Source organism: Bubalus kerabau, chromosome 10 (genome assembly GCF_029407905.1).
Source record: "Bubalus kerabau isolate K-KA32 ecotype Philippines breed swamp buffalo chromosome 10, PCC_UOA_SB_1v2, whole genome shotgun sequence".
NCBI lineage: Eukaryota > Metazoa > Chordata > Mammalia > Artiodactyla > Bovidae > Bubalus > Bubalus kerabau.
The window spans coordinates 94907801-94979889 of NC_073633.1; the positions used below are offsets into that span (position 1 = coordinate 94907801).

The 72089-nt window shown below is 42.2% G+C and overlaps 1 protein-coding gene across 1 annotated transcript; it reads left to right on the forward strand.

The window, feature by feature from the left end:
* The first annotated feature begins 18730 nt into the window (after window positions 1-18730).
* LOC129622137 (neurexin-3-like) lies at window positions 18731-40914 on the forward strand. Its single transcript, XM_055539027.1, has 3 exons — window positions 18731-18836; window positions 34338-34639; window positions 40714-40914. The coding sequence occupies exons 1-3, from the start codon at window positions 18731-18733 to the stop codon at window positions 40912-40914; spliced, it is 609 nt and encodes a 202-aa protein (XP_055395002.1).
* The last annotated feature ends 31175 nt before the right edge of the window (window positions 40915-72089 follow it).

Sequence of the window (72089 nt, forward strand, 5' to 3'; positions counted from 1 at the left end):
CCCCTGGCTTCCCTGGCAGGTTCACCGAGAAACAACCGGGTCTCCATGGCAACGTGAAGACAGCTGAAAAAATGGCAGCTACATGCAGCTGCCCCTCATTTAATATCGACTCTGGCACTGACAGAACAGATAATGGGCAATAACACACCATTATGTTGTGGGAAAATGAAATGCTTCAGCAAAAGGCTGTCGTGCTGGGGGATTTATTTGTTACTGTAGCGGCACAGATTTCTCGTGACTTCCCTTCCTTTCTTTTTATTCCTCCTTTCCCATGGCAGAGGTTTTTTCTCTCTCTCCCTCAGTTCTTTCCCAGTCCTCTCTTCTGTAGCTTCTCTTTTTGTACTTCTTCTTTCCATCGTCCCTCCCTCTTTTCTTCCCGCTTTGAATCACTTATGAGTGTATATGAAAGCATAGTATACAATAGTCAGATCAATTATTTGCATAATGACTTACAAGTTACAAAGCATTTTCAAATACCTTTTCTTTTTTCATTTGGATGATGAGACAGCCGTGTGAGATGAATAGGACTTGGGTGCTGATATTTATTTTCCAGATTTTTTAAAAAAGGGCTCAGAGAAGTTGAATGATTTGCACGAGGTCGGATAAGCAAGGTAAATGTCAGAAGCTTCACTTCAACCCAGATTGCTTGGACCCTAAAGAGGGTTCTTTCCTGTTTACTAACTGGAAACTTTAGAATTACCAATCCCTTCTCATGTTATCAGGGTTTTGTTTCTAACTAAATAATCCTCAGTCCCAGAACAAGTCCCCAGGCATTGGGATGTAGAAGGACGGCCTTTAGATCTTTACTTTAAAAGCCTCTTGCAGATCTTGCGTCCCTGCCAGTGGGCCTTGAGCTGTAATAAATGTGGATCATGTTTGTTTTTGTTTTGATTTTTTAAAATCCAGTGTACCTCTATCCGCTCATTACCTATCATTGCATCATTATGTAATCATGTAATCTTGGCACACAGAAGGGACACAGTGAACTCTTTGAGTTGAAAGTAGGGGCATTTTGGGGGTGTCAGCTTGCCCTTTTGCCAGAAGACCACATGGTACATTGAGAAACAAGGGGCATGGCTGATGGGCTTGGAATCCTCCTCTAAGCTGTTGCCATTGCCTAAGATTTCTTTCTTACATCTGCATACAGTGTCCATCTTGTCTTGAACATTATTTAGTGGACTTCAAAGTGTAGAGAGATCTGCGATCAAGTTCCTGCGTTCATTTGGTCTTGAAAGGTTTACAAATAAAATAAAAATGGATATTCCAATTATGTTTTTATTTCTGGTAATTGTGACTGAGGAGAGAACTGAATAACATAAAATATCTATGGGCATCTAGAGGAGGTATAGTGTAAATAATATAGGGGCTTTTGAATCCTAGGAAAGAGTGCTTTGTGCTGATAGAGAGCAATGCTTGTATTTCACAGCAGAGGTTTTTAACCTAGGATCTCTAAACTCCTTAAAAACGGATGCAAAACTTTGCATGGACAAGGTGATACAGTGTAGTGGCTCCTCCCACAGCTTTGGCCATACCGATGTCTTTGCTGTGCCGCTTGCCTGGTCTGTAGCTTTGGAAAAGTTATGCTCTGGAGGTTTTGGATTTTTCAACTTATCTGTGACTCAACGGTTGCTGTTGTGTATTGTTCCTATTCTATGATTTTTTTTTTTTTTTTTTGATTTTTAAAAAATTCCTGCACCCTGAATCTCTTCCTGCAGTTTCTCTTCTCTGGCAGGCATACCCATTTTTAGCTATGGAAACTCAAATAGGCCTCTGGCAAAATGCTTTCTAGGTGGTGAGGAAGCTAAGGAAACCAGGCTGCTAAAATTATGACAGTCCTGGGTTGCTGCTGCTTGGTTTCAGGGCCTGTGTAGTTATTTTCCTGTAGATAGTTCCTTAGAGATAGAACCTGTGGATAGAACCTTCATGTCGTATCATGCAATCATGGACTGTTAGATCGGACAGGAGCCAGAGGTTTTTCCACTTCTGGAGCCTCTCAGGCCGAGTCTTCCCTGCATGTAGAGCAATTCTGTGACTGAAGACCTGCTTTGCTAACCAGTCCCCTTGCTCTCTTGTCTCTCTGCCCCCTTTAATTTGCTTGACTGTTTGAAGTTGTTAAATGGATTTACTGCCAGCCTTCATCTAAGGGTGGTATAATCTAACAATAGAAAATATATTTATTCAGTGTTTATACTATTCCAGTCATTGCAATTTCTTTTTAAAAAGCAAACATGGTTGGTTTGTAAGATGAGTGCCTTGGGGATTGAGAAATATTTGTAAATGTTTTATCACTTTAATAAATTTTAAAATTAGATTTTAACATTTAGAAGAGTGTTCAGAAATTGCTCCATTATCTGATTTTTTTGTTCATTATTCAAAGAAATGTGAGAATAATAAGCCTCTTATCTAGCTATTGAAATTTGGAACTTCAAGACAATCATGAATCTAAAGTTAGCAAGAGATAAGGGGACACAGTCATTAAACCAGAGGGAGAGTTATCTCATGGTCCATGTGCTTTCTTTCCGTAGGAAAGACCTGGAGTTAGCCAGAGAATTTGGACTTAGTTTTTTTGTTTTTGTTTTTTAAATTTTAATTGGCAGATAACTACTTTACAATATCGTGTTGATTTGTGCCAGACATCAAGGATATGTCCCCTCTCTTTTAAACCTCCCTCCCATCCCATCATACCCCTCTAGGTTGTCACAGAGCATCTGATTTGAGCTCCCTGCGTCATACAGCAAATTCCCACTGACTATCTGTTTTACATACGGTAATGTATGTTTCCATGCTACTCTCTCAATTCATCCCGCTGTCTCCTTCCCCCACAGTGTCCACAGTCTGTTCTCTATGTCTACATCTCCACTGCTGCCCTGCAGATAGTCTCATCAGTACCATCTTTCTAAATTCCACATATATGCATTAATATATCATGTTTGTTTTTCTCTGACTTGCTTCACTCTGTATAACAGGCTCTAGGTTTATCCACCTCATTAGGACTGACTCAAATGTATTAGGACTTAGTTTTTATATCAGGCGGAAGAGCCAAGAGCTGGACTGGGACAGCAAATAGAGTTAGTGGAGAATGTTGGAAGAAGTCAAACCTGCTGTGAGCTAGTAGAGCAACAGCAGGGATGGAAGTGCCCTGGGGGAGGCCATGGAAGGAAATCCTAATAGATTCAGGATTTAGGATGCTGGCCCAGGGGACCAGGTCTGTTGGCCTTAAGCAAGAGCATTTAGAGAACAGGAAAATCGAATGTACTCTTAAACCAGAGAAGCACACTTGGAAATCAACATTTCATAGGGAACTCAACATTTCTTAGAAGCTTCATTAAAGCATCAGTGAAATAACTGATGTTCATCAAGATCCTAAAATCCTAGACTCTTTGGTTTGAATGGATCTTAGACATCATTCAACTCTGGGCTACTCAAGGTGTTTCCTACAGATCCGTGCTGTCCGTGGCTCTTTATTACTCATCTACAAGAATAAAATATGGAAGCTGAGAGGAACCGTTGAGACACTTTGATAGATGCTCCACGTTGGGGCATATCCAGGTCAGTGGACTGGTTTTGTTGAGCAGGGTATCAACCAGTCAGTGTTTTCAAACTCACTTGGTGAGTCACACGTGGCATGAGCTACTAGTTTTTTGCTGTTCCCATGTACTGGTCTGGATTGATTGGGAATTTAAGGACAAGCAAACAAAAACAAATTTGGTTCTTCAACACGAAGACTTTGCAAATCCCTGATTTCATTAAAGAGCCTGTTTTACATATGAGAAGATAGATGATTTATCCAGTGAAGTCTAGAAGGATAGCGGCAGAAACACAATGATACTCTAACAACAGTTTTTTTCAATTAAGCAAATTATGTCCAATATACTCTATTTTCTAACACAGGGAAAGCATACAATATGTTTTAACAATATGTCTCTAAAAAAATAAAACATTTGGAATCTTTGGGCTTTTAAAGGTTTAATCTATCATCCACAGAATCCACCAAGTGAGGTTTTGCCTTGTATACAGACACAACTCTCTCACCCCATGGAAAATGGATTTAACTCTCAGACTTTGTTGTTCTCTTGAGGCATTGTTTTATTTCTGGGAATTATTAAAGACTATAGGGTCGTGCAAAATGGCAATTTTATGAGTCAGTTTTGCCCAAGGCTCTCTCTAATAGTGAGCTGGATACTGAAGGAACTCTTGTGGGCCCTTATGATGCTGTTTAGGGCACAATCTGTAATAATAGTCTAAATGGGGGCTCCACAGCTAATGGAACTCTAGGGGCCTTGCAGCATGTCTGAACCTCCTTCAGTGCCCAGTTTATTCCATTGAGGGGTGTGGGTCCAGGGAGAGCAGAGCGTAGGTGTTTCCTTGGACACCCCTGTACCCACTTCCATGAGGTTCAGAGACAGATCACACAATACATACGGACACTTCTCCCACTGCCCTGCTTAGGTTAGGCTGGTTTTCTCTTATGAGTTGAAATTCTGAACCAGCTGGAAGTAGATAATATCATGGTGGTCACAGCACCACAAGGATAACCATACCTCACCTGTAAAACATTACGCATGTATCTTATTGGGTCCCCACCATAAGCCTATAGGATTGACAAGGCAGCTACTCTTAGATCCTTTAAGAGGAAGGACAATAAAGGGCGCAAAGAGATGGAACAGATGCTGATTTTTCCCTCAATGCAAACTCAGACCCACCCACACGTGTCCTTCATTGTCACTGTCTGCTTCTCTGTCACCATCATCTTGTCACCTGGGCGTTTGTGGAAGCCTAGCAATAGTCTCCTTGCTTCATGCTTAGCCCCTCCAGTTGATTGTTTACAAAAATGTCAGAGTGACTTTTTTAAGTATAAATCATACCATATCACTGTAAGTTTAAAAGCCTTTCATGGTTCCTATTTATTTTTTTTTAGAATGAAGTCCAAACTTTGTGACATGGTTTGCAGAGCCCACCATGCTCTAGCACTTGACCGCCTCTGCAGCCTCATCCCATGCTGTTCTCCATTCACTCTGATCCGTCGGTGCCATTAGAATTCAGGCTCATCAGGTTCTCTTCTGCCTTCGAGAGTCTTTCCCCATTCTCCCCGTGGCTAACTTGTGGTCATTTGCGGACTCCATTTTTAATTCTGCTTCCTCAAGAGGGCATCCCTGCAGCTTCAGTCTCAAACAGCCCCACTCACTTTCTCTTTGTTCGTATCCCAGCCTGATCTTGTCGAGCTGGACATCATTCACAGTTATGTCCGCCTGTGGGCCTCTCTGTTTGAGCGTGGTTTCCCTCACTTGACTGCAAGGTTGCTGAGGACAAGGTTGCTTCCCTGGTGGTTCAGATGGTAAAGCGTCTGTCTGCAATGTGGGAGACCCGGGTTTGATCTCTGGGTCAGAAAGATCCCCTGGAGAAGGAAATGGCAACCCACTCCAGTACTCTTGCCTGGAAAATTGCATGGACGGAGGAGCCTCATAGTCTACAGTCCATGGGGTTGCAAAAGTCGGACACGATTGAGTGACTTCACTTTTCCTCACCTGGCTGCAAGGTTGCTGAGGACCAGGTCCAGGGAAACTTGGTTTACCAGTGACTGTTCAGCCCATAGCTCACTGTCTGCCTCAGAGCCAGACCACTAGACATATTTGTTAAGTAGGGAGGGGATGATGGACCCAAGAAGGCACAGATGGGCAACAGTGGTGTGAGATGGTGCCGCTCTGCCTCTGAAATAATTCCTGATTCCCTCTGGTTTCGTTTTTGCTGAAAACATGACCGAGGGTTCCTGGCGGAGCCTGTAGCTGGGCACATAGTGGGAGCTTAATACACATCTGAATACATGAACCAGTGTGTAATGAAAGAGCAAGTGGTAAGCATGCATCATGGCAGACCATGGCTGGGCTTGCTTTGTGCAGATGGTGTTAGAATGTCCCAGCCCCCAAGTTGCACTACCCTCCTCCCTGCTTTAGTGGCTGGATAACCACCCCTTCCCCCCGCCACCTGCACGCACTGCTGCCCTTGAACCAAAGAGCCTCTGACCAGTCATCGTCCCTCTCTCTTGCCACTGCTGAAGTCTGTTCTGAGTGAGGAAGCAGCTTGGTTATAAAACAAAAGCCCCGGTGTTTTTCTTTTCCTGAAGAATACCATCAGGGCGAAGGCTATGATTAATACACATAATTGAAACAAATGGCAGCTAACTGCAGAAAACCATCTCCCAGCTGTTGGAGGAAGGAAATTGCTGACAGCCGGTCCCCATTGAGTGGCTACTAAATGAGCGGAGCTGCTAAGAGCAGCGAAGAATACACATCACCCTCCACGGCCCTCTGGGGCTGCTGCTCGGGCCAGAGAGGCCCCAAGGACTCTGGCTCGTGTGTGAGCTTCGCCATCCAATTGTGATGTCATCGGTTCTTGGGGCTGGGGCTCCGAGCAGGGTGTTCTGTGTCTGGGGGATGACTGGGCAGGAGGTGGCTCTGTCCTGCAGGACGGGCTTATCCTTCTCTCCCAGGTAGCACTACTGCAGGTTCCGGGATGAATCTCCTTATGAGGAGAGAAGATGCTTCTTGACCTGTTTGACACTTCTTCTCCCCTTCCCCTTGTTCAGCCATCCTCTGGTAGTGTGGTGGGGAGACCGGTAGGCAGGAAGAGGATTTGGGTTCTTGCTGTCATTCTGCTTCTTGATCTTGATCAGACCTTTGACCTTCTGAGGCTCAGTCTGTAATGTGAGATAGCAGACTAAGAGATCTCTGTCTTCTCAAGTTTTAAGAATCCGTGAGAAAAACAAGGTGTATATATATATATATATATATATATATATGTATGTACATATAAGTGTATATATGTGTTTATATATTTTATCTATGTAGATATCTATCATCCTTCTCTGCCCATCATTTGACAGCACCCCAAAAGTTATATGGTCCTTGTGTCAGGGTTAAGATGTGTCTGGCTAAGCTCATACCTAGTTCAGGTACAGGATTTTGTGAACACATGAATCAGAAGCCAAGAAACCTAAGCCAGACACACTCAATGCATGCAAGCTTCTTTACACTACCATGCCAGGAGTTAACACATGTCCTTTATTTTGTCCGTGTCATAATTCACTCATTTATTTAACAAGTATTCAATGTGTAGAATTAATATATGCAAGATGGAGGGAATCCCAGAATCAGCAAATAAAATTGGTTTCTACGTGATACAGTAAGTATGAAAAATATCCATCTGGAAAACTAAGTATAGGAAAGAGATGAGGAACACGCCCTCCCCTGCGCTCTGTCAACTTTCCTTCCGCTCCACATTAACAAGTGTTCCGGGGCAGCTTCTGCGGATGACACATGAGCTAAACGTCAGCCATGTCTTACTTGCACGTATACTTTTGCTTTGACTAAAGCAAAATATCTCAGACCCCAAACAAGTGAGAAGCAAAGCCTTGGGCTAAGGTGTGCTATGGTATTTGATGCAGCTCTTTCCTCTGGGTCTTCGGCAGTGAGAATTGTGTCCTGTGGCACACCTACACCAGCATTACTAAGAAAGTGAAAGTGTTCATCACTCAGTCATGTCTGACTCTTTGCAACACCATGGACTGTAGCCTGCCAGGCTCCTCTGTCCATGGGATTTTCCAGGCAAGAGTACTGGAGTGGGGTGCCATTCCTTTCTCCAGGGGATCTTCCTGACCCACAGATCAAACCCAGGTCTCCTGCACTGCTGCTGGTGCTGCTGCTAAGTCGCTTCAGTCGTGTGCGACTCTGTGCAGCCCCATAGACGGCAGCCCACCAGGCTCCCCCGTCCCTGGGTTTCTCCAGGCAAGAACACTGGAGTGGGTTGCCATTTCCTTCTCCAATGCATGAAAGTAAAAAGTGAAAGTGAAGTCACTCAGTCGTGTACGACCCTCAGCGACCCCATGGACTGCAGTCTACCAGGTTCCTCCGTCCATGGGATTTTCCAGGCAAGAGTACTGGAGTGGGGTGCCATTGCCTTCTCCGCTCCTGCACTGCAGACAGATTCTTTACCTGAATCTGGCGCACGTCTGAGCCACGAGGTATGATCACTAAGAAGGTGAGTGCAGAACTCGGGCCTGGACGTGCTGGGAAGTCAGCTGAAGGGCAGTAGCAGCAGCAGGCCAGCTTTGGGATTGAGTCCACCATAGCCCCCACCCTTCTGGAAGCCCGTCTGCTCTGTGAGTGCTGACTCTGGAAGTGCACGCTCCGAGTAAGTATCAGGGCCTCCGAAACAGCCTGGAGAGAAGGTTCTCCCAGAAGAAGTCACCTTAGTGAGCTTCCTCCTTGTTCTGTCTGCTGTTCATCATCTCTTTTTATCCTCAATCAAGATGTAATGCTCTCTTCTTTGTATGAATAAGAAAACCGAGGATCACAGAAATTAGACGTGTTTCTTCAAGGTAACCCTGTTAATTGCAGGCATCAATAGTAACATTTTTTTTTTTTAGCGCTTTGGTGGCAAAGAATAAAAAAACAATTTCTTTCTTCAAATAGAAGGGGACTTAGGTAGGGATTAAACGGGGAAAGAGCATTATTAGAGCTTTGGGAGTTTCACTTCTATGTCTGCCCTCTGATTATTTCTGTGACTTTTATGTGTGACTCCCTAATGGGGTAGCCAGTCAATTTTGGAACCTTATATAAGTGACCTTTAGACCCGTTACTGTTTGCAACCAAGATCATCTCCTTGAGGAATTCCATCTGGGAGGGAGGAGCATTATCCAGAAGCCAGAAGCCTTCACGTGCGGCTTTCATTTTCTTCAGGGCACCTCCGCTACCTCAGGGAGAGTCACAGGCTGTGACTGAGACCAAAAGCCACTGAACGTTGGGAAAAGGTGGAGGAGCCGTGCCCTCTTGTCACACTGTCGCTTTTCACGTGGATAACCTTGCTTCTAAAATTATATTTTGAATTTTTCATTTACTCTCCCTGCTATGGAGTGAATGTTTGTCCTTCCCCCAACCCCTCGAATCCATATGTTGAAGCCCTAATGCCCAATATGCCTGGATTTGGAGAGGAAGTCTTAGAGAGGCATCAGGTTTAGATAGGATTATAAGGGCAGAGTCCTCGAGATGGGATTAGTACCTTAAAAGAAAAGGAAGAGAGGGACTTTCCTGATGGTCCAGCAGTTGAGAATCCACCTGGCAGCGCCAGGAACACGGGTTCGGTCCCTGTTCTGGGAAGATCCCATAGGCCACGAGGCAACTAAGCCCTTGCGCCAAAACTGCTGAAGCTCACGCAACCCTTGAGTCCACGCTCTGCAACAAGAGAAGCGACAGCAATGAGGAGCCCACGCACCGCAACAGAGAGTAGCGCTCACTCACTGCAACTGAAGAAAGCCATCACACAGCGACGTGTGTGAAGTCACTCAGTTGTGTTCTGTCCCACTCTTTGCGACCCCAGGGACTGTAGCCTGCTGGTCTCCTTTGTCCGTGGAATTCTCCAGGCCAGAATACTGGAATGGGTAGCTGTTCCCTTCTCCAGGAGATCTTCCCAAACCAGGGTTTTGAACCCAGGTCTCCCGCATTGCAGGCAGATTCTTGACCATCTGAGCCACCAAGCCAAAAATACTACTAATAAAGAAATCGATAAAACTTATATTAAAAAAAAGAGGAAGAGAGATCAGAGCATGGTCATTTCTCTCTGTCTCAAGTGAGGATTCAGGAAGAAGACAGCCATCAGCAAACCAGGATCTTACCAGGCACCTGGTAATCCGCCAGCACCTTGATCTTGGACTTCTTAACTGCAGGACAGAGAGAGACACATGTTTGTTGTTCACGCTACTCAGTCTATAGAATTTTGTTACAGCAGCCCACGGTGACTAAGAGACCTGCCTACTAGGTGAAACAGGGCTAGGAGATACCTTCCAGGTGTGTGTGTGTGTGTGTGTGTGTGTGTGTGTGTGTGTGTGTAGGGGTGGGCGGGCCTTAATTTATTCCCTTGGGAATCAATTAGCAAGTTGGCATACTGATGGTAGGATCTGACGAAAGGAGTAAGACACCAAGTGCGTTTGAAATTGTTCCAACTTTGAGACACTTTTTATCATTTCAGACACACACAGATAGAATGTTTACTGAGGTGTTGCCCTGGCCCTTTGCATAATATTTGGATAACACAGTCCTTTGCTGCATGCAGATAACATGTTAGATGGCTAGAAAAATAACCCGCTTGAACTGCTTCTGATTTATTCCCCCTCCCTCTCGTATCTTTGTTCACAGTAAACACATCAATATAGAGCAGCTAGAAAATGAATACTTCTCCAGCAAAGGTGCATGTGGGTTTCGGTGGATGCTGCTGCATCAGAACAGCACGTATGGCAGAAGGGGCAATCACTGAAAAAGCAGGCACACCTTTTCCTGGAGTGGATGGTGGTGGTGGTTTTTGGTGTCTGGGCATCAGAATGTGGAGGAAGATGAGAGGACCATATTAAGTTTATGGTGCTGGAAATGACGTTAAAAGCCAAGTAAGAAGACGAGGATGGTGATTTGTCAAGTGCTTACTATGTGCCAGGCTCTGCTGTAAATGCTTTCCATGTGTTCATGTAGATCTCACTGCAGCCTCAGGTGAGACTGGGTGTTATTATTCTTATACCCATTTTATAGATGGGGAAAAGGAGGCTTAGTGAGTTTAAATAACCTCCCCAGTTCACATCAGTTAACCATGAGGGTCAGTGTAAGAGAGCCGCAACTCCCCACAAGATATCAAACAAGTTAAGGGTTCCTGTTAGTTTGGGAGGGATTGTGATTCTGGAAATTCTAATCTTTCAACTTCAGAAGCACCTGCCAGCATTTTAAAGGAATGTTTAATTCCTCTGCGTTATCAGCTGTCAGAGTAAGGAAGAGCATGGACTCGGGTGAAGATTGAATCGGAGCCACGTGCCGTCTAGTTCCAGAACTACAATGGCAAAGAACCAGCAACATTCAGAGCATGAGGAGATATTTTTGGAGCCCTATCTGCTCTTGCATTGTCCCCCAGTTATGTGAAGCACCTAGAAAAAATTTTTTCTGTTTTTCAGAAAAATAGATTTTTTTCTATTTTCATGAAAAAATAAGACAGTATTTTCTCTTCCTTAATAAAATCCTTAAATGTTGACTTCACTAAGTATATAGTTTCGTAATTTAGTCATGTTAATCTGAAATTTACCTTTGAACATTGTAGATTGGGGAGGATTTATAAAACCACGTGAGAAAATGGCCATTCTGTTTTGTGGGGTCAAGTCAGTGAATTAGTACCTATCCCCAGTATTCAGGGCAGTTATTTATATTCAGGTAACAAGTGTGCTGATTATGTAAGAAAATTCATTTTTAAGTTTCTTGCAAGATTTCCACACACATATAGCAGAGTTCTTTTTTCCTTTATATCCTTAGAGATAATAAAATCAGCATTTCTTTCAAAGTGCATTTGTTAATTTTTAAAAATTGTCATACTGACCTTTCTTCCAATTAGGATGAATTAGTGAGACTTTTGTTCTGTTAAGTTGTATGTTAAGTATCATTGTCCTTGCTTGAATTTTCTACCTCCGTGCCCTGTTTTGGTTGATGTAGTTACTTGCTTGCATCTATTATTTGGGATAGCTTTTTAAAAGCTGCACTTTGGAGCAAGGTGGACTGATCTCTGAAATGAGTTTGGACATTTGGACACTTATGACAGGTTGGCACTAGGTGGGTGGTAGACTCTTACAGATTTAAGTACAGAGGGTATACTTACAGCCTGTTAGTTCTAAAGCATTGGTGCTCTGAGAGGAGACGTTTCTGGGTGGCAGTAAAATGTCATTTTGCAATTTAAAGTTAAAAGGTGAAATGGAATGGAGCTGGGTCAGTGCCTTGTGATGCTCTGAATTAGTGATGACTTGGAAATTCCACCTCCCGCCCTCCGGGGGTGAACAGCCTTTGAGACGCATCCACTGCCCGCAGTTGTCACCCAAGACAAAACCCATGCGTGACTTAGGACAATAAAGAGACATGTTGGAAAATGGTGATGGCAGAAGTATTGAAAGGATGCTCTGGTACATCTCATTCGCTTGCTGCATGCCGTTTGTTCTGTGATGGTTTTGTGATCATGTAAAATTCAGCTGATTCGTCTTCTGGTCCTGCCGAACCTTTTCACTATGGCCAGAGAACATGCTTGGGAATTTGGGGCCTGGGAATCCCTTAGAGGATTTTTCTCTCTTCCCTTTGGCCCCTGAAAGTAATCTTGAGTTTTGGGGAAAAAAATCCTAGGAAAACTGAATAGTCTTCTGTTGATTTTCATACTCTCATAGGGCTTACAGTCAGCACTGCTTCTTTTTTTTTGGTTTAATTATTTATTTTTATTGGAGGCTAATTACTTTACAATATTGTAGTGGTTTTTGCCATACATTGACATGAATCAGCCATGGGTGTACATGTGTCTCCCATCCTGAACCCCCCTCCCACCTCCCTGCCCATCCCATCCCTCAGGGTCATCCTAGACCACTGCTTCTTAATGTGGTACAAAGATACCCCTCACATACTCCCCCTCTCCCCCAGTGAGTAGAGAGTGATTTGGGCAGAGTAGGGAAGGCACTCGGGGTTATTAGCAAGTGCTTCTCTTCCAGCAAGACCATGGGCTAACGTAATTTGTGGGAGAAATGTTCGGGATTGTGTATTTCTTGACCTTTACATATTTTCATTTCTTAAACCTTGCAAGGCAGAAGCTTTGTCTTAGAAATTGCTGTCTTCTTGCAATAAGGTTCTTTGAAGCAACTGATGTGACTTGTTTTAAGATTTAACGTGTAATTTTTCATAGGCTATTAACAATGAGCATTGTTGCTGTTTGGTTACTAAGTCGTGTCCAACTCTTTTGCAACCCCATTGACTGTAGCCCACCAGGCTCCTCTGTCCATGCGATTTCCCAGGCCAGAGGAAGTGCTGCTTTAAAATAGGTGGCCATTTACTTAAGAAAGGGCTTTGGCTGCCTCTAAAGTGTGGGAGATTCTTTTTGTCCAGCAACATGTGAAACTCTCAAATTGTCAGTTGTCTTGTGTGCTGATGTATCTCCGTGCCCTTCTCTTTAGGCAGAGCATGTAAAGGACTGGCTTAGTAGATTGCATTCTCTGTGCTAGCGCACATGCCCCTCCCGTGCAGCTAGGGAAATAACAAGGACCTGATTGGAAAGGAGGTTCATGGCTGTAGGGCTGGACACCCAGTGGACATTTAATGAATCCTTTGATTATTGTGTCTTCTCCTTGGCTTTCAGCCCAGTGTAGATTTTCTCTGGCCTGTAGCTGAGAGCTGATACCTGCAGACTTGTTTGTTTTACATACGTAGCTAGTAGTCAAAATGCTTCCTCCACTCATATGAAGGCAGGACAAGCATTAGGCACAGTCAGAACTGGCAGTTGCTAGGAGATGGGATATGAGGGACTCCGTGGAGTTCCCACAACCAAAGAAATAGCCTTTCTAATCCCTGAAATATTACAATTATGGGTTGATTCCATTGGATTGAGCAATGCCCCTTCCTTAAAGAAATGCAGTTCTCTCACATGGGGGAATAACTATTGTGTGCTTAATATAATCTTTGATGTGGCTTCCCTGATAGCTCTGCGGTAAAGAATCTGCCTGTGATGCAGGAGACAAGGGTTCGATCCTGTGTTGGGGAGATCCTCTGGAGGAGGAAATGGCAACTCACTTCAGGATTCTTGACTGGGAAATCTAATGGACAGAGGAGCCTGGCAGGCTACAGTCCATGGGGTCACGAAGAATTGGACATGACTGAGTGACTAATCATGTGCGTAATCTTTGGTGCCCACAAAGGGTATTAATATAAGTGAGATGCACTGTGCTTTGTCAAGGAAGGTTAGGGTTGTGTTCTTGTTTGTTATTTGATTTTTTTTAAAAAAATTTACCCTTTGATTGATGGAAGACCAAGGATGCCAAATATCCAATGCCAAGAGAAGGTCACTGGCAACCTCTGTGCACTTTGCAGGGAGGCAAGCTTGTTTTGAAATTAGCCTAGCTTGCCTGCATCTGGGAAGGACTCTGGCAGAGAAGGCCCTGCATGCAGGAGCTGAAAGGGAGCGTTTCTTACCTCCAGACCTGCAGGACACAGGTTATCCCTGCCCCCTACCGGGAAGTGAGGCGGAAATGACTCTTGGCCATCAGCCACAGTTTTAGAACTTCCTTCAGCCTGAATCCTTGGCAGACTGAAGTGGGCTTTGAGGCTTCAGAGGAGAGATCAGTGATTGATCTCACTCCACGTGTGTGTGAGGTTTGAGGTTGCCTGATGAGGCAATACAGGGCGGTGGTGAAAAGTGAATTTAGGTCAGCAAACCTGGGTGTGAGCCTTGATGCTGCCTCTTACCAGCTGAGCCACCAGGGACAGATTACACAGCCTCTACTCATGTCTGGAGAACACAGACCATGATGACCATCCTTGCCTCTTGGAGTTGCACAGGACCAGTCAAGGAGATGAGTATGGTGCTCAGTGCGTGGTCAGATCTCCAGAGCCAGTTACTGCCATTATTATTAAATAGTGAAAAGCTAACAAATCAACGTAAGGGGGCAAACCACTTGGAGCTACTGCACCAGAGGGTCCATTTAGACCTTGACCTCCAGCAATACTTAACTTCACCTTCCTTTGTGTAGCTTGTTAGAAGGAGCTTTACTTCACTTCTGTAACCAGGGCGGGGTGGAGCAGGGTGGTATTGAGACCCACCTGTGTCTGAAAAAGCATCCTGTCAGCATGGTTCATGGCATATTCAACTGGACAGAGAAATGAAATCCATCTCTCACAGATCTGCAGAAAACTGTCATCATGGGTGCTCCCTAAACTGTCCAGAGGTGAAGGGGTGTAGCATTATTTTTTCCCCCTTCAAAATCAATGTAAAACTTAGAAAAAAGAATTCTCTTTTGTCTTTAGACATGTTTGTTTGTTCTGACCTCTGTGAAAGTGAAGGTTGCTCAGTAATGTCTGACTCTTTGCCATCGCGTGGACTGTGTAGCCTGCCAGGATTCTCTGTCCATGGAATTTTCCAGGCAAGAATACTGGAGTGGGTTGCCAGTCTTTTCTCCAGGAGATCTTCCTGACCCAGGGAATAAACCTGGGTCTCCTGCATGGTAGGCAGATTCTTTACCATCTGAGCCACTGGGGAAGTGGTTGGATGTATATATTCATCTCCCCAGATGTGGTCTAAGTCAGTGTCAGATAAAAGTTACCAGTGCATTTCACATGAGATGGGGAAGAGATGCTGTTTTCCAGGTGGGAGTGACACAAGGCGTGTGTTCGTGGGGTCTTCGGAGGGCCTTGAAGGATGGATTTGAGGCTGTTGACAGGTGGTAGGCTCATCTGTGTTATTGAGACAAGGAGCTTTGCATTCAGGGAGTTCCTGGACCACTTGGCATGCTTGTCAGGGATGCAGGGAGTGGAGAGCCTTTTTATATGTCACCAGCTATTGCATGCCATTGCTGCTTCCTTTCTTGTCCTTTTCATTTTCCTTCACCAGCATGCTTCTCAGATTTATTAACAGCCTTTTCATGACTTCTGCAGCCATCAGGATGAGCAATAAAGAGACCGGAGAGAATCCAGTCTTCTTGTGCTTGTCCCTCTTCGCTGTGTTGGCTTATCTTTTGTTTCCCCTCTGTTTTTTCTTTTAAAGAAAGTTATGTGTTGCTGCTCTGCATCAGGCTAGAGTCTCTTTGCCCCTCCTTCATTCTCTTTCACTGCTTTTAATTGTTTTGGTGCTTTTGTTTTTCCCTGGACTTGAGCACAATGGGAAAGGTCAGCTGTCAGAAGAGGGGCTGAACACGGCTGATAAGGCTTTCAGGAGATTGCAGGGGAGTTATTCAGCAGCATTCCCTCCCTGAAGTCCTAGAGTCTCCACTGATGCAGGGGGAAAAGAAAAGGAAGCTCAGAGTAGCAGAGGTAACCCACATCGAGGGTGTGGCTTAGCCATGTGAGCTCTGGGCAGAGCGCTGCTTACCCAGAGCCCTGCTTACCCAGAGCCCTTTTCCAGGGAAAGGTGTTGCCCAGTGCCAGCCTTGGGGACTCTGGGACATGAATGTGCTGTGTATCTGGATGTGCCACATGTGCAGGAGGCCTTGGAGAAAGAACTCAAGTAAGAGCTAGGCATCCAGCATCTTGGAGATCAAACTTCTGAAGTTGGCCCTTCAGCTACTGGGTTCACGTGTCCACCCTGTTGTTATTTTGCAACTAACTCACTTACATAAAAACCAGAAAGCCTGGGTTTTGGTCTTGCCTCAACTGCCAATTCCTTTGGACAAATGCCGAGCTGTGCTAGGCTTGTATAAAGAAGTAGAAAATGATTTTCAAAGTACCTTCCATCACTAACGGCTAAATTTCACTTTACCCACTCTACCTGCAAGGCATCAGTGAGACGCATATCCTTCATTGGACATGGATATGAAAACGTGTTAATTCCTTTTTCCCTCAGTGCCTTGAGGTAAACCCAAAATCATGGTTCTTGGGATTCATCTGTGTAGCCTGTCCATCAGGATATTCATGGTGAGCATTTAAGGAAATGGTACACATCTTCTGCAATGGAAAAAAAGAGAATAAATTGTATGAATAGTAATATCATCAGGTTGCAATAATTCTCTTGTGTTTTTTCAAAACCTGGTCACAGTTCAGGATGACCCAGTTTGAGGATACTCTCCACTTTAGCCTACCCTAGAAATGTGATAGGGCTCTTCTGTTTTCACTCTTGACTTCCCACGTGACTAGTGCTCTCAAAATGTGGTGTCTAAATGGATGGCTAAGTGATCAAGTGAGTGACTTACAGGCTTCAGGTAACACATTGTCAACTCTCTTTCTTTGACTGTCAGTAATGATTACACAAGGCTTCTCAGGTGGCTCAGTGGTAAAGAACCCATCTGTCTGCAATGCAGGAGACCATGTTTGATCATTGGGTCGGGAAAATCCCCTGGAGTAGGTAATGGCAATGCAGTCTAGTATTCTTGCCTGGAGAATCCCATGGACAGAGGAGCCTGGCCGGCTACAGTCCATGGGGTCCCAAAGAGTCAGACCTGCCTAAGAGACTAAACAGCAGCAACAATGATTGGATACAATGAGGGCTTTGGGTAGATAATGCCAAATGTGAAAGGTGTGTAATCTGGTTATATTGGTAGGTCTGCTGTCTTGCCATAGAAACCAGCAGGAGATGAATAAAACTTAGCTAGCTTGAGAGAGTCATCAAAGAGGGTTCCTATCCAAACTGGCTACTCCTGATCTCAGGAGAAGGACTTTTATATAAAACCTGACTTTTTTTTTTAATTGAAGTATAGTCGGTGTATAGTATTACATCCATTATGGGCATACAGTATAGTGATTTATAATTCTTAAAGGTTATGTTCCACTTAGTTATTGTAAAATATTGGCTGTGTTCCCTGTTCTGTATAATATATCCTTGTAGCTTATTTTATACATAATTGTTTGTATCCCTTACCCATCACCCCAAAATTGTCCCTCTTTAGTTCCCTCTCCCCACTGGTAACCACTCATTTGTCCTGTACATCTGTGAGTCACCTTCTTTTAAAAAAAGATTTATTTATTATTTGGCTCCGCTGGGTCTTAGTTGGGATACTCAAATCTTTGATCTTCATTATCGCATGTGGTATGTCTAGCTGTGGTATGTGAGATCTGCTGCTGCTGCTAAGTCGCTTCAGTCGTGTCCAACTCTGTGTGACCCCATAGACAGCAGCCCATTAGGCTTCTCTGTCCCTGGGATTCTCCGGGCAAGAACACTGGAGTGGGTTGCCATTTCCTTCTCCAATGCATGAAAGTGAAAAGTGAAAGTGAAGTCACTCAGTAGTGTCTGACTCTAGCGACCCCATGGACTGCAGCCTACCAGGCTCCTCCATCCATGGGATTTTCCAGGCAAAAGTACTGGAGTGGGGTGCCATTGCCTTCTCTGATGTGAGATCTAGTAGGGATCAAATCCAGGACCCTTACACTGGGAGCGCAGAATCTTAGCTGCTGAACCACCAGGGAAGTTCCTATAATCACTAATTTGTTGTATTTTTTAGATTCTACAAATAAGTGATGCCTTACAATTTGTCTGACTTATTTTACTTTAGCATAATGCCCTCTAAGTCCATCCATGTTGTTGCAGATGGGAAAATTTCCTTCTTTTTTTTTTATGACTGAGTAATATTTATGTGTGTATATAAATATGTGTGTGTGTGAATATATATACACACTTAGCAATGTAAGTATTTCTAAGTCCCTTCAATCATGTCTGACTCTGTGCGACCCCATGGACTAGCCCCCCAGGTTCCTCTGTCCATGGGATTCTCCAGATAAGAACACTGGAGTGGGTTGCATTTCCTTCTCCATATTTGTGTGTGTACATATGTATGTACACACACACAGCATTCCATATTTTGGCAGTTGTAAATAATGCTGCTATGAACTTTGGGGTTCATGTATCTTTTTGTATTAGAGTTTTTAGGTTTTTTAGATATGTATGCAGGAGAGGAATCACTGAGTCATGGTAGTTCTGTTTTTAATTTTTTGAGAAACTGCCATACTGTACAAAACCTAACTCTTGTTGCAGTAGAGGAAGCAATGAGACTGAAGTTAGACCCAAGTCTGCCTTCATTCTAAATGCCTTTCTTGTCAATTATTGTTATTCTACTTGGATAGCCTCGAGTCTGTGAACCTCAGGCCCCCCTTTGAAAACTGAAAATAATAGTACCTGAATAGATTATTGTGAAGATTGTATTAAATGTCATGTGCATAACAGTTAAACCAGAGCTAAAGCCCCTGAAACACAGTAAGCTTCAAAAATGGTAGTTGTCTTCATCACCATCATTAAAACCATCACGTTCAACTCAGGGCCTATGGACATCTTCTTGTATTTATACAGTGATAATGCCTATTCTCTAAGGCATCGTAGGATTGTAAAAACAATATTTGTAAAGGGACTCTCACTATTCCAGGCACATCGTAGAGGAGCAGTTGAGTTATAGGTTCTTTCCTTCTCCTGTCTTTGATGCCATCATGCTTTTCTATTTCATTTGACGGTGGGGCACTATTGCTCTTTTGTAAAATGGTCCAGTGTCATTGCGGAGAAGGCAATGGCACCCCACTCCAGTATTGTTGCCTGGAAAATCCCATGGACAGAGGAGCCTGATAGGCTACAGTCCTTCGGGTCGCTAAGAGTTGGACATGACTGAGAGACTTCACTTTCACTTTTCACGTTCATGCACTGGAGAAGGAAATGGCAACCCACTCCAGTGTTCTTGCCTGGAGAATCCCAGGGACGGAGGAGCCTGGTGGGCTGCCATCTCTGGGGTCGCACAGAGTCGGACAGGACTGAAGTGACTTAGCAGCAGCAGCAGCCAGTGTCATTGAGGGGTGGTCCAGAGGCCCCCATTGCTTGGGAACCCATGGTTAATTCTGAATCTGTGGACTGCAGGATATTTTGATGGTAATTTAAATTGTGATAATGACGTTCTGCTGTCTGCCTTAGTCCCGTGTTGATTTTAGTTGATGTAGTCCATCTGTCATGAGAGGATCACTCCTGAAGAGAGATAAGACCACACTTCTGGGCCTTTAAATCACAGAATGAGATTCAATCAGCTTCCTCTCAGCCTTCAATTGCCACCATATCCAGATGCATCTTTGCTGATAGCTGTGTATGGGTGTCACCATGTCTGGCAGGAATGAGCCAGCAGTTCTACTTGGTTTTTTGTGTTTTTTTTTTGAGTCTTGGATGGTGTTTCTATATGTCTTAAGTTTCCTCGCTTTCCATTATTCTGATTCATTCACTTAAAAATTGTGGTCAGAAGCCTTGATCAACTGGGGATAATATGCAAATATGTCTGGGATAGCCTGTGTAGCCTCTTCATATCATAGTTGGATATCTACATCATTCCTGATTGTATCACAACCCATGGACAAAAGATGCCATTGACAAATCTTACCCATTAATTAATGTCTGAAGAGGATTGCCGTTTTGGTTTTATTGACATCATGTTGTTTAGTCACTAAGTCATGTCTGACTCTTTGAGAACCCATGGGTTGTAGCCCACCAGGCTCCTCTGTCTGCGGGGTTTGCCAGGCAAGAATACTGGGGTGGGTTGCCATTTCCATCTCTTGGGGATCTTCCCACCCCAGGGATCAAACCTGCATCTCCTGCATTGCAGGCAGATTGTTTACTGCTGAGCCACCTGGGAAGTCCTTTTATCCATATCATGGGAACTGTAAATATCCGTCATAAATGGCTACACAAGAAAACTAAACCAATTCGAGCATCTCTTTCAGAGTCTTATAATCTCAATTTTGTGTGCCCTTTCTAATAACAAGTCAAATAATTTTTCCCTCTCTGTGAAACTTGAGCACACTTCTGACTGTACCCTCTGGAGTCAGTGTCCAGCTGTTTGGCCCTGGAGCTTCAGTGAGCTTGCTGAAGTGATACAGCATCTGTAAATGGTTTATGAATCATCTGACTTAGAAGGAGGGTTGCTATTTTAGATTCAGTGCATCAGAAGGGGATTTCCTTTTTATGCCTTCATAATTAAAGGCTTTTTTTTTTTTTAGCATTTATGTATTTGCAGTGTTTCAAATTTAGAGAATTCTTACAATTTTCTCTATCATTCTACTGATCTGTATTCATATCCCAGGGTATGTGGTTAATACATCTAAATGTTGAAAATCTACCCTTGTTGAGCAGATAGAGGTTACTATGAAAGCTGCAGAAGGATGCTTTACCAAATTAGATAATGTATGTGAAAGTGGCTTGGAATATGTGACAGAGTGTGCAAGTGTGTGTGTGTGTGTGCACATGCGCACATGTGCACACACATACATACAATTTAAATACATACACATGTATTTAAATTAATAGTTCATCTCCCACAGGAATACTGTTGACAGAGGCCTTTGCAAAATATTCCCAACCCTCAGCAGGAGACAGCATGATCTAAAGGAAAGCACACAGTGCTTAGAGGTTGACCTTGGCGTGTATTTTGAATCTGCTTCATACTAGCCATAGTGTTGTACATGTATTTCACCCCTTGTGAATCTCAGTTTTATCATCTGTGAAATGGGGCTAATAAAACTTTATTTCACAGGGCTTCTATGAGAGTTAGATAAGAAACATACCAAGTATTCCAATGGAAAGGCTCTCCTTCCGGATGACATATGAACCCACAGAAGTGTTATTTCCATTAATAATACTTTGGTTCTGGTGGTTAGTGTTTTGAATTCTTGTAGCTCCAATCACCAAAAAAGTCTTGGTCAATTCTGGTCAGATACTACGTGTGTAGTGTTAGTTTATTTAGACTCTCTCTGTGTTAAAGCCTGGACCGTAATACAAATTCAATAAATATTAATACCTGTCCTTTTTACACGATGGCAAAAAAAAAATTATACCTGTTAAAAAAGCTCTACTAATAATCTGAGGTGAAGAAATGATGCAAATGAAATAAGCACTTTATTCGAGTTCTATTTAGTTCAATTTATAATTGAATTTACAGTCACTAAAGATTTTCTCCTTTATTTAGGTTTCCTGAATTAAGTAGCTGATTTGTAAGTCTGCCTGCATTTTAGAGAACTTTCCCTCTCCACCCCCTTTCAGCATACCCCATCCTCATCCACCTTCAGGTTCACTGAAAACTAAACCCTTTTGTCAGTTACACTGGACCCTGAGCATCATCTGTCCCTTCCTGAGAGTCCTGGCGTGGGACAGTTTTCATTTTTGTCAGGATCAGACCCCATCTCCTACTGGCACCGTTATTCCTACAGGAGGAAAAGGAAATGCACACTTCATCATAAAAGAAGATGCAGCCCATGTCTCCAGGATTTGTACCTCTGCATTGGCATATTTCCGCAGTTTGTGTCTCTGAACGGGGTTTTAATCACCTTGGCTTGAGTGCTCAGCACTGAAAGCTTTAAGAGTACTGCAGAAATGGTAGATTAGCCACATTTAGCAAAATAGAAAGTTTTCATTGTGCCATAAAAAGCCTTATTGATCTTGTGCAGGCATTGACTCCAGGGCCTTTTAACCAGCCGTTCTGTCTAGACTTGCAGGCTAGCGCCCCCAGTGCTAACAAAGGAGGGCTGGGCTGCCTGCTGCCCTGGAAGGCCAAAGGGGTGGGCAAGGATTCAGGTTTCTCAGTGGGGATTTTCTTAAAGAACTAGAGTGATTTTATTCTGTCGTTGGGAGGCCTGTGCGGAGACTTGTCCCCTAGATCCCAGCTGGCTTTCTCTACCCCCAGCATTGGCTGCGGGGCCGTCACCTGGCGGTAAACACAGGTGTCTTCTCTCCCCTCACTTCCATCAGCTTTTCCCCTCTTTCCTCCTAAGAAGCCAGGCTGAACCCTGGGATGTTGGGGCACTTTGCAGTGGGTCTTCAGGAGTGGGCAAGGCAGGAGAAGAACCGGTTACTTTAGCATTGCTGTGATCAGTTCAACTTCATTTCAATTCAGTCTTCATTTAACACATTTTGGGGTACATGGGAGATTTTGAAAAGCTATGAATATCTGCCACTCAGAAAGATACTGTGGAGGAGTTGACATCTACCTGTAAATAGCCAAAGGATTTTTCGAGATTTATCTGGTGATTTAGGTATTTTATCAGAATCATCTGCAGGGATTTAACTTTAAAAAAATGAATGCTTATATTTCAAACATAAAAGAGAACAGACCCTGTCGTAGGGGATATTATAAACATTGGCTTAGTTATCGCCCATATGGAACAAATCTTAATGTTTTGCCATTTTTGCTTTATGTCCTTTCATAAAGACAATCCTGCTGAATATCTCCCTGTTTCCCTTTCTTCTCTCCCTCCCCAGAAGTAAACGCTATGTGGAATTGATGGGTAGATTTTTTCTATTTTTGTTGCCTATGAATAGTGCTGTAATATATAATGATTAGTGATCATTATGTGTGGGTATGTGTGCATAAATCAGTGGGAGTAAAATTTATTGGCTACACACAGTTTATATTCATTATTTTCTGTTTATCCTGGGCGGAATGAAGGAAATATTTGGTAAAAGTCTTTAATACCTTGTATTGATTCATTCTTCCCTGTTGATCACCCAAATGAAGCTTGGCAGTCTCTCAGTATCCTTGAGTCATTTTGGACTAGTAACCATTTGAGCTCCTGAAATGTCTGTAGGAAATTTCACATAACACCAAATCATCTTGTTTTGTTTTGTTTTTTTTGTTTGTTTGTTTTGTTTTTTGATATTTAAAGGTGGAAAAATTCACCAACAAGATGATTTAGATGTAGACTTATTAAGGTAGGAAATAGATTAAATCGTCTTCCAAGGTTTCCTCTGACGCTACAGTGATGATTTATTATGGAGGACTTTTTACTTGTTTTCATCTTGAATGAAAAGAGAAATTTTACAGAAGTATTTTAAAATTCCATGTGAACTTAAAAACCCATGTATTGCTTCTACATATCTTAATGTCTGTTTGAATTTTCCCAAATTCTGTGAACTTTTGTGGCATTTATATTCCTTCCTGAACATTATGTGTGAATACAGTGAGTATTTAATTTAGTTAGAAATTAGGGTTAGTACCATTGTTTTAAAGAAATCATTTTAGATGATCTGCTTCCTGTTCTAGGATCATTCTGGATGCATTTTATTGTTATTAATTTTGTTTTTGTCAAAATTACAGTCTTCCATCCTCTTCTTTCCTCCTCTGTGTCCCTAGTAATTTTCTTTGTCCTCATCAACTCTGTAGAATATAGTCTCACAATGAGATGTTAGGTACTCTGTACAATTGCCTTAGTTGTTGTGGAACTTTGATAAAAGATGCTAGTTAAAAAAAAATAAACATGCAGATTATTCTTTGAGGGCTGGGCCAAGGGTGAATGCTTATGTAGCTCTGTGGATGTGTGTGCTTTCTGTATTTTTTTATTCAAAAACATCAAAACTCAATCTAAAATTTGTCTTCAAGTTTGTGACCCTGGTTAAATTTTTACCATTCTATTCACCCATATCCTCGGTGTAAGTTCAAGAAACGCATCTGAGTAACACAGTGGCACAGAGCTGGCTTTAGTATTATTGATATAATCATTATATTTACTTATCATTGCCTTCATGCAGTTCCAGGTATGTCTGTTATCTTTGAAATCGGAGTGTGAAAGCAGTCCAGGCACTGGTTATCTGAGGTGACAACCGGCAACCATAGTGTCCTGAATTCATTGAGGAATAGACACAAGAGGGACGCTGGCAGTCAGGTCAAGGATCCAGACATTAGTTCCAGTGCTGGGAGAGCTGGGTTAAAGAATGTGGCTTTGATCTGCAGTCCTACTGGGCCTCCTGGTAATTTTCCCCCTGAATTAAACTCAATCGCTCAGCCATAGGTTGAAGAGTTAGAAAACCCCAGGCCTTCTCAAGTAGGGGCAGAGTCTACCTTGATAGATTTCACTGTGTGGGGGAGCCTAGAGGAGAATGCATGATTATCTTAGGAGGGGCAGAGCTGAAGGAGAGAGAGAGAAGTCATATGGAAATAGTGACCACCAAATTAAGAAATATGGATCTATGGGCGTCAGACCGAGCAGACGATTGACTTCTCTCCTTGGAGGATTTGAATGGGTAAAGGAGAGAAGGCCCATGTGTCATTCCAAATGACTGCCTTCTGGAGAGTTGGGGGGAGGGGGGATGCTTTCCTGAAGGCATGGGACAGGAAAATGGAGTTCCCTCTACAAGAGAGAGTGTGTTGTTGTGTTCAATGATGGTCTGACCCACAATTAAAATGAGAAGCCGGTAGTGAAAGAAGTGTAAATACAGTTTAACTCATGTAGATCTGGTGGTTATGGGAAATATTAGGCACAACATATCACATAAATTATTATCAGTGGGCGGCCGGCAGGGAGATGCAACACAATTGCTTCAGGCCAGGGCCCCTCAGTCATCTCATTCTCTCTTGGCAGTGTCTCCAGGATTCCTCTTTACCTTTCTAGGTGTTAGTCCATCCACTGGACCTGTTGATGCAACAGAGCTGAAGCTCTCCTCTGCCGGTTCTCCATCCCCGTGCCCCAGGAATATGACTCATAAGGTTCCTGCCTGCACCTTGAGCCTCATGTGCCTGCTGCTCTACCCACACTGAATTTCTCACCATCCCCTGGGCACCCCATGCTTTTCTAATAATCCTACCAGTGAATGCATTGTTTCTTTTTTTTTTTTGCTTTTTTTTTTTAAATTTTATTTTATTTTTAAACTTTACATAACTGTATTAGTTTTGCCAAATATCAAAATGAATCCACCACAGGTATATATGTGTTCCCCATCCTGAACCCTCCTCCCTCCTCCCTCCCCATTCCATCCCTCTGGGTCGTCCCAGTGCACCAGCCCCAAGCATCCAGTATCGTGCATCGAACCTGGACTGGCAACTCATTTCATACATGATATTTTACATGTTTCAATGCCATTCTCCCAAATCTTCCCACCCTCTCCCTCTCCCACAGAGTCCATAAGACTGTTCTATACATCAGTGTCTCTTTTGCTGTCTCGTACACAGGGTTATTGTTACCATTTTTCTAAATTCCATATATATGCGTTAGTATACTGTAGTGGTGTTTTTCTTTCTGGCTTACTTCACTCTGTATAATAGGCTCCAGTTTCATCCACCTCATTAGAACTGATTCAAATGTATTCTTTTTAATGGCTGAATAATACTCCATTGTGTATATGTACCACAGCTTTCTTATCCATTCATCTGCTGATGGACATCTAGGTTGCTTCCATGTCCTGGCTATTATAAACATTGTTTCTTTTAAGTAGAACGTCATCCCTTCTTTTGTATGGTGAACTCTTACTCATACGTGGAGGCCCATATCACCTCTTAAATGTTTACAACACTTGTAATCACTTTTTTATATGTGCATTATCAACAACAACAGCAACAGCTAATGTATCTAGGGCTGGGACCTGGGCCAGGAACTTTATCTGATTCATGTCTCACAGTGAATCTATGAAATATGTACTGTGGTTTTTCTCATTCTGTAGACTAGGAAAGTAGGAATTAGAGAAGTTAAGTAGTTAGCTGAGGTTCCACAGAGTTAGGTAAATTTCAGGGTTGGCTGTAAAACCCAGGTCTGTCCATTTCAAAGCCTTATTTTTATATTCCATGTTATCAAGTCCACAGTTCCCCTGCACTCCGAGCTACAGGAGGGTGCCCTGTGTAATGTGGGTCCTTGACAGGGTCTGGCATTCTAGTTTCTTCAGCTTTATAATTTCTTTTCAGTAAAATGGAGGTGAATTATTCCTATTCACATGGTACCTCACCTGATGCATAGTAGGTACCTGGAAATACTTATTCCTTGAATGAATAAACAGAAAATTTAGCTTTTATTATAATACAGTTGAGAGGTATGCGGTCTTCAGGATGCTGTTAGCTTTCTAGTGATTTCAGTGAAGTGTGATTTTCCAGGTCATTCTTTTGTAGACTCGACGCAGCTCCCCTCACCAGGATCCTGGCTGTTTATTTTCCAAGTGACAACTTGATTTACTATTTTCCTTCTCATCACTTTCAAGGAGCATCTGCAGGCTAGTAAGTGACCCAGGCAGCGTGGAAAAGTCCATTTATTTCTCTGCTGTATCTCTCCTACAGAGTCTGTGGATTAGGATTAGAAATGGCCTCAGGTGGCCAGGTTTCCCATGTGTGTGTTCTTTTGTAGTGCAGGATTGCTCATAACGACACAGTTTTCTGTCTGCTGGTGCGCTCTGCTTTTAAAATACCTGTTTGGGGGGTGTGGCAGGTAAAGGATCCATCGTTTGTCCTTGGTGGATGGCTCTGCAGTGTGGTCCATGCAAATGCTTTGGTTGGCCCTAAAATGAATTGTAAGGGAAATGGGACTGGAAGAAGCAAGAGGGAAGTCACTTGTGCCGTCCTTGTTTTCTTTCTTACTCAGTATGTTCCTTCCCTCATTCTAGCAGGAGATGTCCTTGGGTGATGTTTAACAGAATTCCCTCTGGGGAAGAAGATTTCTGCTTTTCCCTCATTTTTGCAGATATGGTCCTCTCATAGCCCAACCGCTAACTTGGGTGTCTACACATAGCTTGTAAGAAGCCCTTAGAGGTGGAAGTTGTTCTGTTTGTTGGATGCTTAGCAGGTTGCATGGAAAACAGAATTGTGTGTGAACAGACTCAAACCCATCCACCTTAACTTGTTCCTTTGCCAGCAAATGACTCAGACGGGCGTTTTCCCTCAGGGTGACTTTCAGATGGAGTGGAGATGCAGCCCCTATAGTTACGAGTAGAACGGTGGTGGAATCGTGGCCTTCTCAAAAAGTTTATTTCTGCTTTCTGTACCCCCCTGTCTTGGGCTCGTGCATCTCCCATCCTCCTTAGGGCTTCTTCCCTTGGGTAGAATTGGGTGATGTGTTAGTTTCCAAAATAAGACCCTGAAACCTCTCATTGCAACTGCACCCATGGAGGAAGGACAAAACCCTGCTGAATCTGTGGATCAGAGGAACAGAGTCAGCATGTCAGCCTCAGGACCACCTCCCTTTGTCTTCCAGGGAGGGCAGCAGTAGCTCATATTGTGTTTTGTGGCTCATTAGCTCCAGGGTGGGCCAGGCCAGAATTGCCAGCTGGGGTTATCTTTGCATCAGTGCAGAATAAAGTACCATGCTGCTGCGGAGGCCTATTGAAGGATGAAGAATTCAAAGATGAGAGTAGTGTTTTTTTTTTTTTTAAAAACATTTTATTTTGGGGTACAACTGATAAAGAATGTTGCAATAGTTTCAGCTGAACAGCAAAGGGACTCAGACATACATATATCTGTATCCATTCTTCCCCCCAAACTCCCCTCCTGCCGTCCAGGCTACCACATACCATTGAGGAGAGTTCCATGGCCATACAGTAGGACCTTGTTGGGTATCCATATTAAAATATAGCAGTGTGTACGTGTCCATCCCAAACTCCCTGACTATCCATTTCCCCCATCCTTCCCCCACCCCCAAGCAATCATTGTGAGTCTGTTTCTGTTTAGTAAGTTCCTTTGTATAATTTCATTTTAGATTCCACATATAAGGGATGCCATACAATATTTCTCCTCCTCCATCTGACTTATTTCACTCAGTATGACACTCTCTAGGTCCACCCGTGTTTCTGCAAATGAGATTATTTTATTCTTTTTTAATAGCTGCATAATATTCCATTGCATATATATGTACCACATCTTCACCTATTCCTCTGTCAGTGGACACCTAGGCTGCATCCTTGTCTTGACTATTGTAAACAGTGCTTCAGTGAACACTGAAAAGTGACATTGAAGGCGCTCAGTTGTGTCCAACTCTTTGGGACCCCATGGACTGTGGCCCTGCCAGGCTCCTCTGTCTGTGGGATTTTCCAAGCAGGAATACTGGAGTGGGTTGCCATTTCCTTCTCCAGGGGATCTTCCTGACCCAGGGATTGAACCCTGGTCTCCTGCACTGCAGGCAGATGCTTTACCTTCCGAGCCACCAGGGAAGCCCTTCCTGGTGAACACTGGGGTGCAGGTAAAAGAGGAGAACAGTTTTGCCTGTGTCTCTGGAATCTGTCCTCAGAAAGCTGGCTCCTGCTTCCTTTTCTGGAACTAGCAGGTGTTCTGCTCGGGCCCAGAATGCTGCCCCAGAGGGGTTGGCATTCTAACAGGCTCTCCTAAGTGGTATCTAAACATTCCATTTCTAAGGCTCTTTCTCTGATGAGGGTGAAGAGTGTGATCTCGGTCTGGCTTTTTCCCACCTGCTCCTACAGGGGATTTTGAGTTGAGCTGGCCCCACTCCCAGATCCCCTGCTTGGGCTCCTGCTGCCTGAGTGGGTGCTCACCTGTCATTGTCAGTGGTTTTTCCTTTTGACAGAAGGGACTCCATGCAGTTTCAAGACATCAGATACAGGGTCAGGCACCTTCTCCTCTGGGAATTTGAATTCCTGGCGAGGGTGGTAGTGGCCTATGTGCAAAAGTGATGGAATGAGAATCAGAGTTCTGAGGTTTTGGAACTGCTCTAAATGCTTCCAGGCGCCTTGGATAACCTACGTGAACTGTATGTCCCTCTTCCTTGCATTGATGTAGTCATAGCCAAGCAACCTCACAGACTGTTGAAGGAACACAAAGGATGATTAAGAAAGCATTTGGAAATATATAATATTTTTAAAAATGGTGAATAGAATCCCCCTTTACCCATTCCTGGGTTTCCCTGGTGGCTCAGTTGATAAATAATCCACCTGCAATGCAGGAGAGCTGAGTTTGATCCCTGGGTTGGGAAGATCCCCTGGAGAAGGGAATGGCAACCCACTCCAGTACTCTTGCCTGGAGAATTCCACGGACACAGGAGCCTGGTGGGCTACAGTTCATGGGCTCACGAAGAATCAAACACAGCTGAGCGACACACTTTCAGTTTTCACTTTACCCATTCCTGACCTGTTCTCACCTGAGCCCTTTCTTGCCTAGTGCTGTGTCCTTGTCCTCAAATTTTAACCTCTGGCCCTTGGCTTTCCATGGCTGCATTTGGATCTAATGTAGCCAAACTTTGGCTTCTTCCTATGGTCTCCAGGTTTTTAGAATCTCTGTCTCTCAAGTCCTTAGGCTGTCCCTTCTAGGAACTTTTGCTTCCTTTCTTATCCAGTGAAATGCAAACCCCACTAGGCTGTATCAACATTTGGGCTGAAGCAGTTTCAAGCACCCCCGGGAAGAGTAGTTCAAATGTGTTTTCTTATTTTCACTGGACCCTCTGCCTTCAGCTCTCATTTCTTTCCAGTTCACTCTCAACCCAACAGAAGCTGGATTGCATAATCTTAAATTTAAAAAAAACGCAAATCAGACCCTCCATCCTCTCAGTAAAGTTAGGCATTGGTTCCTCAGGACCTTTAGAATAAAGTTCCTATTTCTTAATCTCACAGCCTAAGACATCAAGCTATCAGTAACAACAGGCCCAATTCAAGAGAGAGATGTATTTCTTTATACTTCTTAAGTTCCACAGTAAAAAAAAAAAAAAAAAGACTATTTTAATCTATTTTGGAATTTCTCAGAGAAATAGTTATTGATATATAAGTCAGTAGTTGGATTTTTTGGGGGGGAGAGAGAGGAAAACAGAGCTGAGTAAATGCCTATTAATGCTGTGTATATATCAGTCCTTGGATTAATAAGTCATTTGAAAGATCAGTGCTTTATATGTCTATACAAACTGATTCAAAACCTCGAGTTATACTTACCTTGATTGCACCTAGTGTTTAATCAATTGGACACTTTCAAGTAATGGGCAAACGATTTGTTGTCATACAGGGTTGAGCTCTGCTTTTCATGCAGTGAGAGTAACATTTTTATTTTAACACTTATGCAATTGATTGTCAACTTTGGAGTGATATAATCTAAATGAATCTACACAGTCCATTAGCCATTTCAGCACCTGCCCTCTTGCCAAGCTGTAGCTTTACGCTAAGCCATTGTATGCTGTGTTACATAATCCCTGCATTCATTCTCTCTACCTTTTTAGCCTGAATACGAACAAGGTGACTGCATTGTCTCTTCAACCTCCTCCTTGGTGTAAACACTCACTATAGAAAGCAGATTTGGGGGCAGTATTAAATCTTTCTAATGGTGAGTTTGGAGAATTGAATTGGCTTAGAAACATGTTTGTCACTATTTGGCTTTGCATCCTTTAGTTATATTCACTATCAACTTAGTATGGTTTTCAAGGTGATAAGAAAGTGCTTGAGCTTTAGCCACTGGAAGGAAATTAAGACAGTTCGGGCTCCTAGGAGAAAAATGTCCGTTGTGAGAGTATAAAAGGAACAGTTTCTTCCAGGTCCTCAGGCTTTCTCCGGGCAAGCCCCTTGTTTTCTCTTTTAAAGACTGGGTCATGCACTGCCTATGCCTCTCCTTCCTGTGATGATAAAGGGGAAAGGAGCCTATGAATTAAAAATGATATGATTTTGCTTATCTCGAGTACGATTCAGGGAGTAGCTTTCAGTGGTCTACTCTTCATTGACACGTGAAGGAGATACACGACATCTCCTGCCTTCTCCAGCCCAGAGAAAGGGTTAAACTGGGGAAATTCATCATTGAATGAAGAGACTTAGAGGGTTGTGAACTGTTGCAGCAGTTTTCATTGTTGTCGTTGTTTAGTAGCTAAGTCCTGTCCGACTCTTTCTGGCCCTTCATGGTCTCTAGCCCACCAGGCTCCTCTGTCCATGGGATTTCCCAAGCAAGAACACTGGAGTGAGTTGCCATTTCCTTCTCCAGGGGATCTTCCCGACCCAGGGATTGAACCCACCTCTCTTACTTGGCAGGCTCTTTACCACTGAGCAGTTATTTACGAAGTAATATACTCTCAAGGATGCATAAAATCTTAATTGATGAATTTTCATGGGTATTAGCATAAATATGTGTGTGGTTTGCATAGTTTTTTCTCTCATTGGTTTTATTTCTGATTTATTTACTGTGATGGCCTCTTAATGATGTCATTTTTCTCCTGTGGCCTTCTACATAAAATCAGCTCTTTAGTTTTAAATACACTGATTCCAGGAGGAAAAGAGAAATATTTCTTTTGGTGAGGAAGTGTGATTTACATGGGGGTAGGAGGAATAGGTCTCTGGCTTAGTTTATTCAAAATTTGGGATGGTTTGTAAATCAACACATGGCTCAGTGGAACCATTCCTTCCCTTTGAGCAGCAAAATAAGGGCAGGTGGTATATCCAGAATGAAGGGCGAAAGGAAACTGGTATTTGGAGAAAAGTTTAGAGGCAGCAGAAGCCCAGAGTAGGACAGACTGTCTCGTCTTGGGCAACTCACTTATTCCTGGTCGTCAGTTTCTACCTTAATAAAAAAAGAATGTTTTAAGTCAGGCCATCTCTAAAATCCTTTATAGCTCTAAAATTTATTATTTTGACAGACTCCATGGTCTAATTATGTGAAAAATATTAAGCGCCACATAGTATATTAAATAATATCCTGGGGCCTTGCTGTGCTGTGTCAGGCCTTTCCCCTTTGAAGGGTACTCGATGATTAATTGGGGCTTCTCTTTAGAAGCCCTCCTTTCCTTGCTCGTCTGTCTGAGTTCACTGGGCGCACGAGGTGTAACTTAGATGTTTGTAGAGACACCCACTACTGCAGCGGGTTGGGTGCTGAGGACAGGCGTTAGTAGCTGGTTCTGCGCACATCTGTGTTGTTAGGAAGAGAGCTTAGCGGTGATAACTGCATTGGATTTGCCATCTTCTGCTGCAAATCAGGGTCACCTCCCGTCTACTGTACAAAAGAGCTTGTCCAGTTGAATTCTGACAAAACTATTTCTGCAGAAATGGGAAGAGAGCTAATGAAAGTAGGGCACTAGGGGATTGGATGGATGGACCCGTTTCAAACATGTAGTGCCAAATATCTACTCTGATTTTGGGGGAACTGATTTTGGTAAAATACATCTGGCATGGTACGTGCTGAGTAGTACTCACTACTTATATGTGTAAGCAACACCGCGGTCACTTAGAGTGGGACAAGTCCCTTTTGCTTATAGCAGTGCGTGTGCAAACAGAAATATGCAGGTGTATACGTATCCCTGAGGCCCTCTGGAAGATACAGGACACACTTAATCTCTGTTTTAATTCTTTGGAGTGTGACGTTGAGGTTTACGTTTTAATGATGTGGTGATGCTATGATGAACTTAATACTATATATTGGGTGGTCATCTCTTCACATTATGAGAGTGATGTTTATCTCATGATAAGAAAGTATTTATTTGATTTTCCTTAAGGAGCTTACCAAAGGCTATGATGGCTGATAAGGATTTGAGTTAAGGTGGATTGGCTTTGGTTAGGTATAGAAGGAAAAATAGAATTTCCTCAACTTTACTTTGTAGCCCCACCCCACCCCACCCCTCTTTAAAGGGAAACTGCATATCTAAATTTGTTTTATCGCTCATTTCCTTTTATCGAGAGGTACTTTTGACCAACCCTGATACGAAGTTGTTGTATAGTGGCTAAGTCGTATCCCATACTTTGCGAACCCATGAACTGTAGCCTACCAGGGTCTCTGTCCATGGGATTTCCCAGGCAAGAATCCTGAAGCAGGTGGCCATTACCTTCTCCAGGGGATCTTCCCCACCCAGAGATCGAACTCTAGTCTCTTGCCTTGGTAGGCAGATTCTTTACCGCTGGGCCACCAGGGAAGCCATCTACTCTAAGTGGGGTTGCCTGACAAGAGGACAGATGGGAGTGTGCATGTGGAGTGTCTAAGTTATAAATCAACAAATAATTAAGTCAAATACTTTCTATCCTCTTGCCTTAAAAATAGATCCTCGAAACTACTCGGTTAAGTCTACAGGTGAACTACAGGTTCACATGTAGCATTTCCAGATTCCTGGGAGTTCTGCTTCGGGAAATATCAGCATAGGCAGAGCTCGCCCCTCTGGTTGGCTCTGTGGCCTTTTACACCTCCTCAGCTCCATCGCTGTCACAGGGGTCTGGTACAGATGCACGTGGGCTCCTCCACCCACATGGCCAAGGTCTGTGTAGACCTGTACAAATAGTCCCCAGGGCTAGTCCTCAGACCTTGGGGTATGTACACTGACAAGCATGATTTGCCTTCAGGAAATTGATCCAGGGAAGAGGCCTGCACAAACCCTGGGAACACACTTGGGGCTCTTTGGGTAGCAAATTATAGTCCCCCAGGGTCTAGAATATGATCTTGAAAGAGAGTCTGGGTCCCAGTGGGATACCATGTTAGCTCTGTGGACCCCTGGTCCTATGGGGAGATGTTGCATAGGACGGTCTGACCAGGCCATCTCAAAGACTTTCAGGGAGTGGTCCCTTGGAATAAAAGGGAGGCATTGCTGTCTAGTGTAATATCAAAGCATATTATCGAAGTCCATTCTGTTCCCTGTTCCTCATCTGCTCAGTAATTTCCTCAGGTTCAACCTCCTGTTTAGAAACCCAGTCCTGTTCCACTGGGTGCAGGACTATACCATGGAAACCAAACTTAGCCATGTTACCAATGGAGAGAAATTAGAGCCAAATCTTTCAGGGTAATTGATTTTTATTTATTGGTCAATAAAAGGTACCTGGAGCTAAAGAATGCTCTGTCAGAACAGTTAATTATCCATTCTAAACCAGCCCTTTTACAGACATTTAAAAGCCGATATTGATGCAAAAGCAACAAAAGCCTCACTTTACTGTTTTGCATGAATTTTCCCTTTAGGTTTTTCTCTGGGAAAATTTGAAGGCAAGGCAGCAAGCCTTCCTGCATCATCATTTTAGTCTTCTGCCCTTGCGTGAACACACAGCTTCTCAGCTAGTTTCCCTGGTCCTTAGATACAAGCCTGTGGAAGAGGTGGACGGAGTGTTGTGCTGGCATCAGGCCCCTGGCAGGGCCAGTGCCCTGTACTTGTGTGTGTTCTCTTTGGTATTTGACTTGGCTCCTGCCAGTCAAGTGTTGACCGCTCTCCCCTTTTCTTTCCCTGCAGCTCGAGAGGAGAATGTGGCCACTTTCCGAGGCTCAGAGTACCTGTGCTACGACCTGTCTCAGAACCCGATCCAGAGCAGCAGTGATGAAATCACCCTGTCCTTTAAGACCTGGCAGCGGAATGGCCTTATCCTGCACACGGGCAAGTCGGCTGACTATGTCAACCTGGCTCTGAAGGATGGCGCGGTCTCCTTGGTCATTAACCTGGGGTCTGGGGCCTTTGAGGCCATTGTGGAGCCAGTGAATGGAAAATTCAATGACAACGCCTGGCACGATGTCAAAGTGACACGCAACCTCCGGCAGGTAATGGCTGAGGGCAGAGAGTGCCCGGAGGCCCCTCTTAGGGGGCTGGGGAGGGAGCGTGAAGTAGGTGATGGGCTAGGTTACATGGAGAAGGGTAGAGTACCATATGGGTGTGCATTTATCAAGCTTTCTCCCAGCCTTTACAATTTCACAAGGATAATGATTAAAATATGTTTCTCCTCTTACTTCAATTCTCCATGTGCGCTTGTTATTTAAGAAAAAAAATTCAGTTGTATAGATAATAAAAGTTATAAATACTTTCCTTTTATTCTGCTTTCTTTTTTTTTATCATCTTCTTGATTACATTTGTACCTTGTATTATTGTTAAATTCAGTTAGGGACAGCATTTTATTTCTATAGCTTGGTAGATTTTCTTCCTTCTTTGAACGTATGTTTTGTTTTTTAAGTAAGTTAGCCATTACCACGATGCCATATTTTTAATTTCTTCCAGAGAAAGTCTTTCTTTTTCTTTTCCTTTTGATTTACCAGCCCCTCACCAATTTTTTTATTCTTTTCTTTTATTCTTTTGGTTGTTGTGTTTACCTCTAGCCTTGGAGTGAATTAGCTGGAATCTTTCTGAATTCCTTTGTTTCTCTGTTCCTCGCTGCTACTTTATTGCCCCTGTCTCTACCTCCGAGACTCTTCAGTTGACTAGGAGGCCTGGAAAGTGGAAGGACCCACATTAAAAAGTCAACTTTGGAGCAGCCTTTCCTGGTTCTGTACGTGCTTGAGAACTCCCATCGCTTGCTGAGGCTAAGCAGGCGGCTCCGTCAGGTGACAACACTCTCAGAAAACCTTAGCCAAGTGAGGTTGTTTTCTGTTTATAACTAATAATAATCAAACAACAGCAACAATAATAATATTTCACCAGCCCACATCAGGAAAAGATTAAAATCACTTCCTGTAAAAGTCAAGGTCTGTCCTGAGACTGCCTTTTCCAGCTTCTGTTTTCACTTGCTTTTTTTTCTTTTGAATTTGTCATTAAACCCGGTTGGACAGCATTTATCCTTTATTAATCAGAAAGCATTATGTAAATTTCAAGAAGGTGCTTATCAAATTTTCTTCTGCAGTATGATTGATTTAATGCCTTCTGTAAACATAAAGGCATAAGAAGTGACAGGTATTTGCATATGTTTTCTGTTTGATAAAAGTGTAACTCCTTCATAATGCTAAATAAATGGAGAAGGCCCACCCACAGCAGAAACACACAATTTTCAAAACACCCATTTCTATACTTAAGCATGTCAAGGAAGCCCCAGGTTGGCTATTTTATTATATCTATGGTGCAGTTGCCAAATTGTAAGAGTTAGAGTCCCCAGACATCCTAATACACATAGATCGAACATTTTTAAATTACCATTTTATATTTCTCCTGCAAGGCCAAAGAATTCTATTGCTGACATTTTCTCTCATCATTCCTCACCTGCACTTATAGGAGAGACACACTCAGCTGCCAAGAGAGCCCAAGTAAAATGTCCATTCGCTAACATAAGGGCTTGAAATGTTTGAGTTGCAGAGTCTAGACCAAAAAGTAAAATATGACCTTTTGTTGGTTTCCACTGGCCGGTACACAGTAACACCCTTCTGGCATCAGTCAGTGGAGGGGGAGATTTTCCTGTCCTGGGGAACAGAATCTGGTTGTATTCTCACCAGCTGCTCTGCTTCTATATCTCTCTCCCACCCCACATGCTTCCTTGCCATTCTAGAATGATTTCAAATAGCCAGAAAAGGTTCACTTTGATTTCTACTAAAAACACTTCTCTCAAATAGAGTTGGGCCCTAATTCAGTCCTTTACACTGAAATGGGGACAGACCAGACTGTGATTCAAATATGGGTTGTGCTGTTTGAGTCTCAGTAAGCAGAGGAAAGCAATGCTGGAGGGTTTCTCTTCCAAGTTCTGAGCCCCAGCTCCACTCTGTGCCCTTGGACAAGCCATTTAACCTTCCCACACCAATTTCCATTTGCGAGATGTTGATTATAACCCTCCCCAGCCATGTGTGGTAAATATGCAAAGCACCTTATGTTCCAGGAGGGTTATGAGCTCATCTGTGGTCTGGGTGCTAGACTCGCTGGGACACGCACATGATTTACAGGCCGAGCGTGCTGTCCGAAGGTGACTGCCTCTGTCTGTCCCTAAGGATGCAGCTAAGAAGAGCTCTCAAGACAAGGCTAGTGAGGCCCGAGGGTGTTGGGGGCATTTCTTGGCAGAGGGAGTATGAATCTTTTTGAGAAAGTGCACCTAAATTCAGACCTCGTTGAAATCTGGACTGAATTTGGCATCCAAATGCAATTTATTTAAAGAGGAAATACCTCAGAAAAGCAGAGTTGACTTTGCAAATAGAATCTTTTCAACCCTGAGTCATCTCTGATGATTATTTTTCCCATAAAATACACTTATAACAACTTTTTGAGTTCCCTAGGATACGTTTGAAGGAGTGGGAAGCCCTCCTTTAATTGAAATAGTAGGAAGTCTATTTCAATTAAACTTAATCACTTCATGAATATTTGATAAGCTGATGGCAGCCATGTCTGCTTTTTTTGTAAGGGTGAATGGCTTCTGTGGTAAAGATTGACCTGAGGAAATTTTATTGGAATTTCCTTACCAAATGGAGCAGAGCTTTTTCCCTTTCTTTCTTCTTGGTCATCTACTCATGGTTCTGCTTTGGGGCTAAAGTCAGTGAAAGTGTTGGTTTGCTCAGTAGCTTTTAGGTTAAGTCAGGGCCAAATTTGGGCCTCCCAGGTGGCCCCTAGTGGTAACCCGCCAACCAATACAGGAGACATAAGGGATGGAGATTTGATCCCTGGAAAGATCCCCTGGAGGACGAAATGGCAACCCACTCCAGTATTCTTGCCTGGAGAACCCCATGGACAGAGGAACCTGCCAGGCTACAGTCCATAGGGTCGCAAAGAGTTGGATACTACTAAAGTGACTTAGCGCACAGGGCAAGTTCAGGCACTTGATTGAGGGTTCTGAGTAATGGAGAGAATGTGGATTATTTGTTCCAAACCATCACCAGGATTAGCACCAAGGTAGCAAGGAGTTTTTGTGGGGGTTTTTTTTTGCTTTGGTTTGGTTTTTGGTCCATGACATTGACTCCAAGGTCATGACCATCACAGGACTTGCTTGACCTCGATATGACACTTTAATCAAACCACAAGCATAAAACTGGGTTGCCCGTCTTTATCTCCCTCCAGCCCACTAATTTAACATTTGAAAGCTGTGAAGAAGAGACTAATCGTAGGGCTTCTGTAATCACTTTTAACCTGCCAGTCCTCTCTGCTACCCATGCAAGAAATAGCTTCAAAGCTTGAAAGACATTCCTAACAAGGAATGCGGGGAGCACGACACCAACAGCAGGCATTCCAGCAGAGTAAACCAAATAATGGCATCATTGGATAATGATGAAGACTCGAACTATTTTGGCACATTCTAACGACACAGTTCCTCTAACCCAAGAAGGCAGGAAAGAGAAGAAAGTTCCCCTCCTGCCTCACAAAGGCACCCCAAGTCAAGGCAGTTGTGGATCTTTAAATTACCTCTGGAAACACAGAGTGAGCTACATTATATGGCCTTCATCTGCCTGATGTGAACAGGAAACATTCTAAGCTCTTTTTGTTCTAGGAAAAGTCATGATCGTCCATGCATGTAGTCAGAGTCAGATGTGAAAAATAAAAAGTCCCCAAAGTACGGGTATTTCAGCTCTATTTATTGATTTACCGAAGTTCAATGATAAACTTTGGGGGTCTTTTCTTTCAGGAGAGGTGGACTGTATATGTGCTGAGGGTGGGAAGGGCGTGGGGGCAGTGTTCATTCAGAAGAGCCCTTGGAAAGTAAGTATGATGCTAATTCCGACCTGGGTGAGGTCCCATCTGGTGGTGTTTGGGAGAAGCGGGAGTTACGGACGACAAGGTGGGCTGCAGCTCCTTTCCTGGCTGCGAGCCTGGCGCCAAGGTTTTCCATAGAGTCCTGGTCTCATTGTCTTCCCCCACTCTCTTTTTCTGTGTCGGGTGCCTTTTTTTTGAAAAACTAACCCAAGATCATTCATGCAATGTGTCATTTTACTAACCGACTAATGTACTAACACCCTAACGACTCATCTTTGTTTTTAGTTTTTTTAATTAACAATCGTTCTGTTCACAATTTTTTAATTTCCTTTCTTCCCCCTTTTCCGCAAAGCACTCAGGCATCGGACACGCTATGGTAAACAAACTACATTGTCTGGTAGATATCATTCTTATTGTCTCTTTTTTTGGGTTTGCCGTGTGTTGCCCCCCTTTTCCTCCCCAAACCCCCCTTTTATCCTCTTTAAACTTGTTTCTTTTTTAAATTTTTTGTTGTTGGTGTTGAATGAAATACAAGCCTTTCTTTTTCTTTAAAAAGAAAATGGAAGGGGATACATCTGTCCTGACAACATTTGGATGACTTTGGTTGGGACAGTTTCCTTTTCTCCACTATTTTTTTTTTTTCCTAAAAAAATTTTTTTTAAAGAAATATTCTTTGTTTAGCTAAATTCATTTTGTTTTCTTATTTTGCAACTTCCAAGTTACAGACTAGGGACAACTGAGATTTCTATTGAGGACTTTCTTCTCTCCGTGTCTTCCTACCCCCTCACTCTTCCAACTTTCTTCCTCCCCAACCAACCCCCAAACTCCTGAGTCCCCCCTTTTTCATTCCCTTTTGTGTGGCTGTGGTGGCCACAGGTGATCTGGGGAGGAAAGTACTCTGCTTCCTGTGTTCTTCCTTTCCCTTCTTGCTCCTTACTTCCCGCCTCGGCCAACGGGAGCTCCGCCAATTGTGTTCTCCATCCAAACTCTGCATGGCATGTTCCTGTCTCGTGAATCCCCCATTAGCATCAGAACCTGTCTCCTCATTTTCCTCCTCGCTACTAACAACCTACCAGTCATCAAGCCTACACCACCTTCTTTTCTCTCTTTCTCTCTCTCTTTTTTTTTTGTCTCCACCCTTCTTCGTTCTCCTCTCATCCTTCATATGTTTTGGGGTTGGGTTTGGACTTTTTCTTTTCTTTTTTGTGTTAGTAAGGGAGGTGGCAGGCAGGGGAAAGATGACCCTTTGGTGTTGAGTGTGTTTTCTTTCCTCACTTCCATCTTATTCAGTTGATTTAGTGCATGTAGGTGTGAAGTGGATTTTGGTTCTTTTCTTTCGCTCTCTGCACCCGGTCCCACGTCCCTCCCTTCTGTTCTTCTGCCTTCTCTCTTGGCTCCAGATAAGTTCCGCATGGGTGTGTCAGCGTGTGGTGTGTGCATGCTCTGGGGCCTCATCTTTTCTCTGCACCCTCTGCTCCTTTCATGGATGTTGGGTGTATGGGTGCTATTTCTTTCTGGTGGGCATTATTATTATTATTTTGGCTCTTATGCCTCATCATTCCTTTCTTTTTGTTAGCGTTGCCTTTTTGGTTTGGGTCATTTCTTCCCTGGGTGGTGGTGATGGCAGTCAAGGGAGGACAGGGGTTGATGTCCTGGGTAGTCCACAGCATGTATCACCCATGACTCATCAAACTCAAGACCCTTTTCCTTCCCTCCCTGAATGCATGTTTGTCAGTGTGGTGTGAGCCTGAAAGGAAACAAATTAAAAAAAAAAAAAAAGAAAAAGAAAAGAAAAAAAGAAACAAAAACCATCAACAACCAAAGACCAACCCCCTAACAAACCCCATCGTCTAATGTCTCCTTTGCTGTTTCTCACGACCACCGTAAATTACAATCATTCAAAATTAAGCCATCATTTTACCAATGAACCGAGACAAGTGGTGTCGTCTGAGGATAGTTCCATTTTCTAGCCTGACTGAAGAGGACATTGGGTAGAGCGAGCCGCTCAGCTTGGCAGTTCTGAGAAACTCTCCCGGGGGTCTGCAGGCGAACACCGGAGGCTTGGGCCACAGGGAGGCAGACTAGAAAATGGAACTTGGCTGCACATATCAAAATCAAACCAAAATTAGAAAGAATACCTCACCCAAATCTTAAGAAAGTGATGCCACAGGTAGGGCAAGCCCCCGGACTTTGACAGGACCTTAAGGTCATTGTTGGGATTTCTTTTGTCCCTGTGTCCCTCCACCAGGTGACCATCTCTGTGGATGGGATCCTTACCACGACAGGCTACACTCAAGAGGACTACACCATGCTGGGCTCAGATGACTTCTTCTACGTGGGAGGAAGCCCAAGTACCGCTGACTTGCCAGGCTCCCCCGTCAGCAACAATTTCATGGGCTGCCTTAAAGAGGTGAGTTCACCCGTTCCGTTTAACATGCTGACTGTCTAAGCACAGGTGAAATTTCCGGTTCACTGACTGAATCTGTCGTCTGATCTATGAGGTCAAAAGTTGTAGCAGAAAAGACTCTGGACTTGGAAGTGGAGGCCCCGGGTTCTGATCCCAGCTTGGACCGGTTACAGGACCATGGGTTTGCCACTTAAATACCCTGTGATTCTGTATGCTCGTCTAATGAATCACCTGATCCCCACAGGTAGCTGTGTTTTATAAATGAAATTAAATAACCCAGATGAAAGGACTTTGAAGTCACAAGGATATAGACCTGTGTAAAGTTTGATTTTGTACTTTCGACTCGGCAAGTCGGGAAGCCTTAGCCAAAAGTGGCTCCATTTGCAGCTGTGTGTCTTGTCTAAAACATAACATATGTATTACTTTACCTTTGCTGAGCTTAGTGTTCCCAAGAGTCTCATTACTGAGATGAAGAAAAATTCTTGGAATGTAATATTAAAGCCCAGAAAACTGGTTTTCCCTTTTTTTTTTTTTTTCCTCCTGGAGAGCTAGCAGCAGCTGTGAGAAAGCAGTGGGGTTTTGCCATTACTCATTTATTACTATTGTAGCTGATATGTTGAGACCTCTGTCTGAGAGCGAGGGAGCTTGAGTCAAGTGTAAGTTCAATCTCTAAGGTCAATTGTTGAGGCAAAAGAAATCAGACTTGATTTGCTGGATTCTTTCAGCAAACAGTGTCATCAGCACAGCGCACTGCATTTTCCTTTGTTTAATCTAAGCTAAGCTTGATTGCCTAAGATAGCTATACCATTCCCCTGGGGAAATTCCTTGAGAAGCTAACAGTGTTCTTTCTTGTAAATAAAGATCCCTTGTGACATGTTATGTATCTCCTCTCAGGGCACATGTCTCATTCTTATTCTGGTTACTTGAAATTGGTTGCATATCAGTCACATATGAGACAGCATCATGCATGGAATCACTCATGCCACTCAGCTGTGAGCCGTGTCTAGACGGGAGTTACGTCTGTCCTGTGTGGCATAGAGCAAGTGCATAATAAGTATGCATTAAATGGATGAACTTATCAAATAATCATTGGGTACCTTTTTTTTATTTTTGGCTATAACTAAATGTAAAGGCTTTTTTTAAACCATAATCTGCATATTTGAGGAATTTATAATGTGGGAAGAGAGATGAAACTTCTCAGGGAACAGGTACAGTTCGGGACACTGTGTGTGCAGTGCCACAGATGACATGCTCTAACTGAGCAGAGGAAGTGATACATTTTAGGTGGGAGTCAGCGTTGGAGAAGAAATGGTGTTTGAGCTGGGCCTTGCTGCAATAAACCATGTGTACATTGAGAGGAAGGGGTAAGACAGAGACGTGCCAAAGAGGGAAAAATCCAGGTACAGCTTTGTATTGTTCTTGGTCTGAAGGAGAAATGGCAGGAGAGAACTCATAGTGTGTTTTCCTCTCTGCTGGGCATGACCTAGCCTTCTGCTGACCACGGGGACTGCACAGGTCATTCCTGATGCTGTTGTGGTAGACATAGCACGCTTCTTCCCTGGGATTTACTCCCATTTGAGGAGGATAAAGGTATAAACTTCTCAGTGACTGATGAACCTTGAAGGAGTCTTAAACACTGTTAAATCACACGCCATTGGAATTGCCCTCTCATCAGAAATAGATGGCCACGTTCTGTCTCCTCGTTGGTGGCTCAGGAATGAATGAGGCGTTGAGTACTGTGCAGAGTGCATCTGTTTATGTAGTGAAACAGCCCTGAGCCACCTGGAGTCTCTCCAGGACAGCATCTAGGGGTGGCCTCTAGGACTCATCAACCCCCTCCACTGCCGCCACCCCCCTCTCAGAACACAATTATGCTTTTTGAGACAAGGAGACAATTTCCCAACTGCAAATCTATCAGTCAGTCAAGAAGGATGCCCCTGAATATTTTGAAACAAGCCTCATAAAAGTATGAAGATATCTCCAATGGTTTTATCCATGGAGAGCCTAAAGTAAATAAAATTTACACACACACATACCACTCTCTCCATGTAGAGAGCAGACAGCTTCAAAAGTCTGTGAAAAGTAGCACATAATAGCTTAAAAATTAAAGATAGTTCTGAAAAGCAGTGTCAATGACAGAAATAAAAATAACATCTTTTATTTATGTGTAAATAAAAATATACACATCTTAGCTAGTAGCTAAACAGAACTTAAAGCCACATCAAGTCAGAAGGAATTCTAAAACAGTTAAGGAAATGGTAAGCAAAACTAGAACTTAACCTAAATTTTTGGCCCATCTCTCCTTTACATATATAAGATAGTCTTTCTAAGGGACTTGGGGGGCTTTCTCATTTGTCTGAATGTTTTAAACAGATAACTTTGAGTCTCATGAAATCCTAGCATATTATTTCTTTCCATTTAATCATTGAAAATCACTTTTCTGTGGGCAAATGTAGTAAATTCTTGTTCTTGGCATTTCTTCTTGACAGTTTAGTAAACAATAAAAGCTCCCAGCTCTTTTGGGACTTTGCTCCTTGATAAATCCCACTTACCCACTTCAACTATTTCCCTTTAGGACAGTCTGCAGTTATTTTCCAACTTCTTCTTCCCTTCTCTCTCTCTTTCTTCCCCTTCCTGTCATCTCTGGCCATTTGTGGTTCTAGGAGCTGTGTGCTTTTATGTGTTTTTGTTTGTTTCAAAATGGGGACCTGGGGAAGACACTATGGGATTTATCTTTTGGACCATTGATAGTTTGTAGCACAAAGTTGTTTTTATCTTTGGAACTACAGTTACTTTACTCAAAGTTAAGTTCTGGCTCCACACTTGAGTCAAAGCATCTGTGGATTTCACCTGTATGCACAGCTCCTAATTTGATACCAGGGTAAAAGCATGACATGATCCAATTATTGTGTTCTACTTTGCACACCCTAGTTATCAATTCAAGGTTTGTATCCACTTAAACATCACAAAATCCATTCTTGTTCCTCTTCGTGTTTTTGTGTTTTAATGTGTCTGTCTTACTTTTGTTCTTGCTGTGTCTGCAGCTCCTAGAATGGTTCTTAGCACCTAGTGGGCTCTCAATAAATATTTGCTAAATGAAATCACATGTTTGTAAGTAAAGAAAAAAAACAAAAACCTCTAGATAAATGCTCTTAGGCACACTTGACTATGCGACTTTCTTGGAATCATTAAAGAGCATCCTGGCATGGCAATAGTTGAATCTTTCAGGAACCTGCCAGCTATCTGATATGAGAGAAATGTTACATAAAAAGGCCCAGCATGGCTAAAAGAAATACATTGGCACCCCTTCTGGGAAGAACAGGATTGAAAAGACTTTGAGGAGGCATCATAGTATAAATGAAAAGAATGCCGAGTTTAAAAATCAGAAAACCTGGTTAGAAATTCCAGCTTTCTTACTTCCTGTATGGCCTGGAGTAAGCCACTGATCTTAATTGAGCCTCAGTCTCCTAACTCATAACATGGAGATAATAAGACGTCTGTTGTGTTCTTAAGAACGAATGGAATAATGTACGTACAAGTGAAACCATACATAAATATATAATGAAGTTTTGCTACAATAATTGTGATTAAGAATTATGTAATGATTCTTATAAAAAGAGTTTGTGAATATAAATGTAAGCATAAGTGAATATTCATTAGCACACACGGTGTCTATATTTCCCATATTACCAAGTCACTGTTTGGGGGGAGAACAACTTTATTCTGAGGTTCGCCTTACTAAAATTCTCTTATTTTCACTGAAATAGGGATCGTCCATCTCACCCACACTCAGTCTTTACCTAGTTTGTTGCCTTTGGAAATTTATTTGACACCTATCAATCTCCCTTCTATTAAAATGTGAGCTCCATGAGGACAGAGGCCGCATCTGTTCACAGGTGTTTCACGAAACACCTAGAAGAGTTCTTGGCTTAAAATAATGCCTTCAATAAGCATATCTGGAATGAATAAGTTAATTAATGAGCAGACCTCATGGAGCTCTAAAATCTGAAATTTGGATCCACAGTTATATGCTGAAAACCTACAGTATGCCAAGGATATGCTAAGACACAAAGATGCATCAGAATCCTTACCTCAGGGGACCTCACAGTTAGTGGGGGACACACAGATATATTTTCAAGAAAAAGCATTTAATGCACAAAAAGAGGCATTCCCCAGGTGCAGTGGGGCTGCTGAGAAGAACTTAGAATATCACAGGGTTCAGGAAAACTCTGGAGTCAATGATGCCCAAGAAGAAGACAAACAGAAATGAACAGGGAAAAAGTGATGCTGTGTGGTGACGGGGCAACATGAGCAAGGGCCAAGAAACAGAGCAGATCGTGGTGTCTGGGCAAGGAACTTGCAGATGGTTTGCCAATGTCCGGGAACAAAATACAAGATCTGGAGTTTTGATGAAGTATCAGCAGAGTTAGTTAGGGGCTAAGTCATGCTCTACCCTTGGACTTTAGGTAATGGGGAGCCATGGAAGGATCTGAAGTAATAGAATGACATGGATTAACAGGTTGTCCATCAGGCTTTAAATTGCCTGAGAACTGGTTAGTCCTTCTGCTGCTTCTACTTGATTTATCTTTCTGTCCCAGGGTACTGAGGAGCAGTCAGAAGGCTAGTCTGTTGGCTTTAGCCCTGGGCGAGGAGAGTGAGTCTCTGGATCATCAGGTTTCCGCAGAAAAGTGCTTCCTTCTGACTCCCATTTCATTTTCCAGTGATCTTCCCTGTCAGGACATATGTTTATCCTTTCCTCCGTCCTTGGCATTCCTGAGCTCTTATAGGATGAAGCACGGTGCAGGAGAGGAAAGCTAAGTTCAGTGCTGAGTTTCAGGGTCAGCGTCTCTATCATCAGGACCAGGGGGCCAACTCAGGCCCATCAGAGTTTCCTCCTGTGTTGTGGGATCTGGTCCTTTCTACCCCATCCTCAAGCTGTTACCTCTGCACTGGTATATTGCTTCTCCATTTGCCCCTCATTTGCCAAGGGGAAGCTCATGCGGTGCCGAACCCTCTGAGATTAGCCAGTCTAGCTCACTTCTCCTTTCTGATGGCATCTCTAGTGGGGAGGAAGGAAAGCAGGAGAACGGGGGGAAGTTAACACATATTTAAAGGAAAAAGGATTGGGTAGACCATCATTGTGCATATTACATTCCACATCCCTTTGTGATTATTAGCCATTTAAAACTGAATGGGATTTTGCAGCCAGAGACAGTCTCTGAACAGATGATTAATGGTTTAATCTATAATAACTTTACATTTTATAGAACCCTGATAGGAGTCCACATCTGGTGAGCCAAGCTATTTAAGGCGGTGTTAATTCTGTTAATTGCTATACGTTTATTTGAATTGCTAGCACCTGCGGGCTTTGGGATAATGTGTTGTTGCTTTTGAAAAAAAATATACTTATTTTATCTAGTCTCACTGTCTTTTGCTGCCATCTATTATTTGATCACAATTTTTCTTCTGGTTTTTCTTTTGTATTGTCCTCTTTTTACTTCCTATACCTTTCCCCCTACCCCGTTCTCATTTTCCTTAACTTTATGCTTCTCAATCTTTTGTTTTGGTATCCTTCATGATTTCTCCGGTGATGCTAAATCATTCTGTCCATAACCAGGTAAATTTAGGCCATGGCATTGGACCTAAAAATTCCCTTTTCCCTAGGGTCAGAAGAGGTTGGAAAATGGGAGGAGGGTTGGCTTTAGGAAGCACAAATCCAGGTTTTGAGTCTTGCCTAGATTTGTTCATTACCAGCTGCAAGACTCTCGGCATGCTACTCGACTGCTCCCAGACTCAGCTTTTTGTCAGATAATAATAATTCAGGCATTTTTATATCAGATCAGATCAGATCAGATCAGTCGCTCAGTCGTGTCCGAGTCTTTGCAACCCCATGAATCGCAGCACGCCAGGCCTCCCTGTCCATCACCAACTCCCGGAGTTCATATGGTGGGGGGCAAATGTGGTAAAAAATGGAAGTGCTTAGTAAACTGTAGAGCACTGTGCAAATGCCAATGTAACTGTTTATGTTATTAAATGAAACCAAACTGATCTGTTTAAGGAATCACTTGCTGCTCTTTGCTGTTTCTGCAACTAATAATAATAATAATAATAAAGATAGCAGAAGATGCGAGAGTCCAATTACTTTAATAAAAAGAGCATCTGAATTAGCACCTGGCCACCAGGTCCATTTCTGGTACTGATTAGAAAGCCATAACTCCTCTGTGGACACCCATGTCTTGATCTGTCAAATGAGGATTGTTATCAGTGTCACACCAAACATACCCTACTCTGGAGCCCTTCTAACGTAGAAAGACAAATTGGATAGCAACACATAATTTATTTCTCTCCTGTTCGGAAGATATGAAGAAAAGCAGGGTATGGGTTTGGAGGAAAGAAGGCTTTGGCAGAATGGAAGGGCTGATAACAAAAAAGGAGACAGAGAGGAACAAGATTCCAACAAGGTAGAAAGAATTAGAGACATGAATCAGAATCTGGGAAACAGGAAGAAAGCAGCAGCAGAAGACACGAAAGAAGAGAAACTGTGTCTCAGAAGTTGTCTATTGTGTTGACCATAGAAATTGCCATTTTCCTGGGTTAAAAAGTCAAATATTGACAATGTCATGTGATTCAGTTTAAGAATGAAAGTTTTGGACTTCCCTAGTGGTCCAGTGGCTAAGAAGCCACCTGCCAACGCAGGGGACGTGGATTCGATCCCTGGTCCCGGCCGATCTCACATGCTGCGGGCAACTAAGCCCGTGAGCCACACGTACTGAGCCTGCACCTGAGCCCACACACCACAAGGAAGAGTGGCCCCCTCTCACAGCAACTAGAGAAAGCTGTGCCCACCAAGGAAGACCAAGTGCAACCAAAAATAATCAATAAATACATTAAGAAACAAGAATGAAAGCTTTTTTTAAAAAAGAATAAATTGGATCTTCTTGATCCAATAGCCAACTGATAGCCCAAGTGGTAAAGAATCTGCCTGCAATGCAGGAGACCCCAATTTGATTCCTGGGTTGGGAAGATCCTCTGGAGAAGGGATAGGCTACCCACTCCAGTGTTCTTGGGCTTCCCTGATGGCTCAGCTGGTAAAGAATCTGCCTGCAATGCAGGAAACTGGGGTTCAATCCCTGGATTGGGAAGATCCCCTGGAGAAGGGAAAGGCTACCCACTTTCTGGCCTGGAGAATTCCATGGATGGTATAGTCCATGTAGTCGCAAAGAGTTGGACACAACTGAGTGATTTTCACATTCCCTGAAAAGAGATTAATTTCTGGATTACCAGAAGCTGAAACGGGCAGGGGAGAGAATGGCATTCAGTGTCACAGAGGAGGAGTTGAAACCCTGAGCTACTGAGGATTCATGATGAATGTGGGGCTTATGTCACAGAGGAGCAAGGTGTGAGCACTTAGCCCAGGGTGGCTGTAAGAAAGCAGTGAGAGGCTGAGAAAGAGTATCCAGAGGGCGAGCCTTCCGATACTCAGTACTGCAGCGCTATCACAAACAGGGAGAGGCTCTTCAGTTAATGCTGGAAGAAAATGTTAAAGGGTGCTTTGCTCCTTATGGGCTATGGGTAGAGAACTAAGATAGGAAAAACATTTTTTTAAGAGACCTGATACTCACTTTCCCTCATTTCAATGACCGTTTTCTTGATTTTCATTCTCCCTTATGTTCAGTCCAGTGATTTAATGTCATTGATTCCTTCCTGGCTCCCTTGGTGAGCCTGTGAGCTCCCAGTCCATCAGGAACTTCCATTCCTCTGGCTGTGCTTATTTTGTTCATTGCTGGACACCTCACCCAGTTTGTATCAGGGACAGATATTCAGTTTCAGGACTTTGTATCTTGTAGGGAAGTACTTCTCCTTCTTTTGAGCTGCAACTTGGGATGGTATAGAATTTGAGCTTCTGGCCACCGTCTTGCCACCCCATTGGGACTAAAAATGAAGCTAGAAGGGAGCAAAGCAGAGCTAAACGATGGGGAGAAACTAGGTTCTGGTGTCATTTTTGAGGCCCTGGATAAAACATTGTTGCACCTAGACCATCCCTGACTTTCCAGCCATGGTTGAACACATTCCTTCTTTTGTCTAAACCAGCCTGAGCTCGATTTTCTATCATTTGCAACAGACATCTAAGTGATGTGAAAGAATTCCTTATTGCTATTTTACCCCTGTCGTCTCTGATAAGAAAATAGGTCTTTGGCCAGGGGAAGATTAAGTTAAGAAATTTAATATCAGAGCTTGTTAAGTAGCACCTAATTGCCATGCATTACTTTAAATTTCTTGACTTAGATGAATGATACAGAGAGAATTTGAAAGTAAGATTTTTGAAATCCAGTTGATAGTTTTTGAGAAACTGTAGAGAATGGAGGAGGTTCCTAATGACGAAAGATGGAAAAAGTGTAGATCCTGCATGCTATGGGCTTATGAGCTTCGGTGGTATCTGAGGAAGATTTTGAATTTCATAATGAACAGAAGATATGAGCACAGAGAAGAAAAAAAGAGAACTGTAGTAATTCACTAAAACAAACCTAGAAAACTAAACTCACAAACATTATTCAAAATTGTTGCTATCCTTAAAGCTCAGAAAAGTACTGTGGACCTAGCATTACTAAATATCAGCAAGGCATTTGACAATACACTTTGTGATATCCTCATCAACAAGATGGGGAAAAGGGATTGCATATAAGAGCTATTCAGTAAAGGAGTAACTCTTTAAATTAACAACTGAATCCTGGTGAATGGGTCTTACATGGAAGTTTCTGGTGAATGCCCAGTGCTTTGTCTTACTCAGCATTTATATTAGGAGCTTGAGGGAAGGTAGGAGAGAATGCTCATCAACTGTGCCAGTGGCACGGAGCTGAGAAGGATAGAAGTTATGTGCCTATGTGTTCTGAGAATTAATAAAAGTGTGAAAACAAAAGAGATTACGGCTCTATAGTATAATTGATTGGCTGAGAGAGTAGAGTCTATAGCTAGAGTTCTGATCCCACTAGCTGTGGCATGCCAGGCAAGTTCCTTAACCCTCTTTGCACTTTACTTATTTTTTGAGTGGGGAGAATATACCTACTTGATAGGGTTCTTGTAAGTATTGACTGAGATGATAATCATAAAATCCTTAGCACCGTGCCTGGCATACAGAGAATGTTGGGTAAGTTGCATTTATCAGCATCATTGTGATCAACATTGTGTGACAATGTGGTTCCTGGGAATATTTCTCTGCAGTTCCAGATGATAAGCACTTAAACGTTTAGCTGACTAATTGACAGATTAGAGTGTGTTTAGAGCTGAGCTATGAAAAAGATAACAGTGTACTCAAGAGTCTGACATCAAAACGAGTTGACTGATGGATCCAGTAACACTTAACCTGAGGGAAGGATGCCTGAGCCCATGGGTTGAGAGCTGTCTTCATACTCGAAGGACTGTCTTATGGATGTGGATTTAAATGTGGTTCATATATCCTTAGGCAGAAGCATTAGGGCAAGTGAGTGGAAGCTGGTACTAAATACAAGGCAATCATTTCAATGAGAGCTAGTCAAAGCTACTTTTAAAATAATGTTTTCTCTCTTACTCAAGGCATCCAAGCAAAGCACCAAATAAGTAGCCAGTCTTGATTTTTCTAGCTTCCTTCTAAACATAGATTCTATATACATACATATATATAGCCACTAATTTTTAGATTCTGTTCCCTTTAGGCCACTGTGATGACCTGTATTGAGTATTGTATAGAGTTCCCTGTGCTACACAGTAGGTTCTTATTACTTATCTGTTTTATATGTAGTAGTGTTTATATGTCAATTCCAATACTCCAATTTATCCCCCATGTCCCCCCTTGGTGGGCTCCCCTTGTGGCTCAGCTGGTAAAGAATCCAACCTGCAATGCAGGAGACCTGCGTTCGATCCCTGGGTTGGGAAGATCCCCTGGTGAAGGGAAATTCTCTGGCCTGGAGAATTCTATGGGCTGTATAGTCCATGGCGTCATAGAGTCAGACACTTTCCCCCTTGGTACCTATAAGTTTAGTCTCTACATCTGTGACTCTATTTCTGTTTTATAAATAGGTTCCTTTTTACTATTATTTTTAGATTCCACATATAAATGATGTCATGTGATATTTGTCCTTTTATGTCTGACTTTCTTTAACTCTATATGACAATATGTGTATCAAATTATTATATTGTACATTTTAAGCTTATACAGTATTAAATATCAATATATCTCAGTAATGCAATTACTGAAAAATATTTTAAAAAATCCCCCAAACTCACATAAGATCCTATAGCTCTATAGAAGGTGAGCCTTCTGAAAAGAATGAGACTAATTAGACCAGATTGACTGAAGACTTTCCTGATTAATCTCCAAAGCGGTTGAGTACACGTGCCCCACAGAGACTCAGGGTTGCCCTTGTGGCAGGATTTGAGGTTCCCAGCCACTGTCATCACTTATTAGTCACTTACAGTTATTTCTCTTCCCTCAGACCTTCCTGGGCATCATCTCCATAACCATTATAACCACAGCAATTATAATCATAATAACAATAAAGAAAAACAGTTACTGACACTTGACAATGTGAATGCCTGTGAAGTGTGGGTCTTTGTGGTTAAGTGCTTTGTATATATTTCCTAATTTAATCCTCACAACAAACTTCTGAGGTGGATTCTGTTCTCATTGCTAATTTGATTGGACAGATAATGGGTGCTTGGTCCAGGGTCCCTCGTTTAGCAAGGCTTGGAGCTGAAATCTTAACACTGTTGCTTTCTGGACTCCTACTTTCTCATCTCTACCAACTCAGTCGAGAGACTTGGTGAAGAAGGAAGAGAAAAGGCTTTTCAGGAAAAGGTTGGTAATTCTGCGGCTCACCCCACTCTAGGGAATGGCCTCTCACTTCTCTTTAGAGGCTTTACTTCAGAGGAGAGAGAGGTCATGTAATTTGGCGAAAACGTCTTGCTGGGAGACTGGATACAATTGCCTATTTCTTTTACCTTGCCCCTGATTGTTCTGAGCGGAAGGCAGTTTTTGCTTGATTTCCAACTCTGACTGGACAAATTGATATCGCTCAACCTGTTAATGGAGGAATGATTTTCATTATGGGACATGAGTGGGAAGCGGCTCCTCTTGGCATAAACGCCAAGCGATGGAACACCTTTGTCTTGAGATGGGAGCGCATCTGTCCTTTTATTCCTTCCTAATATGTTCTGTGAAGTTGGACTTATTTGCCTCCAGTGCCCTCAGAAAGCCAGAATGAGGAGCTTTTTAGGCTTATGATGAATTTTCAGGCTGATTCTGGGCATCTCTCATTTAGTTTTGCCATCTTTTTTTTATTTTCCTCTTCAGGATAAATTCAGTGGAACTCATTGCTTTCTAAAAATGTGACTTATTTACAGCAAATGTAATCTACCACAACATTCCCACTGAGACAAAATCTCTTGTGTCTTCAAATGCCTCAGAGGAGACAGAAAAAGTAGTCTTTGTACACATACACCTACAGGGATAAAGTCATCATTGAGCTTATTAATTAGCTAATGCCTTTTAAAATTGCTTTGCAAATGCTGAAATGACTCTGACATTAACATTATGTGCTTTTGTAACCTCGTGTTCCAATCCCCCATATGGACAGTATGCCACGACTATTTTCTGCGTAAATTTCAAGAGAGGTAGTGGGACACATTTTCCACTTGGCATATCAGTGGCGATGAAGCGGGAGGAAGCAACACTGCATGCCAATTATTGATCAATAAAATTCTCCGTCTTCCCTCTCCTCTAGCTTCTCCCTCACAGCCAGTATCCGCAGATGGTCCATCTCATTCTTGGGGGAGAAAATGTGAATGCTTTCACTTTTGCTTGGTCAGTTCCTCTCTGTCCACTTGTAGATTTCCCTTCAAAGATAGTGGCTCAGCTGGTAAAGAATCCGTCTGCAATGCAGGAGACCTGGGTTCAATCTCTGGGTTGGGAAGATCCCCTGGAGAAGGGAGAGGCTATGTATGCCAGGATTCTGGCCTGGAGAATTCCATGGACTGTACAGTCCGTAGGGTCGCAAAGGGTTGGACATTACTGAGAGACTTTCACTTTGCTTCACTGCAAAGATAGTCATCCCTACCTTTTCTTCTCCTGTCTTATAGGATGAGCTCTCCTTTTCTCTGAGTGTGACTGCTGTTCTCTTCTGCCTCTTTTGAGATTTAGCCCTTTTAGGGAATCTCTCCTTTTTGGTTACCTTAGCTCTTCTCTACACCTCTTTTCTATTCCCTCAACTAGAGATATGCTCAAAATCATTTTCTTGATCCTGTCTCCTGCTGAACCTGTACCTTAGCTCATTCCCTGTTACAAGGAAAAGCTTCTTAGGAAAATTGCACATGTGTTCCACCTTCTCTACCTCATGGTTCCTCTGTACCCTCTACAAGTGCATGCCATACACTGAAGCATTACACTTGTCCTCAGCACTTGAGCAGAATTATCTCTGGCTTTGTCTTGCTTAAGCTAGGAACACTTTACCGTATGATCTATGGTGCTCAGTTCTTAACTGCATTGTATTCTAATTATTATATTATTATATATTATATATATAAAAATATATATTATATATTATATATAATATATATAATATTATTTATATTATATATAAATATTATAATTCCATTATACTTTATACTACATTGTATTGTATTTTAATGATCCTCTGCTCATAAGTTTCCCCAATAGTATGAGCTTCTGGAAGGCAAGGACTAGGATTTCTACAGATTGAGTACTCACTGTAGCATTAGACATAGGTCCTGGCACATGAGTATCTGGAAAATATTCTTCAAAAAATAGATATTTGTGAATATTAGTAATAACATTATTGCTTTACATTTGCAATGTCTGCTATATCCATTTTCTCAACAGTGTATCATTCACTCACTTCTTCGTGACTGCAGTAAATACTCATGGAGTGCTCTAAGTGTTGGAGTTTGTGGTAAATGAGACCCTGTATGAGATCCCTGAGCTAATTAAGATACTTTAAAATAATGATATGTGGTATGAAGTAAGTAAAAGAGAATGTGATTAGACATCAGGCTTCTCTTCAAAGGTCCAAGCTAGGCAGTATCAACATATCAAGCTTACCTCCACCTCGGGGTCTTCATGAGTGACAAGGAGATCGGGTCTCTGTTTTTAGACTGAGTGGTCAGGGAAGGACTCCCTGAGGAGGTGACAATTAAGCTGGGACCGAGGATGCAGGAAAGAGCCGCACAAAGATCTTCGAGAGGCTCTTTCAGTCTAAGGAAGCTGTGAGAATGAAAAGGACTCCAGGCAAGTGAAGGGCTGTGTGTTCCAGGCATGGCAGGGATACTGAAACAGAAAGCAAACTAGCGGTTACCAGAGGGCAGTGGAGAAGGGTTGGGGCAAGTTAGGAATATTGCTTAAGAGATACAAACCACGATGTATAAAGTAGATAAGAAACAAGGATATATTGTACAGTGCAGGGAGGGTTGTAGCCATTCTCTTTTAATGACTTTCAGTGGAGTGTGTAATCTGTATAAATACTGAATCACTATGCTCTATACTTGAAGCTAAAATAGTTTTGTAAATAAAATACACTTCAATTAAAAAAGAGAAGTGATAAGGAAACCACTGTGACTGTGTCTCAGAGAGAGGTGGGGAGAGGAGAAAGTGTTTGTGATTAGACATCAGGCTTCTCTTCAAAGGTCTAAGCTAGGCAATATCAACAGATCAAGCTTACCTGCACCTCGGGGTCTTCGTTTGCTGTTTATCTCCTGTCTAGGTTGACTTTCTGTCTCCCTTTACTCAGGAAAGCAGGGTGTCTCTCCAGGTTTCTAAGCTCACTTGTGCAGAGTGTCTCCTTTCCTGTCACTGCCTGGCATTTGCTGTTATTCTCCCTTTCTCTTGTTCCTTTGACCTTTGCCTATCTATTTGCTTTTCCTTTGCAGGCTACAAACACGTGCTACTCTAGCCTATCCTTGCATGAAACCCTTGCCTTTACTTGTACCTTCTTAAACTCAGAGAAAGCATATTTCTTTCCCAGAGATTGTAGGTAAGGAGAAAAAACATAGAATGGTCTTGAGATTTGAGAAAGGACTAATGATTGTGGCTCAGATCCTGAGCTCCTTATTGCCAAATTCAGACTTAAGTTGAAGAAAGTAGGGAAAACCACTAGACCTTCAGGTATGACCTAAATCCAAATCCCTTACAATTATACAGTGGAAGTGACAAATAGATTCAAGGGATTAGATCTGATAGACAGAATGTCTGAAGAACTATGGACAGAGGTTTGTGACATCGTACAGGAGGCAGGGATCAAGACGATCCCTGAGAAAAAGAAGTACAAAAAGGCAAAATGGTTGTCTGAAGAGGCCTTACAAGTAGTTGAGAAAAGTGAGAAGCTAAAGGCAAAGGAAAAAAGGAAAGATATACCCACTTGAACGCAGAGTTCCAAAGAATAGCAAGGAGAGATAAGAAAGCCTTCCTCACTGATCAGTGCAAAGAAATAGAGGAAAACAACAGAATGGGAAAGACTAGAGATCTCTTCAAGAAAATGAGATACCAAGGGAACATTTCATTCAGAGATGGGCTCAATAAAAGACAGAAATGGTATGGACCTAACAGAAGCAGAAGATATTAAGAAGAGATGGCAAGAATACACAGAAGAACTGTACAAAAAAGATTTTCACGACCCAGATAATCACGATGGTGTGATCACTGACCTAGAGCCAGACATCCTGGAATGTGAAGTCAAGTGGGCCTTAGAAAGCATCACTACAAACAAAACTAGTGGAGGTGATAGAATTCCAGTTGAGCTATTCCAATTCCTGAAAGATGATGCTGTGAAAGTGCTGCATTCAATATGCCAGCAAGTTTGGAAAACTCAGCAGTGGCCACAAGACTGGAAAAGGTCAGTTTTCATTCCAATCTCAAAGGCAATGTCAAACAATGTTCAAACTACCACACAATTGCACTCATCTCACATGCTAGCAAAGTAATGCTCAAAATTATCTAAGCCAGGCTTCAACAGTACGTGAACCATGAACTTCTAGATGTTCAAGCTGGATTTAGATAAGGCAGAGGGGCCAGAAATAAAATTGCAAACATCCACTGGATCATCAAAAAAGCAAGAGAGTTCCAGAAAAACATCTTCTGTTTTATTGACTATGCCAAAGCCTTTGAATGTGTGGATCACAACAAACTGTGGAAAATTCTGAAAGAGATGGGAATTCCAGACCACCTGACCTGCCTCCTGAGAAATTTGTATGCTGGTCAAGAAGCAACAGTTAGAACTGGACATGGAAAAATGGACTGATTCCAAATAGGGAAAGGAGTACGTCAAGGCTGTATACTGTCACCCTGCTTATTTAACTTATATGCAGAGTACATCATGTGAAATGCCAGGCTGGATGAAGCACAAGCTGAATCAAAGCTTGCCAGGAGAAATATCAATAACCTCAGATATGCAGATGACAGCACCCTTGTTGGCAAAAAGTGAAGAACTAAAGAGCCTCTTGATAAAAGTGAAAGAGGAGAGTGAAAAAGCTGGCTTAAAACTCAACATTCAAAAAATGAAGATCATGGCATCCAGTCCCATCACTTCATGCAAATAGATGGGGAAAGAATGGAAACCGTGAAAGATTTTATTTTGGGGGCCTCCAAAATCACTGCAGATGGTGACTGCATCCATGAAATTAAAAGACACTTGCTCCTTGGAAGGAAAGCTATGACCAACCTATACAGCAAATGAAAAAGCAGAAACATTACTTTACCAACAAAGGTCCATCTAGTCAAAGCTATGGTTTTTCCAGTAGTCATGTAGGGATGTGAGATTTGGATTATAAAGAAAGCTGAGTGCCGAAGAATTGATGCTTTTGAACTGTGGTGTTGGAGAAGACTCTTGAGAGTCCCTTGGACTGCAAGGAGATCCAACTAGTCCATTCTAAAGGAAATCAGTCCTGAACATTCATTGGAAAGACTGATGCTGAAGCTGAAACTCCAATACTTTGGCCACCTGATATGAAGAACTGGCTCATTTGAAAAGACCCTGATGCTTGGAAAGACTGAAGGCTGGAGGAGAAGGGGACGACAGAGGACGAGATGGTTGGATGGCATCACCGACTCAATGGACATGAATGAGCAGTGTCCGGGAGTTGGTGATGGGCAGGGAAGCCTGGTGTGCTATAGTCCATGGGGTCACAAAGAGTCGGACCTGACTGAAGTGAACTGATGGGAAAACGCCCATGGATGACCATGTCGTCACTACACTAGAGGCAGGTCACGTGTATTCAGTGTGAGAGGAGTGCGTGGTTATATACAATCCAGTAGGTTTAGAAGAGCTGCGCTACTGTCATCAAAGTGAAGTTGCTCAGTCGTGTCTGACTCTTTGCGACCCCATGCACTATGGCCTACCAGGCTCCTCCATCCATGGGATTTTCCAAGCAAGGCTACTTGAATGCATTTCCATTTCCTTCTCCAGGGGATCTTCCCAACGTAGGGATGGAACCTGGGTCTCCCACATTGCAGGCAGATGCTTTACCATCTGAGCCACCTGGGAAGCATCAACCCTTCACTCAAATTGGAAACATCTGGGTGGACCCTGATCTTTCCTTCCCACTCCCCTTCTTCTCTCTGCTCTCATGGCATCAGCCAGAAATCCCACTGACACTCCCCCTGTGGTATTTCTCATTCATTTCTTTCCTTTCTGGGTGGTTGGCTCCCTCCCTTCCCCCTGCCCTTGCCCACTGTCATGGTGTCATACGGAGTCTTCCCGCCTCTGGTCTCTCTGCCGGTTTCTAATAGCCCGCATCCTGCCCCACCTTGTCTTCTCTGCTGCACATCAGCAGCGTCCACTGCCCACTGAGAGCCCGTGTTCTCCAGCTGCCCGCTCACAGCCTTCTGTAGTCTGGCTTCAACTTTCTTACCTCTGCTTCATACCTCCTCTCCCTGCCAAACCAGAGTGACTAGAACATCTTATTCGGAATATATGTTTTGAGTTCTTGCTTCTAAAACTTCTGTATTTGGATCTCCTAGTCAAGGATTTCACCTTTTATCTCTGCCATCTGACTCTTACACATTCTTCCAGGACTCAATTCATGGTTGCCTGCTTGACCAGTCACCTTGGTCAGCAGTGTTATTTCTCACTTCTGAATTCTCCGCGTGTGTATATGATATGTATATGCCATCTGCATATGTGTATATGGTATGGCATGTGAGAGCTCAGACTTTGGAGGCAGACTTCCAGGCTTTACATTTCTGTTCTGCCACTCACTATCTACGTGTCCTTGGACAAGTCAGTTACCTTCTCTGCGACTCAGTTTCTCCATCTGTATGCTTTTTAATTGACATATAATTGAGTTGCCATGTTGTGTTAGTTTCTGGTGTACAGCAAAATGATTCAGTTATATGTATATACGTGTATATATATATAAAATATATTATTTTCCATTATGGTATATTATAGGTTAATGAATACAGTTCCTTGTGCTATACAGTAGAACCTTGTTGTTTATCTCTTTTATATGCTGTAGTTTGTATCTGCTAAACCCAAACTCCTAATTTATCCCTCCCATGCCCTCTTTCTCCTTTGGTAACCACAAAACCACTCTGTGTCTATGAGTCTCTTTTCTGTTTTGTAAATAAAGTCATTTGTGTCATGTTTTAGATTCCATATATAAGTGATAACATGGTGTTTGTCTTTCTCTTTCTGACTTACTTCCCTTACTATGATAACCTCTAGGTCCAGCCATATTGGTGTAAATGGCCTTATTTCATTATTTTTATGGCTGAGTAGTGTTCCATTTTGTATGTATACCATATCTTCTTTCTCTATTCATCTATCAGTGGGCATTTATGTTGATTCCATCTTTTGGTTATTGTGAGTCATGCTGCTACGAACAATGGAGTGTGTGTATCTTTTTGAATTACGTTTTTCTCCAGTATTTTATGCCCAGGAGTGGGATTGCTGGATCGTATGGTAGATGTATTTTTAAAGGAACCTTCTTACTGTTTAGTATTAGTAGTTGCAACAATTTAAATTCCCACTAAGAGTGTAGGAGTGTTCCCTTTTTTTCTCACACCCTCTCAGCATTTGTTATTTGTAGACTTTTTAATAATGGCCATAAAATGGATTTTTTAATAGTACCTACCTCATAGAATTTTTATGAGAATCAAATGAAGTGATACAATACCAGTACATGGTAAGTGCTCAGTAAATATTGGCTATTATTGCCATGTATTTGGTCCTTAAAATGCCCTGCATTGGTTAACTTTTCTGGCAGACATATAATTCCTTTGTGGCAGAGAGGTTTTTGTAGTTTCAGCAGTAAAGTTTATACTGTAGGTTTATTCATTAAAGAGAGTAGGAAGTAATATATATCCCTTGAATGAATTTCTTGATTGACTGTAAGGAAGTTGCTTTTTCTCCATACCACAGTTTTACCCCAATTAAAATGATCCCATCTGCAAAATGAAGATAATAATTTCTTCTTTACAGGTAGTGCAAAAAGCAACTTTCATTCAATAAAAGGTATGCACATGTATGGTATATGAATTCAGTGATCTCACATTTTTTGAATTGCTGGTAATCAAATGATATTGTGATGGTATTAGCATGCTTTTTAATTCATAAATAAATAAAGTCATTTGTGTCATGTTTTAGATTCCATATATAAGTGATAACATGGTGTTTGTCTTTCTCTTTCTGACTTACTTCCCTTACTATGGTATACCCCCTGTGGTATTTCTCATTCATTTCTTTCCTTTCTGGGTGGTTGGCTCCCTCCTTTCCCCCTTCCCTTGCCCACTGTCATGGTGTCATACGGAGTCTTCCCGCCTCTGGTCTCTCTTTTTGTTATAGTCTTTCTCCTTCAGGAAACCATCTCAGTTCTGGAAGTTGATGTTTAAAATGCTAAAGGAAATAAAACTTACAACATCAGATATTAGCTTGATGCTCACTAAAGTCCCTTTCAAGTCTAAAGTTCGTATAAATTATTAATTGCTTTAAAATGTCTTACAATCCCTCAGTTACCATTAAAGGGTTGATTAGATGAGCCTCTGTTATGTTCCAGGCATAGTGTCTGGCCAAAATGAACTGGGCACACATCCTTCCTTGGGAGATCTTTGAGTTCAGAGGTTGGCGGCCTTTTCTGCAGAGGGCCAGGTCAATGGTTCTCCACTGGTGGCATTTTTGACCACAGGGAATATTTGGCAGTGTCTGGAGACACTTTGGGTTGGTAAGAGTGAGGGGATAGATGGAGTGAAGCAAAGGGGTAGTAAAGTGATGGACTTGGAATGCTACTGGCATTTAATGGGTGGAGGCCAAGGCTTACGTTACCTCTCCTGCCACACAGAGGACAGTCCTATGGCAAAGAAGTGTCCAACCCAGAGCCTCAATAGTGCTAACATGGAGACTCTGGACCAGATAATAAATAGTAAGTAGGTAGTAAAGATATGGTTTTGTGGCCCAGGGGTCTCTGTCACAGCTACTGAATTCTGCCTTTGTACCAGGATAGCTACAAATAATAGGTAAACGAATGGGTAAGTCTGTATTCCAATAAACTTTCTTTACATAAGAAAGTAGAGAGTGGGTTGGATTTTGCCCTAGGACAGTAGTTTATTGTCCCCTGCTCTAGGTGACATGGTAAACAAAACCATGTAATTATAATATATTAAGCTGTGTGGTCCAAGTTTTCACAGGTTTATAGTAAAGCTAAAAATATGGGCAGTTTGCCTAACCTGAGATATTAGAGATGGTTTCCTGAAGGAGAAAGACTATAACAAAATTTTTTGTTTGTTTGTTTTCTTGAGTAGAAGTGGGAAATTGAAAATGTTAGTCATTCAGTCACGACCAACGCTTTGCAACCCCATCTACTGTAGCCCACCAGGCTCCTCTGTCCATGGGATTCTCCAGGCAAGAATACTGGAGTGGGCTGCCATTCCCTTCTCTGGGATATCTTCCTGATCGAACCCAGGTCTCCTGCGTTGCAGGCAGATTTTTTACCATCTGAGCCAACAGGGAAGCCCCAGAAGAGGGAATAGCATCAGCAAAGGCATAAAAATGTGAAACGTGGACTAGTGTGGCGAGTGTGGGAAACTATTACTAAGAACAAAGGAAGTAGGAGAGGCAGTCATAGCAGTACTAGCAGCTCACACATAGTAGGTATTACTGTGTGCCAGGAACTCTTCTTAGTATTTCACATGTGTTGATTCATCTAGAAACAGAACTCATTGTGGCTGGGGTGATAAGATTAGGTTGAAGACGTGAGTATGTTCTGGAGCTAGGATTTTATTCAACACTTGGATAAAAATAAGAATGAGAAAAGCATCAAGGAAGTGATTAGTAAGACTTCTCAAACTGATTGAACCTTAAGAGTCAGAATAGAGAGAGGTCACAAGTTTCTGGTTTGGTGAGATTAATAGAATATAGAAGTACTGGGGGAGAGGTAAGCTTAATGGGGAAAATGGTAAGTTTAATGTTGAACGTGTTGGAGATATTTGTGTTCTCTGGAGTTCACAGTTAAGTTCAGATAGTTGGACCTATAAGTGTAACATTATTTAAAATTGATGAACTCAGGTAAGAAAGCACGTCAAATAGAACAACGGATTAAAAATATGAAAGAATCCTGAGGGTCATTAGTATTTTTTTAAAAAAGTGGATTTAAAGGAAAAATCAGGGAGGTAGGAGAAGAATCTGAGAAAGTGATATCATGTATGGCAATAAGAAGAAAGTTTCCAGGACTTAGTGCCAAAGTGAGCACTGGGAAGTTGAGAACTGAAAGGGACTTTTAGAACTGAAAGGGCCATTGTAGCTGAGAATTCAGAGTTCGAGGGTAATTCTATTTTGGTTTTGAATCAGTGATACTTAATCGTTTTGAAATTCAAAGGCAAAAAAACCAGTACAAGTGGAGAAGCTAAAGATATAAAAAACATAAATGTTGAAGCAATATTCCAGGAGAGAATTCCAAATTTTTCTTAAGTATTCATTAAGTAAAGTATGTACAAGAAATCTCATGGAGAAATACTTTGTGGGCTTATTTTGAGTTGCGATACATTTTTTAAAAAATGCATTTTATGCAATCTTTCAACAATTTATATTTTGTAGTTACAGTCTCCTTCCCCCTAATTGATTAGATCTATCATTCGATTTTACTGAAGTTGTGGGCTTGAGGGACTCAATATCTATGTGCTATAATAAAATTTAAAAACCACAATTGTAGAACAGCAAAACTTCGGGGATATTATTATGTGATTAGCAAATAGGACACCAATGTCATAGATGTGAAATTTTAAGACACCAAAAATTATGTAGAGCACAGTGTCAGTTTAGTTGAGTTCAATTCACTTTAAGTCTTTCATTGAATGCCATGCATTTTTATTAACAGTGATGTGACAGAATGTTTTGCTCTCAAACAGCTTGCCATCTTATCTGTTTTGTATGTTTATTGCACAAAGGATTTACAGCAACTAAATGTGTAGTTGATGGGAAAAGATTTACATACACAAAAGCACTTGAATTCTAATTGAGAAGAAATGTAATGAAATGCTGTTATCACATGTAGAATCAGTGGTGCAAACACTGTGTATTTTCAGGAAGGGAGAGGCTAGAATGTACTGGAATACTGGAAGGTAAATCATCTCCGTTTACCAGCTCCGTGTGATGTTCTTCTCTGGAGAGAATTGAGTTAACTAATGTACTTTTCTAACAGAAAAACAACAGTGATAGAGAACCAAGGGGTGATCCAAGCTACCTTGGCTCCTCGAGGACAGACTGTGTCTTACCTGTGTGTTCCCCTGGGCCAGGGCACCATGGCTACCATGCATTAAGTGCATTGATGACCTTTGGCCATTGGATTAGTGCCTCAGAGGCAGGTTGGACCACGTGCTTTGTGGACGCTCTCCAAATAATGGTGCTAATGACAAAGAGCTTAAAGATCAAGAGAAAGTGAACTGTGAGAACTCCATCTGTAGAGGACTGGGAGTGAAAATGTCTTTGTAGAAGAAGAGAAGGCTAAGTGTTGGATTCATTATCAAGTGGGAGTTGGCCACACCCACTGGGTTCTCTCCTCTTTTATAACAGCACTGTTTCATAAAAATGTGCTTTCTGTATGAATTGTGCTCAGTCAGTTGTGTCCCAGTCTTTGCCACCCCATGGACTATAGCTCACCCCGTGGACTGTAGCTCATCAGGCTTCTCTGTCCATGCGATTTTCCAGGCAAGAATATTGAAGTCAGTTGCCATTTCTTACTCCCGGCGGTCTTCCAGACCCAGGGATTGAACCAGCGTCTCTTGCATCTCCTACATTAGCAGGACGATTCTGGGAAGCCTCAGAATCTACAGAATGAATGAACCAGTTCTAGCTTAAGATGGACACATAAAAAATAAAGGCCCAGTAATTCCACCATAGCAGTTTCTTATGAAAGAAATTTAAGGTTAAGGTAAAAGTGAAAGTCGCTCAGTCATGTCCGACTCTTTGAGACACCAGGGAATTCTCCAGGGCAGAATACTGGAGGGGGTAGCCTTTCCCTTCTCCAAAGGTTAAGGTAACGTTTTATTAAAAAAAAACTAATGAAATCCATAAGACTTTTGGTTCTCACCTCTAAGGGTTAATCACATTGGCTGTTTCACAAAATAGCACTGAGAATGACTGCACTGTGATTTTTGCTAGCTTTTAGTCCCTATAGGCAAAAAAGCCTTTCTGAAAGAGATTTGAAAATTGTGGAGTCTGATAACACTGGTAGTTGTCAGGTTTTTCTCTAATGAACAGCTTATCAGTAAATGTGCTCAGTGGTTAATTACCACATTAGGGCTTACTGGTGTGAAGTGTAGTAGAATGCCCATTATCCTTATGCAAATGGGGATTTACTGCAGGTTAAATCCTGTGACCTGAAATCTAAGTCTCCTGTCATAAATGAGGAGACCTATGTAGTAGCCCTGCTGGGATTGGCAGTGACAAAGGACCCTGGGAGTGGGGTGAATGAATCATGACTGGGTGGGTGGGACTTGCTCTTTGGAATATCTCACAAAGGCTAGTGGAGCTAAGTGTGCTGCAGAGGCTGTTGGGTGTTTTTGTTTTGCTTTGATTTTGTTTAATTTTTCAGGGCAGCCAGGTGGCCCAAGCCACTCGTGATGCCAAAGGGTGTCCTTCGACAGATGGTCTGGGACATTTGGGATGGTGGGAATCAGATAGAAATGTGTTATGCTTTCAAGAGACCTGCCCAATTAGGGTGTGGGTCCTCAGATAAAAATTCGAGATTCCTAGGTGTTTCCATCAGCTTTCAGTTCAGTTCAGTCAAGCTACTCAGTTGTATCCAACTCTTTGAGACCCCCGTGGACTGCAGCACGCCAGGCTTCCCTGTCTGTCATCAACTCTTGGAGCTTACTCAAACTCATGTTCTCGAGTCGGTGATGCCATCCAACCATCTCATCCTCTGTTGTCTCCTTCTCCCGCCTTCAATCTTTCCCAGATCAGGGTCTTGGAAAATGAGTCACTTCTTCACATCAGGTGGCCAAAGTATTGGAGTTTCAGCTTCAGCATCAGTTCTTCCATCAGCCTAGATTTCTGTAACAAATGCCACAGATTGGCTGGCTTAAGCTACAGACTGCTTCTCCCAGTCCTGGAGGCTGGGGAATCTGGGATCAAGGTTGCCACAGATTTGTCTAATGATTTCCTGGTTTGTCAATGGCCATCTTCTTGCTATGTTCTCACGTGGTGGAGAGATAGATCATCTCTCTTGTGTATCTTCTTATGAGGACACTAATCCCATTGTAAGGGCTCTACCATCATGACCTCATTACCTTTCAAAGGCCCACCACTGATATTATCACTCTGGGGATTAGGGCTTCATCATATGACTCTGAGTTGGGTGGACACAAACATTCAGCCCTTTCCATTGCACCTGGAAAGGCTTGGGACTCAAAGCGGAGAAGGCCAGACTCAGCACACTAAGGTTCACAGCCGCCTCTGATATTTCAAGAGGAATGGAGCTCAAGGCAACATAGTCAAGAGAAGGCAGGTCTGCAATAGAACAAGGTGAGTGTCACACAGTGGCCACTGGGAGCCCAAGCTCCACAGTGCCCCTGGGTTTACAGATCTAATCCCACACCCTTACTCAAAGCTGGGACGGTGGTGGCTATTGAGCCTCCTGTCCCTCAGGACTGACTCAGGAGAGAAGGTCACTTGGGGCCCCATGGGTCTCCGAAGTTCCACTCTGCTGACTTGAGGTTGAAACCAGGCAGGAGCTGGTCTGACATAGTCAAAGCCACATTCAAATCTATTTGCTAATAAAAGGAGGTTGGTGTTTAGGGACTTCTAATACATTTTTGGGCACTGATTGATATTTCTGCAAACAATAGGGGCCCTTTGTGAAGCCCTGGAACCCTGGCTAATATCCCCTACCTCTGGCCTATTGAAATCCATTACTAAGAAGAAGAGGCTCTCAGCATCTCAGGGACAGGAAAATCTTTAATTCAGAGGTCTCTTAAATGAATCATTAGTGCCCAGAAAGGAAACTAGAGCCTTCGTGCCTAGGGCTTGTGTCCAGGTAGTTTGGGTGGGGAACAAGATTTCTTACCACACCGAGAGTGTTTGTGTGGCTGGCCAAAGGAGTTGTGGTTTCAGTACTCATCCATTAGCAGTGAGTGTGGTGGGTGGAAGTTCTTTAATTGGTCCCCCGGGTGAAAACAGCCTGGTATTTATAGGTTATCAGCAAAAGGAGGTTGTGGAGGCTCCAGGTGACTTGTTAGCTTTATACCAGTGACTTTTATCTCTTTCAGGTCACGTTAAAATATTTTGCTTGAATCAGGAAATCTGTTATCCTTTTCAGCCCAATCCTGAATCCATGGTCTTAGTCGTTAGAAGCGTCCATAGAAAGCACCCTTCCATCCTCATAATTCACATTACAAAAGAGTAGCATGGCTTTCTCATTTAAGGACAGTACAAACCGTTTTCGCTGTAAGATGTAATCTGTGAATTACTGAGGCAGAGAAGGAACATGGAGCAGCGGTGTGTTTTCCACACAGCAAGTACTCAGTGGAGTGATGAACAGTTAGAGAGGCAGCCAAGAAGCTGGGGCCAGGCCCAGAAGAAGCACTTACTCACTTGTTCAGAAAATGTTAGGCCAAATGCACCTTTGAGGTACCAGATACCCTATCTGGTATCTTTGTCCTACAAACTGTCTTAAAGTCTAGGTGAGAGGCAGAATTGAGGGACCTTCTTTTCCTTGAACCTCACCTTCTTGACTGCTTAGCCTTCTAAACATTGGAGGCAGGAGGGGTCTCCCAAATGAGAATCAGCTCCAAATCATTTTATAGCAACCAATGCATGAGACATAAGAAATAAAGCAATGAAAGGACTCTAATTCTCATATAAAAGAAAGACACAAGAGGTGGTTCTCCTGACAGCCCATTATATAGAAAAGAGACCCAAGAGGAAAGCTTTGTGCAGAGATCCAGGAGAGTAGCTGACCCACTTTATTTCCATTTATTAAAGCTTTATCCCTCTAAAAGGGCTTCCTGGGTGGCACAGTGGTAAAGAATCCACCTGCTAATGCAGAAGAAGCAGGAGATGCAGGTTCAATCCCTGGGTCGGGAAGATTCCCTGAGTAGGAAATGACAACCCACTCTGATATTCTTGCCTGGGAAATCCCAGGGACAGAGGAGCCTGGCGTGCTACAGTCCATGGGGTTGCCAAAGAGTAGGACACGACTTGATGACTAAGCACATGTATGCCTGTCCAAAAGCTTTCAGTCCTTCTTAAGTAGGTACTGGGTCACTGATGAATGAATTTTGCCCTCAGCCATTTCAGAGCTTGGAGAAGGGGTGAGAAGAGAAGCTCTGAGCTATCCCTAGTAAAACTGTAGGATGAAATAAATTTTATCATTATGCCAGCTCAGACATATTGGTGGTAGAGTTACAAAGGAGTCTGGTTTCTCAGGAAACAATTTTCTTTGTATTGCTATGTTGCTTTCTAGTTCGTGTTTTACCGTTTTACTGTACATGTTTATATCCTTCAGCAAATTTTCTATAATCTGCGTGTTTAAAATTTATACAAATGATGTCTTACTATACATATCTTTGTACAACTTGCTGTTTTATTCAATATAACATTTTTAAGATTTATCTTAGAAGATTCACTTAAAGATAGAAGATGGTAGACTTCAATTATACATGTTAACTTCTGTTTAGCATCCCACTGTCGGAACATACTTTGTTTTGCTTATTTCATGCCATTTTCTAGTGTGGCTCAATATTTAAGTTGTTTCCAGTTTTCAGCATTTCAGTTAAGGCTAGAGTGAATGCCCTGCATGTGTTTTTATTCATGTCTCTGCCAGAAGTGAAGTTGTCTATGGGTATATCTGTAATTTTACCAGATATTGCCAAATTGCTCTCCAAATTAGTATGCAAATTTGCACTCCCACTAGCAGCAGGTAAATGTCTCCTTGATCCTTGACAATATTTGGCATTGACTGTAAGTCATATAGTATAAACCAGCTCAATAGAGGTTAACAAGATTTACCCTATAAAATACCATATAAAATATGTACCGACAGCTTTCCCTCATTTTAAGTTCCTCACTCCTACTGAGAATCCACAGACTTTAAGGGGAAATAAACTGTGTGCTTCCTGTTTCCTTCTTACTCTGCGAAGCGCCAGTATGAAGCTTCCTATTCAGTTCTTAGTTTGGAGCCCGTCTCTTTATCAGAAGAAACTTGTTGTCTTTCTGCTTGAAAATGATGTAGGTCTTCTGAAAAGTGAAAGTGTTAGTCACTCAGTCATGTCCAACTCTTTGCTACCCCATGAACTGTAGCCACCCAGGCTCCTCTGTCCATAGAATTCTCCGAGTGTTTTTGCCATTTCCTTCTCTTCCTCATCCAGGGGTTGAGCCTGCGTCTCTTATGTCTCCTGCATTGGCAGGTGAGTTTTTTATCCTTCGTGCCACCTGGGAAGCCCAAGATACACACTACATTATATAAAATAGATTAACAACAGAGAGCCACTGTATAGCACAGGGAGCTATATTTAATATCTTGTAATAAATTGTAATGGAAAAGAATCTGAAAAAAGAAAAAGTATATACATATGTAAAAAAAAAAAAACTAAATCACTTTGCTCTATACCTGAGACAATGTAAAGCAACTATACTTCGGTAAAAAAAAATAAAGATAAAGTAAAACACGACAAAACCTCCAAAGCAGATAATTATTACTGAGCAACCAAAAATGAAGGCATCAAAACTGTTTAAAAAAAAAAAAGGATGTTTTCATGGAAAATATTATTCCCCAAATATGTTCATTCTTTCCCTTTTTAGGATTTCCTTTTCTGGGGTGTTGATGGGTAGTTAGGAAATTCTTGGATTCTCCCTAGAGTTGAGTTTAAAATGTGTGAGCAGCATTTGAGTCTCTTGGAACTACGGCTCCCAACAATTCCTTCCATGGAAAGTCATAAAGTTATGTCTTAGAGTGGACTAGGTAGTTGCCCTCATCTGCCATTACTATTACTGTGGCCCCCTTCATGTGTCTTTTTCTTGCATTTTCTACAAAAGTTAAAGCAAAATATTTATTTTGGCTGTTATGTGACAAAGAAACAAAACAAAACTTCATCATGTAGTTTAGCTTAAAGACTCAGATGTGTGAAAAACAGATTCCCTCTCTCAATTATTAATTTCAATTTGATAAAGTTAATTTTAGTAGCATACCAATGTTTAGAAAGCTATCTAATCTTTCAGGATCATGGTGCTGAGATTTTTCTACCAAGAACGATGTCAGTTTTGCTTCAATTTTTTTGTTAATAGGAAGTGAAATTTGATGCTACAGTGTTCTTATCAGTTCAGTTCTGTCACTCAGTCGTGTCTGACTCTTTGTGACCCCATGGACTGCAGCACGCCAGGCTTCCTTGTCCTTCACTATCTCCCAGAGCTTGCTCAAACTCATGTCCATCGAATCAGTGATGCCATCCAACCATCTCATCCTCTATCATCCCCTTCTTCTCCCACCTTCAATCTTGCCCAGCATGAGGGTCTTTTCTAATGAGTCAGTTCTTCGCATCAGATGGCCAAAGTATTGGAGCTTCAGCTTCACCATCAGTCCTTCCAATGACTATTCAGGACTGATCTCCTTTAGAATGGACTGGTTGGATCTCCTTGCAGTCCAAGGGACTCTCAAGAGTCTTCTCTGACACCACAGTTCAAAAGCATCAATTCTTTGGCATTCAGACTTGTTTATGGTCCAACTCTCACATCCATACGTGACTACTGCAAAAACCATAGCTTTGGCTAGATGGACCTTTGTTGGCAAAGTAATGGCTCTGCTTTTTAATATGCTGTCTAGCTTTGTCATAGCTTTTCTTCCAAGGAGCAAGAATGTTCTCATAGACAACTGAAAGCAGTTTGACGAGGATGGAAGTTTGAGATCACTGAATTATTGGGCTTGAATAAACAGTATTCCTTGATTAATTTATCAAGTAACTACTAAATGCTTCTCTGTTCATATATGTCAGGCACTGTGCTAAGTGTTGATGATACAATGATGATCAGAGAGAAGATAGCCCATACCTTTTTGAGATCTGAGGTCTAGCTTCCATCATCTTTTTATAAATGTGGTTTTTAAGGGTACAGAATTCCATAGCCAAGTGGAAGGATCTTTGATCTCTATGGCTTTAACATTTAACTTGAAAAGTAACATAAAGGATGTGTAATATGTGACTTAAGACTACTTGTGTATGTGTTCTTCTATTAGGTTTTAAGTATTTTGACTGCAGTATGAATTTTTATTATAAATGTGTTTTTTAGTCAATGGTAAAAAAGAGGAAGATGGAGACAGAGACATACAGAAAGAAATCATAGAATGAAGTGACCATTTTTAATACGCAAGTGCATAGAAAGGAGTAGAAGCAAAGGCTGAAAAGTGTGATAAAGTGTGTAATTTTTGTAAGAAAAAATTAATTTATCTTCAATTAGTGTTAAAAAGCTAAAAAGACATTTTTTCCTTAGTGATATTCTGACTGTATCTTTCTCTGGTTTAGTTTTGCTAGCCAAAGGGATACAGAATTAATATAAAATTGTTCCTTCCTTCAAGGGGCCCAAATGAGAAATATTGGCAAACATGTTGGAAATAACTGTAGTAATTATGATGAAGAATAAAGGATGCCAAATGGGAAAGATGTTTAAAATACTAGGTAAGATTTCTGTTTCTGGTGGATAAGCTCGTATCAAAGTGACCCTGTCACTAATAGCAGCTAGAAAAGCCAGACAAAGCCTGAAAATGATCAATCTGTAGACATCAGAGATCTACCAAGAGAGAGAGGGCTCAAAGGGCCAAGGTCCTGTAAAAAGAGAAGAAAAGCACAGAAAGGTGAGGCAAGAAGTCTCACCAAAAAGCATGTATTTTCCTCTCTAGACATTCTCTAAGAAGCCAGGCAGGAAGGGGCATCCCAGAGGCTGAGAATGAGCAGGACCTTCAGTAGGGACCTCCAGTTTCATGGAGCTGGTAGACAGAAATTGAGTCCAGATTTATCAATAAGAAGGAGCCTTGACAATATTCCATTCCTGAGTATATGCCAACAGAAATGCAGACATATTACACCATAGTGTCTACACAAAAATATTGATAAACACATGGTTTAAAATAACCCCAAGCTGGAAATAACCTACATGGCCACAGACAGTAGACTCAGTAGACTGTGCTGTATTCACAAAATGGAATACATTTGATGACTACATTGTTGATGTATCTACAACAACATAGATACATCTTATAAACAGAATATTGAGTACAGTAAGTCAGATGAGAAGGATACAAGTTATAATTCTCCCTTACATAAAGTTTTTAACAGGATAAACTTTTCTATGGTGTTATAAATCAGTTAGTTATCTTTGAAGAAGAATGGGGTGAGTGGGGAGCAGGAGGGAGGTTTCTGTCATGTTGGTGTTTTTATATTTCTTGGTCTCGACATTGAGTACATATAGGTGATCACTCTGAATGTTATGTTAGAGCTCTTGATTTGTGTACTTTTCCAAATGTATGCTTTAACTAAATTAAAAATATGTCAGCCAAGAGATAAACAATGTGTTTTGCTTGAGAAGGCCTGAAACAAATTTGAAAATTGGCCATGATTATTTTGCAGAAATAGATGGAAGAGATAGGAAAAGAATGTTCCATTAAAGGAACAGTCTAAACCAAACATATGTAAGTGTAAAGATTTATGTTATTCTCAATTAACAAGTATTTGAGTGTGCCTACAAAATTCAATATGTCTGGGGAAAAGGGTAGGAGATTAGGCTGAAGATACAGGTTGGATCCTGTTTGTAGAGTGTCATAAATTAATGGCAAAACATAAAGAGATGACAGGTTCTTGAGCAGAAAGTATAACACAGAATTTTGGATTGGACTGCATTTGAAATACTACCAGCTTGAGCTGGTTTTGCCAGTGAATTTTGAGTTTGGAATTTGACTTCCCATTTCCCACAGACTGCTTCCTTCCCAGAATATATGTGAATGCAGAGTTTTCTGTCTCATTTTAATTAAATCTTTGACTTTTAGCAACACAAAGTAGAGTGGTTTGGTTTTTATCAATTTGCATAAATGACTCCTTTTATGTAACTCTTGCCTATCGTGGTCCCTCTCCTTTGTAGATGTCATTAAGTGAACTCCCTGGCTTTAAGAGGGCCTACCCCAAGGATCACAGTGGCCAGTCCACCTTTTGACCCAGATAGTCCACATTCTGAGGAAATGCACCCTAAACTATACTCTATTCCAAATGGTCTATGGATTTGGCGGGAAGAGACCATAAACACACATTTCATTTAATTTCTCACTTATTTAGGGATAAAAGTGTTGGGTTGCCCAAAAAGTTTGCTTGGGCTTTTTCCATGGATGTTATAAAAAACCTGAATGAGCCTTTTGACCAACCCAAAATTATCCCAGACATGGTGACCACAGAAGACAGAAACAGGTGTAATGTCTCCTAATACAGTTTTGCTTGACACCCAGAGTCCTTTATAGCAGCAAGCAGCAGCAGGAGATACTATTCATTTGGGGTTGAGTCCTTCAAAGTTTCTGGAACACACAGGTCTGCCTTGTGTGCTTGGGACTTCTGTCACATTCTAAAAGAATTGGTACCAATAGTCTATGCATGTCTGTTTAAAAGAATGTTTTTAAATACTGGAATCCCTTGGCTCTTTACCCAAATGAGACATCAAAGCCGCTTCATCTAGAGGGGAATCAGCATCTATGTGCTGGACAGGCAGCTTTGCTTC

Excerpts from the sequence above, each read along its gene's own strand:
- LOC129622137 (XM_055539027.1), top strand. The coding sequence starts at position 18,731 with ATGGTAGTTGTCTTCATCACCATCATTAAAACCATCACGTTCAACTCA. Across the intron at positions 18,837-34,337 it reads TGCCTATTCTCTAAGGCATC|CTCGAGAGGAGAATGTGGCC; the intron begins GTAGGATTGTAA and ends CTTTCCCTGCAG. Across the intron at positions 34,640-40,713 it reads TGACACGCAACCTCCGGCAG|GTGACCATCTCTGTGGATGG; the intron begins GTAATGGCTGAG and ends TCCCTCCACCAG.